This window comes from Lampetra planeri, chromosome 39 (genome assembly GCF_965212315.1).
Source record: "Lampetra planeri chromosome 39, kcLamPlan1.2.h2, whole genome shotgun sequence".
NCBI lineage: Eukaryota > Metazoa > Chordata > Hyperoartia > Petromyzontiformes > Petromyzontidae > Lampetra > Lampetra planeri.
Window position 1 is genome coordinate 4,129,513 of NC_136145.1, and position 72,089 is coordinate 4,201,601.

At 45.0% G+C, this 72,089-nt stretch overlaps 1 protein-coding gene and 1 long non-coding RNA gene across 2 annotated transcripts; both read right to left on the reverse strand.

Annotated features, from left to right (window-relative positions):
* Window positions 1–18,798: 18,798 nt before the first annotated feature.
* Window positions 18,799–49,296, reverse strand: LOC144731399 (uncharacterized). Its single transcript, XM_078612417.1, has 27 exons — window positions 48,292–49,296; window positions 47,457–47,521; window positions 46,584–46,738; window positions 45,533–45,666; window positions 44,600–44,658; window positions 43,562–43,725; window positions 43,124–43,242; window positions 41,969–42,033; window positions 41,004–41,170; window positions 40,159–40,283; window positions 39,347–39,408; window positions 38,680–38,828; window positions 34,317–38,113; window positions 33,620–33,684; window positions 32,688–32,845; window positions 30,443–30,576; window positions 29,719–29,777; window positions 29,371–29,534; window positions 28,959–29,077; window positions 28,304–28,365; window positions 27,537–27,703; window positions 26,690–26,814; window positions 25,709–25,770; window positions 24,534–24,685; window positions 23,452–23,657; window positions 21,552–21,635; window positions 18,799–20,990 (listed from the first exon to the last, which is right to left on the reverse strand). The coding sequence occupies exons 1-27, from the start codon at window positions 49,294–49,296 to the stop codon at window positions 20,952–20,954; spliced, it is 7,662 nt and encodes a 2,553-aa protein (XP_078468543.1). The 3' UTR covers window positions 18,799–20,951.
* Window positions 49,297–50,856: 1,560 nt separating this feature from the next.
* Window positions 50,857–60,006, reverse strand: LOC144731522 (uncharacterized). The gene is made up of 3 exons (XR_013587963.1): window positions 59,836–60,006; window positions 52,234–52,347; window positions 50,857–50,912 (listed from the first exon to the last, which is right to left on the reverse strand). It is a non-coding gene; the product is annotated as an uncharacterized LOC144731522 (long non-coding RNA).
* Window positions 60,007–72,089: the final 12,083 nt, after the last annotated feature.

Below are 72,089 nucleotides of genomic sequence, written 5' to 3' on the forward strand. Positions count from 1 at the left end.
TCACCGCGCTGGTCAGTGCAGATTGGTGAAGGAGAAAGGGAGGTGAGGAGGTGTGGGTTCCATATCCCATTTGTGTAAATGTATATCACTCGCCAATGATATCATCCGTTGAGTTGGAAAATTAGCTCACGTTTACAGCACAGCACGGCGCACATCGCGCAACTGCTCCCCATTCACTCAGTGCTTCGGGTTCTTATATACCGAGAATATTTTTAGAAATGCAAATTGTAGCCCAAGGGAAAAAACAAACTATTTGAAGAATGCCAGCTGCCTGTCGGTGCTGTGATTGAAGAGCTTCCGCCAGCTAGATTTACAATGTCGAGGGTGTCGGGGTGTCTTGAAAGGCTAAGTTTGTGTGTACAATCGTCTATTATATAAACGGGTTCTGCTGCCTCGTTTACCAATGCCTTTGCCCCACTTGGAGGCAAAATAACACGATGAAACGTGCACGAAAGGCACTCGGCCTTTTGGTGCATTATGCAAAAATAATCACCGATTTCAGAATAAAGCACATTGTGGTTCCCTTCCCTTAGGACACCGTTAAAACACAGTCGTCAACTGTGACTGGCCTGAGAGGCAGCGGTGATGCCGTAGACCCCTTTTGTACTTGTCAGTACACAATAGTCACCAGTGCTTACTTTTGCAAAGTCTTCCTTTGAAATTGTGCATGGTGGCCATTTTGTTTTGCATGGTCGCCATTTTGTTTTGCATGGTCGCCATTTTGTTAGTTTTGGCAATTTTGGTCCTAAACATCAATATTGAGAGCGTGGCAACAATTTTTTCTTGTTTAAATTCGTTTTCAGCTTAAACATGCCAACTTTGTAAAAAAAATTACGATTTGGCAACGTGTCCTTAACAATGTCTACTACGTTCACATTTTATTTTAGAAGTGTCCGAGGCGAAGTGATCTGGACACGCTCTGCATCTTATTGTAGCAGCAGCAAATGCTGCTGAATGGCGGCTGATTATATCTGAGAGTTCACAGCCCTTTGTGAGTCCACTGCTGGATGAAGGCCTCCCCACCCTATCTTTTTCAATAGGAGTTGTTTGCTCAGACTAAACTTTCGTTTGACCAGAACTTAAGGAATCGTGTGCCTATTCATTTGGGTATTTCGGTAAAGTCACGTAGATAGGTTTAAAGAAATAAAACAAATTGTATTATTTTTTGTTATTTTCTTTGAACCTCTCTACGTGACTTTACCGAAAGACGCAATAAATATGAATTCCTGCAGTCACGAAAGCTTTAAGTCAAGTTTGAATCGTGTGCCTCTTTGTACCTTTCACAAAGCCGTATATCAGCGAGCCTCAATCGTGGCCTTCAAAATATTGCCCTTGCTTCTGAAGAACAACAACAAAAACAATAATAATACAAATCCACAGCTCCTTTCAATCTACTGCCGACAGAAGGGCTGCCAATGCTTCTCGTACATGGTGGTCCAGATATCTTGTGACCCAATTTTTTTTTTTACCATTTACATGCACATTTCTGTTTAAAATAAACCTTACTTTGAAATATAATATATGAAGTCTTGAATAATTAAATTGGCAGTCACAAAACATCTGGACTACCCTGTACAACGCTTTTGTTTTATTTTTGCTTCGCTTGGCTGTGCGCCACGAGATGTTAACTACCTCGCCTGGTATACAGGAGATTGTGGGTTCGATCTCGACTCTGACGCCTGTATCGTGAACGTTTGCTTGTTCTTCCCGTTGTCGCGTGGATTTGCATACGAATCCTCTGGGTTTTCCCTCCACATTTAGAAACACGCGTTTAGAGTATTTGGCTGCTATAAATTTCCACGTGAAAAGCCACTTCGTTGAGCTATCATTTGTGGTCAGGTCGCTTCTGAAAAAGAGCTACACAGCGCGGTGGGCTTTACATGGTAAAATAAAAAAAATATATATATATAGTTCATAGTTTAATAGCAATTAGGGAATCTATCGAAATTGACAGAAATACAAATAATTTTAACCGTTCGGTTAGCGACAGACTTTGTGCTGCTTGGAAGCGAATCGTCAAACAATACATTGTTTAACTGCATGCCTATACCATACGTCGATGGTGATTAACTGTGAGCCTACAATAACAGGGACTGCGATTTTCGTGCACGCAAACGACAGGATGTACAAACACAACGTGCATGCATAATGTGTGTTGATTACCGTAGGAATGTCCCAAAACGGTAATGAGTAACTCATTGTGATTTATTTGCATTCATGGACCACCTCCCCAGTGGCGGTTCGTCTACTAGGGGCGTTGGGGCGCCGCTCCACCAAGCAGCTGGAGATGAGAAATGATTTTTCTCAAAAAAACCTTTTCTATCAATTGTTTTGCCGTGTTTAAATGTGTTCAAAAGTGTAATGACTCTTTCAAAGTGAAGATAACATTTCAAGTTGTTCGTATTAGAAACCGCAGCAACGCCGCAGTCTTATTTGTTCCTCGGGGAGGTCTCGGGGCGGCTGTGAACGCGTCCTCCGAGTGAGAGATTTCCCCTTAAATTTCGATTTAAAGCTTTCGTGACTGCAGCGATTCATATTCTTGGTTCTTTCGGTAAAGTCACGTAGAAGGGAAATAATAAAACATAATAAAAATTCTCACGACGTTTCGGCCACAACGCAAGCAGCCGTTCTCAGGTGAAGAACAGGTCTGTCGGAAAGACAGCGTCCTAATGAACACTGCTAAGCTTGGCAGCGTATTTTGCTGCCAAGCTTAGCAGACGCTGTCTCCCTGAGGACGGCTGCTTGCGTTGTAGCCGAAACGTCGTGAGAAGTATTTTATTATGTTTTACTTTTTATTATTTTATTACTTCCCTTCTACGTGACTTTACCGAAAGAACCAAGAAGAAGCTTAGCAGTGTTCATTAGGACGCTCTGTTATTCACCTGAGGACGGCTACTTGCGTTGTGGCCGAAAAGTCGTGAGAATTTGTATAAGGATTTATTTATTTCCCTTCAACGTGACTTTACCGAAAGAACCAAGAATGAGATTTCCCCTTCTTCAGTCATCGCGATCAGCTTCGAGCATCGTAGCCGCGACGTTTGAGACCCATTCAGGGCGGTGACAAAGGCGTCCGTGGCTGTAACGAGACGATGTCACAACGCGAGGTTGCGCTGAGCAAATATAGCAGCAGGTCACGGCCGATACACGCTCGAAGCTCTTGCGGGGCCTTTAGCATATTCTAAAAAAATCTTTTTTTTAAACACACATTTTTTACTTGCACAGTAAAGTAATTGTATTTTTTCACTTGCTATACAGCCAGATAATACGAGAAATATCTCACCTTAAACACCCAGTCGTTCATAAACGTTGTTGAATGCAGTATAGTACTATAGTAATAGAGCAAGTGCAGAATCACTGAACCGGAGTTGATAGCTTGAAAGCATTTACCGCGTGGCCCTTGAAAGTGCGGGGCCAGTTGCTACATATGTAGCTACTACTACATGTGTAGCTACTACTACATGTGTAGCTACTACTACATGTGTAGCTACTACTACATGTGTAGCTACTACTACATGTGTAGCTACTACTACATGTGTAGCTACTACTACATAAGTAGCTACTACTACATGTGTAGCTACTACATAAGTAGCTACTACTACATGTGTAGCTACTACTACATGTGTAGCTACTACATGTGTAGCTACTTTTGCTACGATGATAATCCGGCACTGACTGGAGGAGGAAACTACAGCAAAGGCGATGGCAGCAGGCGCAGCGAACGAAGAATTACCAACGAACACTGTGCAATTACTCCTACATATTTCATTTCATGGGGACGGCATTTGAGTGCATTGTTGTGTTGTTGTCGTATTGTAAATGCCTACCGTTGGTAGACATCGCTTTCACGGGAAGGCCAATAACAGGTCGAGGTTTTTTTTTAAATTAGAACACCGTATTTTTTCTCAATTAGAACACCAGATTATTCTTAATTAAAACAACAGATTTTTCTTTATTAGAACACCATATTTTTCTTCATTAGGACACCGTATTTTTCTTAATTAGAACACCAGTTTTTTCTTAATTTAAACACCATATTTTCTTAATGAAAACACCGGATTTTTGTTAATTAGAACACCGTATTTTTCTTAATTAAAACACCGTATTTTCAGAGTTAGAACACCGTATTTTTCTTAATTAGAATACCGGATTTTTCTTAATTAGAAGACCGGATTTTCTTAATTAGAACACCGTATTTTTCCTAATTATAACACCAGATTTTTCTTAAGTAGAAGACCGTATTTTTTACATTAGAAGACCGTATTTTTCTTAATTAGAACACCAGATTTTTCTAAATTAGAACACCAGATTTTTCTTCATTAAAACACCAGATTTTTCTCAATTAGAACACCAGATTTTTCTCAATTAGAACACCAGATTTTTCTTAATTACAACACCAGATTTTTCTTAATTAGAACACCAGATTTTCAGAGGTCACTCACAACAGCTCCCCCTCGAGGGGACGTCACCAGCCGCCAGTGCCCCCACCTCTGACTTTTGCACCTGAGGGACTCACAAGGGACGTCATCACATCTCTCGCTCGATTTAAGAAGTAAACGGGAGGATTTCTCCACAAATCTGGCTGTCCGCCTGATGATGCTGGTTGTAATTACTGGCGAAACGTCGTACTCAAATTGTAAACAATGGCGGAGCCAGGATTTTCAGGTAGGGGGGCAACCCCTCCAGCAATGAAAAATGATAGGAGTTGTTAGTAAGTAAGGACTTGTCCCTTGCTTTTTATTCGACGCGTGTGCGGCGATGGCGCAGCCATCGATCGAGGGTCGAATTCGACCTGCGTGTGATCGGCATCGCGCTCGCTGAAGGTGAATGCCTTCAGGGAAGTCGTGTGCTGTATACACGCAACTGCGCACAATTCTGTGAGTCACTTACAACTGCTTTACCGTTACTTATTGCCAATTATGGACTCAGACTATTGTTCTATCATCTCATAGAGTCCCTGACCTATAATAATATGCTACACAGTGGCAGTGGGGGTCGCAAAATGCCGATTTATTACTAATAAACCCCAATGATCCGATAGAAATTAGGGATATCGATCGGATCATGGGGGGGGGGGGTGGGGGGCACGTGCTACCCCCCCACTGGCTCTGCCAGTGATTGTAAATGTTGTGGATTTGCTCTCCAACACACCGGTGTGCTGTACTAATAACTAATTGGCATGTTCTCTTTACGTGACAAACCTTCCTAATTGGTTGTGTCGGGTGGTGGTGGGTTCAACGACACATATTACGTGATCTAACCCAAAAATTCTCTATTATGGATAATATTGGTCGCGAAAGTCGACTACTACGACGTGTTAAAGAGTTTTATAATAATCAGTGCGGGTTGGTGAAAAAGATTCAAACATCGCTCTCCGCTGATGCTTGCTATGGCTGGGAATCGAACACAGATTGCCGAGTTCATGGTGCAGTGCTCTAACCACGACACCACCACCCCACCTTGCTCATGCACATAACTCGATATGCATTATAACATGTCGAATCTAACGGCGTTCTAGAAGTGTTTAGATAAAACTGAGGTTTGGCACAAATGTAGTTCAGTTCATGACTACAACTAAAATCGAAACGTTTCGATATGAGAACCTTCAAAATTCGGGGCAATATATATACATATATTTTTTACATTTGTGAACGTAGATCCTACGGAATTGTGGGAGGGAGGGGGGGGGAGACACTGGGAGCCCGTGCAAAAGTCTCTCACCACCGATGTAACGCTGTGTCGTGGTTGATCAAACTCAGATCGCTGCTAACTTCATAGCTCAGCACGGAAACCTCGCCGTACCACCGACACATTTGATTGCGGGTGCATTAGTATCGTTCCGGGCAGGGGTTTGGTCGCAATTGATCAGCATATCCCATCGCACCATCCTGGTTCAGCACCCGGTGCCCCCCTGTCCCGGTGAAGCTCACGATCCAACGGATGGGGGCCGATTACTGCCAGCTGCAACTCTGCTCGGAATCCCTTCCCTCGGTCTCACCGCCAGCTACCGCAGTAGCTTTGGCGTCGGGAACTCCTCCGGGTTCCACGCCTAAAAAGGTCGCCCGAACTCGGCGTTCTAGAACTCATCAACGTGGAGGATCAGGAGGTAGCCCAGCGTGCATCTGTTGCTTCAGACGACGCAGCTGCTGCCTGGCTCGATGCAAAGGCATCATGCTGATCAATAATAATGTGGATAAATAAGCTATGCTGGTGTAGCTCCAGCTGTTACGGGGGGGGGGGGGGGGAGTAGACCACAAAAGGAAACGTAAATTATCATCAAAATATACTCATTTATAGTTGAACATGTATGCTCTGTAGTATTGTAATAGTTTGCGAGTAGAGTGATGTTTTGACAGTCTCCATGGCTACATTGGTGTAGTGACAGCACTTTTGAAGTTGTAATAGAGGCAAGAATTGCAGTGTACTTGAATTGTACAAGGTTGTTGGGAAGAGATGCGTTGATGAGATGCAGTTCGAAAGTGGAATAATGCGAGGGGAGAAGAGGACAGAGAAGTGGTGTGACCTGTAGTGTGGTGAGGTGGGTATGTGGGTGAATGAGTGACTGGGTGAGTGGGTGAGTGAGTTGATGGGTGAGTGAGTTGATGAGTGGGTGAGTATGTGGTTGAGTGGGTGAGTGAGTTGATGAGTGGGTGAGTGAGTTGGTGAGTGGGTGAGTGAGTGAGTTGGTTGGTGAGTATGTGGTTCAGTGGTGAGTGAGTGAGTTGGTGAGTGAGTGGGTGAGTGAGTGACTTGGTGAGTGGGTGAGTATGTGGTTGAGTGGGTGAGTGAGTTGGTGAATGAGTGAGTTAGTTGGTGAGTATGTGGTTGAGTGGTGATCGAGTGGGTGAGTTGGTGAGTGAGTGGTTGAGTGAGTGAGTTGGTGAGTGTGTTGATGTGACCTGCAGTGTGGAGGGTAGTTGATCACAGTGTGGTGCATGAGATGGAGCAGTAAGTGTCTGGTAGACACGGGTGGCGGAATCGGTGAGCGAAGTTCTGCTGAAATAGTTATCATGGCACCCATGTATTGCACGTTGAACTTCTTTCGCACCGTACGTAGCCGTCCGTGCTAAATCTGAGGTGCGGGCGAAAGACAACACAATCAACACTGTCCATCCAAAAGTCGTAGCCGAAGTAAAACAATCAATCTCCTGCTGATAATCTCACGCAGATTTGGCAGGTGCGTCTGAGCGCAAGGCGTTCACCTCTGCGTCACCACTGCCACGGACAATGGCAATAACGTGGGTTACTATTTTTTTTATTTTTTCATATTTGTTGTTGCAAGTGGCATGCCACGGCGGCGTCAGTCGATTTCTTCAGCGCTATTACGACAACATTCCCCGTTAGTGCCGTAATTTGACGCGCGCGTCGAAAGGCTCGGCTCGTTGAGGCAGGCAAACAGTGGCCTGCACAATTTGGTCGTCATTTTTCAGATTCTCTCCAAAACCTAAGACCAGACGATGCACCACCCTGCGGCCTTTGCGCCGCGGTCGACTGCGCGCGTTTGTCGGCCGCGTTTAATGAGCGGTGGACGGAGCGTAAGTCGACTGTGATGTCTGGTAGCGGTGAGACGAATCCATGTGTGGACCTTGCAAATCGAAACGTCACCAATTCGATTTCCCGACCTCTCGACGAAGCAATGGGGCCAGTGTTGTCAATCTCCTCCCCCCCCAACCTGCATCCACCCAAAAAGTCGATCGGTAGTGGTGGGGTAAAGCGCGGGTACCCCATACCTCTGCCAAGACGTATTGCCAGTGTGGAAGAGTAGGCCAAATACCCTTTGGAGGGGGCTCTCTGAAGTTCCTTCCCACGGAATTCCCTTCCGCCAGCAGTGTCGCGAGATATAAATTGAAGGGCTGCGCCTTAAACCCAAACAAAGTGAGACGCGTCAGTCCGTACACGTGCGGCTGGATGCACGCGTCTTGAGCGTAAGAATCTGTATCCGTGGATGCATTGTTCCTTAACTCTGCGGGTGCAATATGATGGACTTCTTTCGCACCGTACATAGCCAGCCGCGCTAATCGGAGGTGCGGGGGAAGGACAACAAACTGAACACAAAAAGCAGCACTGAGTTCGCAGATGAAAAAACAACACTTGCGTGCCATCGTCCACAGTCATGGGAGTTTCGATTCATCATCCCCTCCGCCAAAAAAAAAATGAAAAGGACACTCCAGCTAGGAATTGGAATTGATTTAGTTGAGATGTGATGTGATGATTTAAGCACCCAATGAGCGTGATTCCTCATCCTCATCCCCGGTCGCTCTCCGTGTGTTTTCGGGTTTGTTACCGCGTGCTGGTTGTTGGCATCATGTCCGACATTTCACTTTGCATGCCAGGGGCTTCCTTCACCAACCCGCACTCACCAGCATGGTAAATACTGGTAGGAACCTCCTGGTTACACACATTCCTGCGGAGGGAGCTGGTAGGAACGTTGGGTTGCTCGGTCAATGGCCAGGGTCAACGGCGGCGTGGTGTATTCTGCAAATATGGCCGACTGTGAAGGCGGGCACAAGCCGGCGTGAGTAGGTTAAACGTTGAGTTTTATAAGGGCACCACGGGGTGACCAGCCCCTCCCCACCCAGCCCCACACCTCCCACCCCCCACCCAGCCACACCCTCCCCACCCAGCCCCTCCCCACCCAGCCCCTCCCCACCCTCCCCTTTCCACTTAGCCCCACCCCTACCATTTTTGGATGCACGACGGACGGACGGACACAATAATCCCCTGTGGGCTGGTGGAACCAGGTGGTTCCTACCAGTATAACAAAATAGTTTAGTATTTATTGTATAGTCTATTTAAGAAATGGGTTAGCAGTAGGCTGAATAAGCTTCCAACATCGGACGTGTGGATGAAGGAAACATTTTCCCACGTGGGTTCTCTTAAAATATCAGGCGTTTCCTCCGGAGCACTACAAACATTGAAATGTCGCGTGATGAACATTGCTCTCGTGTGGCAGAGCGGGGGACGAGAGCCCCCCCCCCTACCGTGTGGATCAGAGGCCTATCTTGAAGGGCGCTCAGAAGTGGCTCTGTGATATTCCCTTCCGTGGGTCGTTCTCTCACACGGAGGATCGCCGCTGCCTCGGCGAGAGTTTCCAAATGGATGCGACGCGGATGGCACAATGGGGGAAACAATTGGAGGACGTGAGAATGATATAAATATATTAATATTAAAGAAAACACTGCAGCCGAATGACCCTGACCTACATGATTCCATAGCTGTCAACCCATACGATTTGCCCCGTATTCTTGTATACAGGGAAATTGAGTTTTCAGGTGTATACAGCGTACAGCCGTTTCAATACGGGCAATATATATAAACATGTTTTTGCCTATTTGCTTGTGTTTTCTCCCTTGTGATGGGACTTTGTATGATGAACGTTGAGATTTATAAGGGCACGGGGTGACCACTAAGGTCTGAATTGGTCTGTTATAAGGTAGGGCACTGATAAGGGGTGGACAGGCATGTAGTGGTGAGTGTACTCGTGGTGAGTGTATTAGTGGTGAGTGTCTATTTGTTTGTGTGTTCTCCCTCGTGATGGGACTTTGTATGATGAACGTTGAGATTTATAAGGGCACGGGTTGACCACTAAGGTCTGAATTCGTATGTAATAAGGTAGGGCACTGATGAGGGGTTGACAGGCATGTAGTGGTGAGTGTACTCGTGGTGAGTGTATTAGTGGTGAGTGTCTATTTGTTTGTGTGTTCTCCCTCGTGATGTGACTTTGTATGATGAACGTTGAGATTTATAAGGGCACGGGGTGACCAATAGGGTCTGAATTGTTCTGTGACAAGGTAGGGCGCTAGTAACGGATTGACAGCTACGCGATTCTATTTCAACGGATTAATCACCTTCGAACCTGTGCCGCTCGACACGACGAAGGTCATGCTCACCTGTCGGATTTCGCGACTTACACCCAAGCGGGTCACGAAGGGACGCCTCGCTCCAGATGCGACGCTGTTCGCGGACACGTAGCGGCGGTTTTGCAAAGAGTCGTCACGCGATTTGGGGAGTTTGCGTCAGCACCACCCTTTTATTTACTCTCGAATCTACGACGAAGCGGTGTGGGGGGTGGTGGTGGGGTACATCGCGGTGCCCTGGTATTTGTTGAGCGCTTTGACCTATGCACAAAAAAAGCGTCGTTAAATAATGTAATGTGTAATGTTACAAAGGGAGCGTGTGTGTGTGCGCGGGTCTATATAACTTAGGCAAACAAGCGCAACATTTGTAGGTATCTACAGAGCTTAAGTGGCTATACGTGGCGGTGTCATCTCCGAGTATTTATTTTTTGTAATACTCGGGAAAAACATTTCCTGCCTGATAATCCTCAGCCAGAACCCGACCCGTGGCAGTAAAGTGGACCCCATTCACTGCGCCGAAAGAGCCGGTGTTTGTACTCAATTTACAAGTACTTAGCTCAGCGAATAATGCCGGGCCCAATGCATCTGTGTACACAGCTAGACATTTGGACACTGCGTTTGACAGCTCTTATTCATGTTGTTCAAGCATGATGTACGGTGTTTTGTTGCACGTGTTGGGAGAGTTTTTTTGTTTGTATTTCAGCAAGAAGCTCTTACCTATTGGCCTGTTTATTCTCTTGACATGCAACAATAAACAGAATGGGGGAACAAACTACCGCTGTTTTTTGTTATCTTTTCCTGGGCGGCTGCTGGGATAATGTATCCAATGTCGCACATCAGGGTAATGGTGGCGTTATTTAATATACTTTCTCATTCGTATATACATGTGCATTTCTACCCAGACGTGGGTCATTAAGAATCGATAGAGGGACATTTTGTGCAAAAAACTCTTTCGTAGACACGTGGGAAAAAACTGTTCTGTGAGATCTTGATTTGAAGCTTTCGTGACTGCAGAATCCATACTCGTTGGTTCTTTCGGTAAAGTCACGTAGGTAGAAAATAAAACGAATCACTATTTATTTAATTTAAAGAAATCACTATTTATTTGATATGATACCCACGTGACTTTTTCCGAAAGAACCAAAGAGTATGTTCCGTGAGATTTCCAAACGGATTCTTTGTCTCATTAAATATTGACAATGATACATAATGGAATATTTCTTTTTTTTAATAAGGATATAGAAGTGTAGCCGTATTCGTTGGGTCTTTCGGTAAAGTCACGGAGATGGGTTCACAGAAGATGACAAAAATAACTACGACGTTTCGATCACAACACAAGCGGTCGTCATCCGTAGGAAAGAGGAGGAAAGCTGCTGAAATGCAGACTGTTTTTTAGAGGGTGTAGTCCTCGGGTGTAGCCCTACACCCTATTAAAAACAGTCTCCATTCAGCAGCTCTCCGCCTCTTTTCTCCTGAAGAGATGATGTTCAAATAAACCTCCTTGCGCACATAGCGCAGAGACACGATGAATTATAACAGGCGTCACACTGCAAGACCGTGCCTGCGAGCGTATGCAGCTTAGTTTATGTAAGACTTCAAAAACTGACCGAGCTCGTTATTTTTCTGTCGGTTGGTTTCTTGACAGTCGTTCAAACACACAATATTCCAGCGTCGCTTTTCTCTCACGGGGTTTGTAGCGACTCGTTTGCGGTCGCCGAGGTCAAGAACATTGCCTGGTCGAGGCACAAATGAAACTGACTCTCCGTGGTTTCCATGGATTTTTGTTGTTGTTGTTTAAACGTTTGTTCATTTTAAACGTTTTGTTTACCCCGTGGCAAAGTTCTCGACGCGAAGTCCTCAAGTCACACGGATCGCTTTCCGGCGGCCGCAGCACGGATGCCGCGACTCTGCGACGGATCATTGAAAGCGGGCCCTTGGGCAGGACGCGTGGTGCACTTGGGGGGGACATCTCGTGGGGGGGGAAAAGAGCTTTATAGCTCATCGGATTCCTCCAGGACAATATCAAGATTCTGATTCTGGCATCAACAGAAGGGATGATGATGATGGGCTACGGTTACAAATATAAGGACGTGCGCGTGTGTGTGGGGAGCGGTGGTGTAGTGGTTAGCGCACTGCGCTACGATTATCTGAACTGGTCCTGGGTCCTCCCCTAGGTCGACTCAGCCTCAAATTAGTACCTGGTGCGGTGTGTAAACATCGCCACTGGGGGGACAAAGGCTGGCCGGGCTTGGTGCTGGTCACCCACCCCATCGTGTGCCGTGCCAGCCTTCGTAGATGCTTCGCTAACAGCACTTGCCCCCAACAGTCTGTTAAGGCTATAGAGGGATCTTTGTCTTTGTTTGCCAGACACGTAAAGGAACGCGTCTGTGAGGACGTCTAGACGGTGGAGATGGAGCAATGAAATTGGCTCGGCTGGGGGGCTCTCCGATGGGATTATCAACATCGCAGGACTGCGAGAGATGGAATTGTCATCTTTTTTTGGATTTTCTGTTTGCACTCAGTCACATGTTCACTTTAAGATGTTTTTTGTTCATGTTTTTGTTTTTTGTTTATTGCGGTTGCACCCGATTCAAGAGCCGAATGGCTCACAGGACTATACCTAATAAATCAACTTGAACTTGTCACCGCTGACGATTCAGATGACGATTTTTATAATTTATTAATTACGAAACCACTACTCGTTGTGGGGGGGTTTGCGAAACCTGCGTTTGGGGAGTGGTGGGGGGGTGCGATCGACGACCCGTTGAGATCTGCTTTGCTTCCCAAACGCCAGGTTGCACGAAGGCAGTGAGTGGTTACGCCTCGGATAGTGGAGGGTGGGGGGGGGCAGTCATGGGCACTTTAATCACAGTTGTCAGTCATTTGGGGACAAAGTGAGTGTAGTGAAGCAGGGAAGGGCCACTTAACCTTCACTGGACGGCGCGCGCGACCGCTCGATCTTCAAAACTTCACAACATTTGGAAGACGAGACGCCCGCTTTAGTGTCAAAAATAGGTGTTTCGTTAAGATCAATGTTTGTTATTGTGCGGGTCAGTGACTTTGACAAAACAACTGGAGACACGAAATAAAAGCCTCCTGGCGTGTGAACACTGATTCGTTCAGGGCCACAATAGGGATGCAATGGAAGTGTCGGGGAAGAAACTTAGTAGTTTGGAAAATGGCAAGGAAACCTTGCCGATGTCTCCACGAAGAGGCGCTTGACTTGGGGGTGGTCACCCCGTTTTGGGGAGCGGTGGCGCAGTGGTTAGCGCGCCGCACTACGAACCCGGCCATCCGAGCTCGATTCCCGCTCACCGCCAACAACAGTTGCAGCGAATATCTGAATTGGTCCTGGGCCTCCCCTAGGTCTACTCAACCTGAAATGAGTTCATGTTGTGCTGTGTGCAAAACATCAGCACTCGGGAGACAAAGGTGGCCGGGCGTGGGGTTTGCCACACCCACCCCATCACGTGACTTGGCGGCCTTCTTCATCGGTGTTCGCTCACCAGCACTTGACCCAAAAAGTCTGTTAGAGGCTACACGGGTGGTCTTTGTCTTTGGCGGTCGGAGGAGAGAGTAGGTCACTAAAACACCTTTGGGAGTGGCACTTCGGCGCCGTCGACCGAAGGGGATGAGCCTAAAGGCCCAAGGCGGTGGTGGCGATGAGGAGGCAAGGGCATAGGTTAAAAAACGAAGCTATTTTTTTTATTTTTCGATTTAAAGCTTTCGTGACTGCAGGGATTCATCTTCTTGGTTCTTTCGGTAAAGTCACGTAGAAGGGAAATAATAAAATAATAAAAATTAAACATAATAAAATAATTCTCACGACGTTTCGGCCACAACGCAAGCAGCCGTCCTCAGGTGAAGAACAGGTCTGTCGGAAAGACAGCGTCTGAATGAAACACCACCAGGCTTGGAGCGTATATTTAAGCTAAGTAAGGCCCACTGAGCTATGAAGCTCTCTTTTCAGAAGCGACCTGGCCACAAATGTGAGCTCAACGAAGTGGCGGATCACGTGGCAATGCATGGCAGCCACATAACTCTAAACGACAGCGTGCTTCAGCCGCACCGAACCTCACAAAAATAATATTCAGGGCCTACCTTGGCTCCTCCCACCCTCAACCAGTATACAGGGTGACCCAAAAAAAAACGGGCCCCGTGTACACTTTATGTGATATCTCCTTTATTTATTCACCGATTGCCCTTATTTTACAGGACATGGCAGAATCAACGACCGTGAGTACACCAAGACCCCAGTGGGAGCTGGGACAAAGAATACACTGTGTTAAATTTTACTACAAGACAGGCTCGTTTAAGAAAACCCAGGACAGTTTCATGCGTCAGTTCGAATGTGAAAAGGCTCCATCCAAAAGCAGAATTCAGAACTGGGTGGCCCACTTCGAGAAGTATGGGACCGTGGAGAACCTCAACGCTGCCAGTGAGAACCGTCCAAGCCACTCGGGACGTCCCAAGAAGCGAACAGCCGAGCTGGTCGAAAGTGTGAGAGAGTCTCTCCAGCAGAGTCCGAAACGCTCTGTGCGTAAGCGAAGTCAGTCCCTCGGTATGTCCCGTGAGACTTGCAGGAGAGTGCTGGTGAACGATATCAGGGCTTACCCATACAAAATACAGACGCTGCAGACCCTTACAGCCTCAGACAAGAAGCAGAGGAGCGCTATGGCAGTCAAGATGCTCGAGAAGATCGAGGAGACACCAAGTTTCCTTAACCTCCTTTGGACCTCAGATGAAGCCCACTTCCATCTTGACGGAAAGGCGAACTCCAAGACAAATGTCTTCTGGGGGTCCTCCAGACCCAATGAAGTAGCCACCAAGCCCTTGCACTCTCCTAAGTGCACGGTGTGGGCTGCAATCTCGGCCAGAGGCATCATCGGACCAATCTTCATCGAAGAATCTGGCGCAGCAGTGACAGTCACCAAGGAGCGGTATGTGGAGGTCCTCAAAACCTTCAAAAGTGAGCTCCAGACCCTCTACCCGTCGCTCATGAGCAAGTTCTGGTTCCAGCAAGACGGAGCAAGTTCTCACACCTCAAACCTGTCCCGAGATTGGCTGAAAGAGAACTTCGGAGGCCGAGTGATCAGTCTCAAGACTGATTTTGAGTGGGCACCCCATAGCCCGGACCTAAGCCCCCCAGATTTTTTTCTTTGGGGCTATCTTAAGGACAGAGTCTACGCAGGGAAACCCAGAACCATCACGGAACTCAAGGAAACCATCAGGGAGGAGATGAGAGCCATTACCAATTCAGTCTGTAAGAACGTCATGGACAACTTCGTGCTGCGCCTCAAGAAATGCACGGAGCTAAATGGAGGCCATCTAGAGCACATGCTGTAGAACGGAGAAAAAAAGGCCAAAGACCCTAGTGTTTTGATTTGATGTTTTGAATATAATAAACTAGTTATGACCAAAGTTTCATTTCATTCGGACAAAACACTAAGAAACGGGGCCTAATTAGAGTTGGGGCCCGTTTTTTTGGGTCACCCTGTATATACAAATACTGTGTTCTTGGAATTTCTCTCACTTGATACTGCTATCGTGCTGTGACAGTTCCACCTGAAGACGGAAGCTTGTGTTGCCTCCGAAACGTCGTGATTTTAATTTTATTTTTATTTTACTTTTATTAATTTTAACTTTTTTTACCTACGTGACTTTACCGACAAAACCCAAGAATATCTAAACGAGAGGTTGATTCTGAATGTGGAGGGAACAAAACAGGAGGACCCGGAGAGAAATTCACGCGCTCACGAAGAGAGAGACACACTTCAAATGTAGAGGCGTCGGGGTCGGGCTCGAACTCACGACCCTTCGTGCATGCCAGGCGAGCGCGATAACATCTCGCCACCGTTGGAAGGTCAGATGTTGCCTCCTTGCAACATATTGGGATGTATACTCTTTAGTTCTTTCGGTAAAGTCACGTAGGTATAAAATAAAATAAATCACGACGTTTCGGGTGCAACACAAGCGTCCGTCATCAGGTGGGAAAGCATGGTCTGCTGCTGAGGCAGACTGTTTTAAAAGGTTTGAAATGAAGCGATGTCGAAGAGCGGTGGAAATGAAGCAGCATTGGGCCCGCGTGTTGGACGTCTCGACCGCCGTCACCTGTTCTTTTTTTCATTCCAACGGCGCAACGACAGAAAACGTCCTCGCAACAACAAACAACAAAATCGGTGTCGTGCATCCACACCAACGCACCCGTCAACACTTTCGGTAACCTTAGCGACACCAATGGACGCGTTGCGCAAGAGGGCGCACTTACGAGTCCGTCGTTCGCGTGACGACAGCCGCAGCTACTCGAGACCGTTCCGTGGTTGTGCCCCGCGTGCACCCCCCCTCCGCAGTTACTCCGTGGCTCTCGAGCCATCGCTCCCCTCCCATCCCCACCCCTGCCAAGGCGTGTCACCACCAGCAAGAGCTGTCCACGCAAAAAATCCACGTGAATAAAATTCCACGCGATGCCCACCACTGACGACGCAGCTAATGCCGTACAGCGGGCGCGCGCGTCAAAGAGCAAACACGTGGCACCTTTTTGAGCGACGCATTTTCGAACAGCGTTCAATAACATGACGGGTGCATCTTCTTGGTTCTTTCGGTAAAGTCACGTAGAATGGAAACAATAAAAATAATAAAATAAAACAATAAAATAATTCTCCCCGACAGACCTGGTCTTCACCTGATGACGGCTGCTTGCGTTGTGGCCGAAACGTCGTGAGAATTATTTAATGTTTTATTTTATTATTTTTATTGTTTCCATTCTACGTGACTTTACCGAAAGAACCAAGAAGATGAATCCCTGCAGTCACGAAAGCTTTAAATCGAAATTTAACTTGACGGGTGTTTCGTGGCCCTGGTGGGCCGTAGTGTGGGGGCCCTGAGTAGAAATTATATTTGAGGGATGCCCCCCCCCACCATTCCACCCTATCCCCTTTCATGTTCTGAAATGACAGCACGGAGAGATGCAGACAAGATTAGGTTAATTGGCTGTTTAATGTTGATTACCTCGTTATGTTGATTAGATCAAGATTAAAAACTAATTTGTTTAGAACTGCTTTTGTGTGTGTTTGGTTTGTCCTACCTCCCACACCTCCGATTAGCACGGTTGGCTCCGTACGGTGCGAAATAAGTTCAACATACATACATATATTAGGATTTGAATTCGAGTTGATAGTTGGTGCACTTTTTTTTAATGAATTTAGAGCCAGTGGTAGTAATAGGTTTTTACCCTTTTAACCGGTACAAAATCTGACACCTTTATACAAGGCATCATGTTTGCAATAACTTCAACACAAGAAGTCAAAATGCAAACAAAAAGAAACAACTCTGATGATGATAATGATATGCACTGTCCTTGAAGTTGATTGGTCCACACTCGAGACAGCTTTCTTTAGAGCCTAGTCTCCATTGGCGTTGGACCAGATGACGCCAAAAAAGGGTAAAAACCTATTACTATATTTTGCCACTGTTAAAGGAGATCTCATAATTTAGAGCCACTTTAGCTGTTTGGGGCTCGGGTTTTCTTTCTGTTATAGGGCGAGCTGACATCGCCTCATCAGTGATGTGGTCAAGCCAAGCCACAAGGCAGCTCACTGCCCTGCAAGCAATGAAGTTGCCTTACATTGTATCCCAAACTGGCAATTACCAGGTTGCAATCACCACCTCCGCGAATCTGAAAATAAAACAATTGCCCGAACAGGCAGTGGGAACACATCGGGAGCCTGTGGGCCTCTGCGTGACCCTATGGGGCAGTGTGTGTGAACCGATGTCCGCTCCGGGCATTCTCCAAGGGCAGGAGTGGGATTACCTCGTGCCCGGAAACCAACAACCCTCGATCTTGAGTTATCGTTGCTACCCAATGTATATCCAACACCGAAACAAGGGCAGGCTGCTATGGCGATGCGAATCAACATCGCACGCCATTCAGCCCAAAATAATGTTTGCCTCGGGTTGCGCGCCACTAAATAACAAGACAGACTTGCTTCGAACAATTTACTGAAGCTGTTGGTTTTTGCAGCTCACTAACAGGTATCTCTAATACAATACACAGTCAAAAAAAATAATTTGGATGACAAAAAAATAGCCCTGCTAGGTTCAGTTTACATTTTTTTTTTACCAAACTTCAGAAATGTTCTGCGTTTCTCAACAGCTGTGGCATTTACATTTTTTTTTAAACCTAGGAAACCCTTCCACGAGGGTTAAAGCACTTGGCTTTGAAGACACGTTTCACTGTGACACTTCTATTCACTGCTGCTTTTTTTTACATGGCAGACACCAGTGGGCCGAGTGATAACAGGCGAGAGCATGGAGACAAGTCTGTCTTGCGTTTACCCAGGTCTGCTAAAACAGGGCTTCTAAATTATGCCTAAATTATAAACACCTGATGGATCCATTCTGATGATAAGTTTGGCATATTACGGCGAAAATGTGCCACGTTTCCATTGCCAACAGCAGGGTAAATCTTAATCCATTTTATTTTACCAAGTTTGGAATCTGGTACAATCCGTTTAATTAATTTAGGACCCTTTAAATCGCCCCACCGACGACGTCCCTCCCCACATTATGTACGTCAGGAGTTTGACGAGCATCCATCATCACCCCGCTGGACAGGGCAGGTTGGTGAAGGGTGAGGAACCTAGGTTTGATTCCAATGAGATAGTTTGAGTAAACGGTAAATATAGGGATGGAGCGGTAACAGTGGCCAGCACTGTTCTCAACCCGGCAACCAGCCATGGATAATATCAGTAGTGTGAGATCCAAATCAGTCATGGGCCTCCCTTTACATGCATTCACTGACCAGGATGGTGAAGTATGATCAAAACAGATAGCATGACGGGCAGTGGGGGAGGCCTTTATCCAGCTATAACAATGTATAGTGGCTGCGAATAAAAAATGTATAGTTTTCAAGAATTAGAATAATAAAAAACACAATGAAACGACCGACAATTAAAAATATCTTTATTTGTACAATGCAGTATACACAGAAGTATTGTTTTCGTCTCAATCCATACATGCTTTCATCCCAAAACACTTCAGGTACATTTAATAAGTTGAACTAAGCAATTTAAATATCAGTTATAACAATGTATTGATACCATTGTGAAATACACCAATAAAAAAATGCATGAGTTTTAAAACATGTTTATACATACCACAGTATATCTACCCAAAGAAGTCGCCACAGATCGCCATTATATAAAAATAAATGTTTTCATCAACTCTCATTACCCACAATTATTTTAATACTGCACACTATAATATTCTTATATTAATACATAATTGAACATGAAGAGATTAACATCGGTTGCTTGAATTTTTGAAGCTCGTTAAAATTAACAATTATTCATTTAGGAAAGAGAATCTAAATGTGAATGGCCAAAGGCAGAAAAAAGGCATCCCAAAATGGCGTTTTACCCACGCTGTTCTGTCAAATGGCGTGGCAGCAACAACAAAAACCACACATCCAAACAATTCAACACCAAATGGCATACATTGTGGAAGTTAGGCATGTCTTGACAGCGAATGGTTCCAGATGTTTAGACTACAGGCAAGCTCTGCCAAGTTTCCCCCCCCCCCCCACTATGTCAAGGGTAAGAGCTGTACGGTTCAACAATTATGTCAATTTAAATATCTACTGGCTCCTGACCGGGTAGAGATGATCCATTTGCGCAATTCGTTCAAGTCACCTCTCCTGTGTTGTCATTCGACTTTTTCTTAAATGCTCGTCGATGCGGCACGACTATTCTTTTAGGCTACCGGTTTTTCATAAGTGACGTGAAAGCTGGTTGTGGTTGACTTGCAACTTTTTACCTGTGGCTCACTACTGAAAAGGGAAGTAGATCCAAGCGATGTAATATATGGTTAAATAAAAAAGGAACATGAATGGGAGAAGAGAGGCCATGGGAAATAAGAGAAGGGATAACATATTCAAATGGGACCAATAGGCCAAGAAATTATATTATTAGTAAGCCATTAGAGCTATGCACTTTTAAATCTAGATTGAAAAAACCGCATTTATTTTACAACTGCTTGGTGTTTAGTTTGTAGTCCTTCCCTTACACCTCCGATGAGCACGGTTGGCTACGTACGGTGCAAACGAGGCTCAACATGCATACAGGATAGAAGAACTCAATGTTGCACGGAGCAGTGTGTTTCCACAGGGGATGGAAAAGGGGGGAGAGATTCTAAATGGAAGGGTAGCCACACAGAGAAGTCGGGTGATTCACAGGAGGCTTGAGCGGATTTAGATGTACCGAATGGGTCTGTCGTTAGGTGGAATAAGATGATGGCAATATTGTGCCTGTCGACTTATCCATATGCCTCATTGGACTCCAGTTGCTTGGTCGTCCAAGTCTTAGGCTGTTTCGTTTTAGAGGCTATATTACATAGAGCGACTGCTCTGCATGTGAGGGGAAGGGAAATGTTGTACAATTTATAGAATATTTAAAAACGCACATTGGGTTTTATCCACACGTTAGGTGAACTTTTTTTTTCAGCGAATGAATAATACTAATGCTTTTCTGGCATGGCATTTCTTTTGGATGCATTACAAAAAATACATTTTTGCGCACTCTAAAATTGTCAGCTGTTATAACTTAAAATTAAAAAAAACCTCATCATCTGGTTAAAACTTTACCTTGAAAGCGATGAAAAATTTCAAAACCACACATTGTACATCTATTAAACTATTTTGCAACGTGGAATTCCCAATAATTAAAAACAAACGTTTATGGGCAGTTGCTGCAGCGCTTATTTTTAATAGCATACACACCCTGGTGACAATTTAATAAAATCAAGTTCCTTCATTAAGAACAGTACAACGTTACAATAATTCTCGACCGTTTCTCCATTTCCAAAATGCCTCTTGCTTGAAAGGTTAACTGTATTTCAAATTTACATCTATTCAGTCCAAGCCAGACTTTGCTAACTTTTCATTCTGACAACTCATGGCTGTTCATGTTGCACACCGCTCGATGCCATTATAACTTAAAAACGAAAAGATATTTTTTTTTTACAAACATGCCCCTTAAATACATATTGCATTCATTGTCCACACGCGATGGTTCCTCGTGTCTGAAAAGGGGCCCATTATCTTCAAGGCCCGCCTTGGTAGTTATAGCGCGTTCCTACAGCCTGTCAAAACAGCAGCATGGAGCAGCAGGGCGCACAAAATTAGCGCAAATTTAAACAATCCATAAAAAGTGATATTTCACAACATCCATATTTTAGTTTAAGCATATTTTTAAAAAATATCATTCAGAACCTTTTCCAAGGATAAATGCCCGTGTTATTAGTAGGCATGTGACAATTCACTCCATTAGGCAAATCATTTTAGTATTGTTTTCAGTTGTATTTGTATCGTTTAATTTTTCTCCCACATTTGTACAGTCGTTTGCACCATTAGCCTAAATATAGTAGCTCACACGTCTGCACATAAATTGCAAATAGATCCACACAGGGACATTTTCAATACATGTATTGAGAGTGTAAAACTATATATCATGACAACGAATTGATGCACGATTACACTCCTCGTGTTAAGCCACCACAGATCCCTCTGGGCCAGACTGTAGTAGCATTTTTGATAGCCAACTTTTCATATCTGGACAGGTGACTTATACTATTGCATAAGCATGTAGAGTATTTTGATGTGACGGCACATGAGCATGTGTTCTTGTGTGGTCAACCACTTACATCATATCCTTCCCCGAATTTAAATTGGTTTGGCTTGAAGTCGTAGGAAGTTAACTTTGGAAATTTTAGGTGACCTTTTGCACCCTGAGAAAAAAAACACAAGATCGTAATAAGTTAGGACAATCCACACAGCACGCAAGATTAATAAGTAAAGTTTTCAGTTCTGCAATTGCTTGCTCATTCCACTGCTGGCAAGCACTTTCCAAATCTGTCGCAAATTACATCAGAACTGGTCCTACCCTCTACATCAAACTGCATTGACCAGGATGGTGAAGTATGGTCAACTCCATGAGCAACATGGTGGGGGGGGGGGGGGGGTTTGCTTTCATCCACTGTGGATCGAGAATGGGATTCATTTATTTATTATACCCCACTTAACCAAGTGGTGGCTCTTATTTTTTCAGCAATTATCAGATTCGAGGCCATGTCAACAACAGTTATTATCTCAGCAGCAATAATCATTTAATGCCCGACTCCCGACATAAAAGCTTAAAGCTGACCAACGGCCACTCACTCCTGGTGTATTGATAGCAAACATTGAAGTTCACTCCGAGCTCTGTACAAACACCGGGTTTCTACATTTCATTTCCTCTAATACCTCGTGACTAAAAAAATAAAGCACACGTTGGGACGAACGCCCACAGCTGAACTACAGCTCGATGGGTTGGGAGTGCATTATGTGTGTACAGTTCATGCATGCAGTTCGCAAATCTGTGAGATTACGGCAACACTGGAGGACACCGTCACTGCAAGGTTATGGCAGAACACATTCATTGTTCTGTCCCGCACTTGCACATCACACGTAATGGCTAACGAATCAGCAAGAACCACTAAGCCCCAAGTCTAGTCTGAATGGCATGGTGAATGCATGCACACATGCCTGGCTTTGTAAGCTCTTGAGATCTTATTATGGTCTCTCAGAAGCTGGTATATGACAAAGTCCTTAGAAGGGAGTTCTCTTGATAAAAAAAACATGGGAACCGACTGCTTTCCTGGCCCGTTGTAGACCTGGGAAATCCAACTGCTGGATTAAAGGCTCTCCCATGCCGTATCATCGGAGGGGGTAGTTTGACCATACTTCACCACGGTGGTCAGTGCGGGTTGGGTGAAACAAGGCAGAGCGCACCAATATCGATATTACCCGCCATCGATTAGCCGTGGCTGGGAATCAAACTCGGGCGGCGGGGTTAAAACTACTGCATGGCCACATTCTCGTGTGTGTGCAAGAACCCATGGCTCGCATGTGACTTGCGGTGATGGTGGTAGACCATAAAGTAAAAGGGACGCTTAGGAGGCGGTCCTCACGAATTATAGTCTAAAATGGGTCAGAGAGGACGACCAATGGAGCCGTCGGTGGATAGTGGACCAGGTGGGGGGCTGTTCCAGCAGCATGCAAAGCCAGAAGCCCCCCAAATCAGCCACTCGGCAAGTGCCGGGGATAAAAAAAAAAGATGCGAAGAGATAAATTGATGAAAAAAATGGAGTGAGGGAAAGAGGTGGAGGAGACCGAAGAAGATTGGAGAAAGGGAGAAAAGGCAGCAGGGTGTATATAGAGAACTGGGGTGGAGTTTGGGAAGGTTTGAGAGGGAGGGCAAAGGATATAAAAAAGGGGGCGTGACGCAAACATGGGGCTTTTGTGTAGATAACTGATGAAATGTGTGGCGGGCATGGGAAAAAGCACGTGCGGCAGAGAGCGGAGTTGCCGGACAAAGTGCCTCAAGAAGATATGTGGATCTCCTTTAAATTAGTCTGTAGGTGGAGAAATCAACGAGTTAAGAACCATGGGAACAGCAACCTCGGTGGAAGTCGGTGAGAATGTGAGGAGGAGGCAACAGATTGCCGGTGAGCCAATTCACTGAAGCAAATTTGATCGAGTGCTGGATCAACATGTGGCTCTCACCAGAACGCTCAGCAGGATGAGAGCCGGAATGCCGACGATGCCGAGGATGATGATGGCGATTCCCCACGCCGGTACAGACTGGCAACGCTGGAGTTGGGGGTTGCACGACTGTGCGGTGGTTGGGGAGGCAGACGGCTTGCTGATGGCTGTGGCCGTTGAGATGGCCGTTGTGGTGGCCGTTGTGGTGGCTGTTGTGGTGGGCGTTGCTGAAGAAAAAACAAACGGCACATGCACACATACATAAAACATTTCAACCATGCTCGACACACCATGTGGGTGGTTCTGTGCAGCTTTTCTTGTTGCTAACACTTAAGACTGATCAGTGAATGTTGGTGAAGAATAGGGCAGAGAAGGGGAGGCCTGGATCCGATATCACTTTCCAATGATGTTAGGCGTGGCTGCGAATTGAAGGTGGGTCCACCAGGCTCGTAGAGCAGCATGCCAAGCACTGTGTTTACCTCTCCGCCAGCTTTAACTCGAATAATGCACGCACAAGCATCTCTTTCAAGTTACACTTGACTCGGAAAAAAACCCTGCTCATTGTTACCGTTTGTTTTGTGTCATGCAATTCATTATATGCACTTACATTTTTTTTGCCATTTCTAAATTTAGAATCTCAACTGTGCTATCAATTTAGGAGATTGATATCAGAAGCTGATATCGTAGGCTCTCCAAAAGCCCTACAATTGACTTCTAGTCCCAAAGTAGGATGGCAGAAACGTATCCGCTTCACAAATTAAAGTAATGTTTGTCACATGAAAGTCCGACCTCGATTCATACTCAGACCTGGAATTTGAACAAGGTCCAGATATTTTTTTTTAAACGGGAAGGGTATTTTCATGTGCAAAGTCACTGGGTGGCTCGGCTCAAACCTGCAAACTAAAAACTTGAGAAAAGTAAAAACCGGGAATTCCAGTAAAGCCTTGGCAACGTCAGTTGAAGGTAACAGAGGAAGAGGCCGTGAAATGAAAAGACGGATGCACCCATACGCGGTGAAGGCCCAGCAACCTTCATAAAGAAGGGGCCTGGACCGGGGGGGGGGGGGGGGGGGTAGCGAGAGATGGGGCTCGGCGAGGACTCACGTGCAACGCCATCCACGCTGCTTGCTGCAGGGTCGAGCTGCAGGATACCACCAGGCAAAAATGTGTTGGAGGTCAGCTCGGACAGAGCAATCGTTGCGTCGGGTGCCGTGTTTGCATACGCAGCTGTTGACTCGACTATCACGGAGCCAGGCCTGCAACAGGGAACACACGAGCGTGAAAAATCAAGAACGGCAGCCTCTTTGCTTCAGGAGATTCAGTACACAGTACGTTACATATCCCCAGTGGCTAAGGGCCAAGTCCTAAGCTGATGTGAACATGCATTGAAATATAAAGTACATCAAATGCTATGCTGGGTGTGGCCAGTTAATTGGTAAGACATGTGACATGGAGGTTGCTTAAACATATTTGCGCAAGTTGATTTTATAAAGGTGAGGCCCCAAGAACGGTTGATATGCCACTTCGTCACGGATGCCATCCGTGGATGAGAAAAACTCGGGTCCCATTGCAAGTGGCTAACCATTGTGCCCTTTGTCCACTGTGTACATCACTTATGGAGATGACCATATTGCAATTTATTAACGTTGTGCTCGGCATCCATTGGTGAAGTGCACTCTTAAAAAATAACTCAAATGTTTTTTTAATTTTACCAGGCAAGGCCCACTGAACTATATAGGTTTTTTCAAAAGCGACCTGGCCACAAATGATAGCTCAAATAAGTGGCTAATCATGTGGAAATTAATAGCAGCCAAATAATCTAATTAGATGCTTCTAAAATGTGGATGGGAAAAATTACGGAGGCCCCTGGAAAAAAATCTACGTCACAACAGGGAGAACATGCAAACTCAAAATATATAGGTGTCAGGGTTGGCATCGAACCCACAACTTCCTGTTTACAAGGCAAAGTAGTTGGCATCTCGCCACCGTGGCACCCCCTTGTAGAAATTTAAAATGCAGAACTAATCTCAATGAAGGCATAACATTGTACTGTCCATTTAGTAGCCTTTGTTTGATTTATTTTAACCAGTTGTTTGGAAAAGGATTCGTCTTACATTGTAAACCACAGGTCGCCTGTTCATGGATAATGCAACCGCTGTTTAAAAACCTGGTCTTTTCACATCCATTCACATCAGTCTCCAGCGAATGGGACATGTGCCGTAAATAAATGTTATGGTTGTGCCCCTCCTCCAAGGGTCTAATAGGTTATTTCAACATACCTGAATTTTTTGATGAGGATGTACTGCAGGTTCTTGTGCTTTGGTTTCAGCACATCATTAATCTGCAAAACATCAAGAACGGATGGGTCAGCAATTGAATCTCATGGCAGGACCCTGGGGCCCCGAATAAACGGAAGTAAAAGGCGTAATTAATCAATGTATTTTTGGCGACTCCGTCCCATCGCGCACACAAACGCCGCGACCCACCAGAAACCAATCCTATCGTTCTTCACCAAGCACCCGTCGTTACCAAAATTGCCGTAGTCATGAACAAAACTTTGATTAGTGCATCATGTAGAGCTTGTCGCGAGGAATGGATTGCCGTATCGTACGCCTTCAACGGACCTAAAATGATGTTGCAACGCAGTTTATGCGAGAGCCGGGGGCTTATGGAACCCCGGGGTCCCGCCATTAGGTTCAATAGCAGTTTGTGGCTTCCAACTACTCCCATCGCCTACGTTTGAGATGGCTGCTTAAGGTTGAATACCAGTGTTTTAGTACCAAGGGCTTCACAAAGATCCGATTGGTTAACAAAAATTACACAAATCGAGTACAGGGTACTTACTATTTTAAACTATCATGAACCTTCCAGGCTCATTACATTACTGTAGTTTCCTCTACAATACAGAGTATCAACATCCTGATGCTTGGAGGAAATATTTGCCTCCGATTTTTAACTGCTTTGCTTACCACTACAGGCAGACTTTCAACTAGTAGAAACTATGACCCCCCTTTTGAATGAATTTTAGCCTACTCTTCCACTCTGGCCAGACCTCTTAGACGAGGTTTGGATACTCGCACTTTGCCCCACTACAAGCAACCAACTGTGGAGTTGTACTGCTGGGGAGGTTTAAGAAAAGTATTCATCGTTTTCCAATGCAGGACACCTCCCCGACACTTAAATCTTGGCAAGGCATTTCTGAAGGCCTGTTATTATTTGAAAGAAAAAAAGTACCAGTATGCATTTTTGAATCTGCTCACCCCTTTCCAAACGTCTTTGGTGAGGTTTTTGTAGGCATCGCTGTTGACGTTGGTTAGGTCGGAAGTGAAATCCCTGTTAAGGATGCGGAGTGTAATAAACTGTGTGATATAGTTGGATGGGTTGCCTGAAAACAGCAAGGGAATAAAAACAGCACGTGTTAGGGAAAGGTTGGTGGAAATCCGTACACATACAAAATGCTTGTCTTTAAAATGTAAATTAATTATGGTCTCAGCATTTTACATTATATATATTTATATGCAGCATTTACTGAGTATCAATGGATTTAAAAAAGGGAACAGTGGTGAAGGAATGCTACTGTGGTGCAATTGTTCGCACACTGGGATTTGTAATCCAGAGACCACCAGTTCGATTTCATCATCTGACAGGGCAGTTAAGGCAAAAACCCCAGTTAGTCGATGAGCTGGGTCAAGTGTGCGTATTCACCTTTTACAAAGGTCTGGCCATTGTGGAAGAGTAGGCCAAAAATACCCTTTTCTTATAAAAGGCCTCTCATGAAATCCCTTCTCACCAGCAGTGGTGCAGGCAACAAATTACAAGGATGCACGTTCACCCCAGTGTTAAGACTTAAATGTACTCTTATTTAAGGAGAAGCAGTTTGCGCACTGTGCGATGAACTGTGGAACATCCAATCATATTGCTGGGTGAACAGCGGCAGATTGGGGGCAGGTTTTAAAAAAACGTGTCAATTATTTTAACTTTCGCACCAGAAATTCAAACCGGTGGCCTCTGGATCGCAAGTCAACAAATCAAACACTATGGCAGCAACTCGTAAATAAAATTGTGAAGAGGAAGAAAACAACAACTATGAAAAGCATAGCTGCTCACCGGCAACAGAGAGCGTCGTTACATCGACTGTGAGACCAGACCCTCCAAAGGTCTGTTCTGGGAAGGTGGTGGCGTTTTCAATGAGGGAACGAAGTTCTGTATTGTTCACGATGGTGTCTGAACTGAAGATCACATCAGTCGAAGACAGCACCCCCGGTGGGCTGTCACTGGAGAAACAAAAAAAAGCAGCAACTTTATAATTTGGGACAAATTTTTTTTTCCCACATTTCATTTAAAGTAGGCATTAATGATTAGCCCTCGTCATCATGAACTATTCAAAGATGTTATATATTTTTTAACATCTAGGTTTCTACCATCTTTTACTGGTTTTGTCTATGGTCTCATGCCATGAACCCAACTGTGATTATGCATAAATCAACAATCCTTGTTTACAAGCATAATTCAAAAAAATATATCAAAAGTATAAGATTTGATTTAAAAAACAGCTACACGATCAATATAAACCCTAAAACGGAATGAGTATCTGCTTTGTCATGCATCCGTTATAGTTCCCACGCCATATATAGAAGGGAAAGGCCTTACCAAGAACTTGGAATTGATTAGGAGAAGTGAGAAAATGGGCAGAGCCCAAGCAAAGGGGCCGAGTCCCCCCCCCCCCCCAAACTACTTGGATGTATTTAGCTTTCCTGTCTTCTGCTCACACCTCCGTACATGATTAAAAGGTATACGATACCATATTCCTATGCTGTAATAACATCTACCCGCTCACATTATTTACATTGGTAGCATTGACAACAGGAACCTACCTGAATGTTGTGTCCAGTAAGAGCACGTTGGGTCCATACTTTGATTGCAGAATATTTTTCAACTGAAACAAGACAATGAAAAAGACAACTCATGGTCACACTCTGCAGCAGTGTCATAATTGGTGACGAGCAATAAATGAACCTCATCTCACCACCTTCTGCATTGACCAGCATGGTGAAGTATGGCCAAACAACCTCCATGACCAATAACGTGTATGGAGGCCTTTATGTCGCAGCAGCTTGATAAATGGCAGCAAATGTATTATTTGATAAATTAGTTATCTTATAATTGACATAGCATTCATTTTCCGACCTCACACCACTGTTGGCCTAAAGACAAAATTGCTCCTCAGATTCAGTCGAGAGTGCATTTGGCCTACTCTCAAGACCTATGAACAGCGTGGAAAAGAAGGTGGGGGATACCCACACTTTACTCCACAATACAAATCACCTGCTGATCAACTGGCATTTATATTTTTCGGTGGACGACAGGCGTGGGGATTTTGGAAACTTACCCGTTATATCAACTGCCATGCCGAGATTACAAATCCAGTATGCTCACACCATTACACTGCAGCAGCATGCCAATAACTTGGCAAATTTTATTAACTATACCAATCAATTTTAGGGGTGCACTATGGAGCGAGCGACCAACCTCTCCTGCATATTTGCTGTTCAGGGCGCTGTAGTCGGCGCTGGATCGGTCGGCCAGAGCGGCATTGAACGGGGTGTTGATATTCATCGCCAATGGGACAACATTGTAGGGCTTGGTACCTGGAGAAGAGACACGGGAAGACACAAATCATTATGACATCTGCTTTGGAGCAAGAGTTTGCTGAATTCAATTAAAGCAAGATCCTGCAGATACGCGAGGTTGAGCGTTATCCTTGTGCATCTACATGATATCTACAGCAGCTTGGAGATGCTAAATACATTTTATTAGGTTTGGTTTTTGGGGGTCCAATCGCCTCCACAATGCCTTTGCACACCGTTGGCAAAACAATTCTGGCACTATGTAGCCGCGTGACTGCCCGTGTGATCTACTACTGGAGAATGAAAGTCTTTACCATCGATGGCTATGGACGACTCTTTAACGTAGACACCAGTGCTCGCCAACTGAGAGTTGTTGTCAATCTTGGCGCGCAGAAGGTTGAAGACGTCTACAGGTGGGATGAGGCTCGTGGTGTTGAATGACGCTATGGAGGTCACGCTGACCACACCGGAAACGTTCCTGCAGGAGAAATCCGTTTCACATTTCAGAACGATGGCTCCAGCAACTCTTATGTTTAAATGGATTTGTTAATTTCTCTCTTAATCTATAAACACTCACACATAAGTAAAATACTTTAAACAGCATTTAGTTTTTTTTCTCTTTCACTAAAATTTACGTTTTAGTCAAAGAATATAAAACTCACGAGAAGGTTGTCATCACCGACACTGGTTGCACCGAATAACTGCTGAACATACTCTGCACCTGTTGGGAAAGGGATTGACGTTCACAACAAAACGAGATGGGGTGCATTTTAGTCATCGTCGTCATTATTTACAATATAATTTTGTATTTGACAAAATATATAGAGGACACACACACGCACCTAGAAGGTTGAGGTATTTTTTAACAGACCAGAGGAAGAGGAGTTGAAAAGCTACAAGGCAGAAAGGAGAATGGAGACGATGTTGTGGTGGTAGACATTAGGATGAAGATGCTGCAATAGACAGCGACAGTCATGTGCAGATGAGGAAAGTCTCAAGAAATGGACTTGAACTGGGGAAGGTCACAGAGTACAAAATGGCTCAAGGTAGAGTCCTTCCATCGGGGGAATGTTGACAAGTAAATTTGTTCAGCGAAGACCTTGATTATATTGGCGGAATGTGCGTCAGAGTAGAGCAAGGGAGAGGAAAGGTTGCTGGGGGCAAGCCCATGCAGAATCTTAAAAAAAGGCCACTGCAATATTTTTGTTTGTGAGCAAGTGAATATATCTGGGGCGATATAGTCACATTTACCGTGCGGGAATTATGGATATTTTACAATGGCCCAAAAAGGCCTACTGTTCTGCGGGCAACAAAGCACACTGCGCGTCCAAAGAAAAAGCACTGGAGTGTGTTTTAGCGCAAGCTTGTTTGTGGGTGCGCCTTTACCTCTTGGTTGATCCGATTGCTGAGGTCAAGGTATTCAGGCGAGGTGGTGTCATTCATGGCATTGGTGTAGACCTTGTTTATCGCGAGGAAGGTAGTGTTTACGTTGAGTAGTGGCAGAGTGGCAAGCGTGGCATCTGCAAGAAAATTTCAAAGTGTTAAAATCCAAGTGTAAATGCGTTCTGAATAATTACGTGCAAGATTCAATTATACAATTCTATACAGAATCATTTTTCAGCTTGGAGTTTACTTAATGCTGTTGATTAAAATAAAAGTTACAAGAATGATAATTTCTGAAAGTTATGCACATGATATATTTAATTAATATTGAAATCTTCAAAAGGAGCTCATTTTTAAAACAGCTGTACAAATCATTATTTTTAAAAATTGACAGCACATTATAGTAGACATGTGCCCGACGTAGCCAGAAAATGGGCTTGAGCAGGCCATGGCAAGAAGGGATGATGGCTCATTGATAAGGGGAGGAGGACCCTTTGCGGTGATGAGATCAGCGCATGTGCAGTAATTGCATAAACATGTGGGATTTCAGGGAGGGTTTGTTCAGTGAGGATAGACAATAGCTGATGACAATGTACAAAAGGGGAAATATTTCTAAGGAATGTGAAACAAAAAATTTGCAGCATTTACCCCCCCCCCCCCCCCAATTGCAAAAAAACCTAAACAATATATGCAACATAAATTGCATGCCAAGATGATATCACCAATGTTCCACACATGCGGCAGTCAATTTGAGCGAGCAATGAAAAAACTGAACGCAAACAAAATGTGGCCAACATATCACGGGTTTCAACTTTAGCTGCACAAAGTGCTCGATTCAAAAGTGCTTTAAAAAATGCATGTCTGCCTTACTTTTGCAGAAATTATTTCGGACAAAGATTCTACAGCAATGTCTTACATGACACGGTGGATAGCCAAAATTGAGAAAGCTTGCGATGGGTGTGGTCTCATGGGTCAGGATGATGGTTCAAGGTGGAAAAAATTAACCCGTAAAAACAAAGTTTTTCACTATAAATCCTTTATATGCGTGGCGGCTAGTCCTCTCGTCCTCTGGCTTGAGATGGCTGCCACCTATGGGTCAGATGATTGTCTGCCACCATTAAGCAATTGGTAATTAAATACTTAATTTTTTTTCCCTAAACAGTGTAAAATTTTGGGGAAAAAATTTCACGCAAATTAATTGGCACGCACAACGAGTCTGTGTGGAAAATGTCAGCTCGATTGGATCACGGGAAGTGGGTTAAAAAACGACCGAAAGATTTGCACGGTCCTAAGCAAGCAAGCGAACTTAATATAAAGGATTTAAAAATATATTCGCCTGTGGAGGACGCGGGGATCGATCCCGCGACCTTTGGCATGGGAAGCGAGGGCGCTACCAACTGCGCTACTCCGCCACGACCTATGGAGGGGTTACGCTCTGGGATCCTACACTGTGACGTTCAGCCAAAGCCATGAATGAGTTCTATTTGAATAAATGTAAAATAAAAAATGTTTGCCTAAAAAGTGTAAAAAATTTTAATTTTTTTTTCACGAACATTAATTGTCTCGCACAACGAGTCTGTGTGCAAAATGTCAGCTCGATTGGATCACGGGAAGTGGGTTAAAAAACGACCGAAAGATTTGCACGGTCGTAAGCAAGCAAGCAAGCACGCAAGCAAACTTAATATAAAGGATTTAAAAAGTGGGGGGGGGGAGGGATTGGGGCCAGTTGGGGAATTTTCTAAATGTCTACCAACAAGGCACGTTCCAATCTGAAATGTCCCCTCTGGCACTTGCATTTTTACATATTTACGCAGACTCTTAAAATTGGGCTTCACTATTGCCCTTTGCGCTTCTTTTAAATGTGGTTCAAACTCAACTGGGTGGAACAATTATAGGTTTAATTCCTATGTATAAAAGTGTACATTACCCTCGCCTTCATATATTATTAACTCAATCCGCTTTCAGGTTCCACGCATTTTAAAAATGTACGTAAAGGAAAGTCACCACCAAGAAACTTATGGAAAAATGGCCTTTTGGAATTTCATGGCTGGCTCTACTACAGGTGGACCAGCAACGGCGCAGTAATTTTACACATGGATCCAAAACATAAACAACATGATTAACCACCGAAAAGAAAGGACCATAGCTTGAGAGAGATCATTTGGATAGGCCATTTTTCAAAACAGAAATGGTGGAATATTTGGGATGGAGAAATGTTTGTATGACAAAAGAGAAGTTGAGTATTTACCAGACACGTTAATAGAGCTAGTTGCCAGCTGCAGTAATGTATTTGGAATTGTAGCATTTGGATCCAAGCCGCTCACAAAGGCCCTCAGCACATTTTCCTTCACTGGTGGGCTGTCGTTCACAAATATTGCTTCGGCATCAACGTTGACTGAACCACTCCTGTGGAGAAAGCAAAATCAAGCAGGTTGAGGTTTGATGTGTTGCTTACATTAAAACCCACGGTAGCTCCATGGCAGACAGAGTGGCTCTCGCCATTGGCAAGTTCAGTCGAAATCTTGGTTGGCAGACAGGGTGCGGACCCTTAGGCAATTATTGCCGATGAACAACTGTTTCAGTGAAATCTGATGTTGTGAAGCTTTCGAAAAGAGATTTTCTTTAAAAAAAAAAAAAATCGGATAACCGATTCTGATATATTACAAATGAGAATAGTCCCTAAAAGGCTTCAGTACAAAATAAAAAAAATCCCATTATATAGTTGGGCATCATGGTTAATTAAATATGAACCCCAACCCTAAATGCATCTCTCCACAGCAATAAAATAAGACTGTACACTAGCCTATGACCTTTCCAGACAAAAGTATTATCCAACAAAACTTGCTTGCATAAGCGCGTAACATATTTGACCTTCGGTGGCTCATCAGCAGAAGTTATCCATTATTCTTCATGCGTTGACTAAGGCCGTAGTTTATATGGAATGCTCTTGCTAATAAACACCTGGCAACCCAGCCGTACTTAAAAAACAAGCTCGAGTCTGCTGATGAGACTGTGGGGCAAAATTGGCCTACTGGTTGCTTTGGTTAAACAGATGTTTCTGATAATATTTGGCCTGGAAAGCCTCTGGACATTTTTTGTTTTCTTAAATATGGCTCAACTTTGCATGGACAACATAAGTGAAAAATAAATTGCAACAAGTCTACAAAACAAAAATCTTACCAGAAGCGCAAGACATGGGTCTTGCTGAACTTTGATCCGTACTTTTTTCTGAAAATTTGATCAAGCTAAACATACACAAAAAGACAAAATGACAGTGTCATGGTTATAATTTTCTAATTATCTGACAGTAGTCTAAACAAGTTCAGGTAAAATTAAATCATTCAAAAAACAAGTTTTTTGGGTTTGATCATGTAAATGTGTCGCACATCCACCTTCACCCGACAGCCAGTTAAGTAAGGCTGTCCATCGACTTCAACATTTGTCTGATGATGGTTGTAATTTACAGCAAAACACCACTCAATTGCAAATGTTGTGGGTTTGGTCTCTAACGCACCAGTGTGCTGAAGTAGTAACTAATTGGCACATTTTGTTCGCGTGAAGAAAACTTATTAGCTGCATTAGGCGGAAGTGGCTGTATGACAGATTCATGCAACCCAGCCCAAAAATCTTTATCATAAATAAAATGTAAGTACCGGTGTGTTCGGCATGATGTGCATTGTTTTAGACCACGTGCTGGGAGCTTCAGGAACTAAACCCAATTTAGTTCAACCGAATTCGGTTCCACCAATTTCCAAGCAAGTGGAGCAGACAACTTCTGACATCTTGAACATGTGGTATAACCACAAAACAGGGAGCTATGGCACACGAGTGAAAAGCTACGTAGTATAAACGGTCAAAAGTTTTTCTTTTCGTTTACCTGTAGCACAATGTTGTCTTCAAGGCTTTTGTAAGCTGGACTTGTGTTGTTGGCCAGCTCGGCTGTAAAGCCTTCATTGACAATCTTAAAAAATACAGAGTATGCTACGTTTGGCCCGGCGGTTGGAGTTGATGTTTTTACTGTGATCGCCGTGCTTGTACTGTTTGTTGGCGGAACGACCGTGGCGTTCGCAGTGGCGTTTGCTGGCGGAACTGCCGTGCCGTTCACCGTGGCGTTTGCTGGCGGAACTGCCGTGCCGTTCACCGTGGCGTTTGCTGGCGGAACTGCCGTGCCGTTCACCGTGGCGTTTGCTGGCGGAACTGCCGTGCCGTTCACCGTGGCGTTTGCTGGCGGAACTGCCGTGCCGTTCACCGTGGCGTTTGCTGGCGGAACTGCCGTGCCGTTCACCGTGGCGTTTGCTGGCGGAACTGCCGTGCCGTTCACCGTGGCGTTTGCTGGCGGAACTGCCGTGCCGTTCACCGTGGCGTTTGCTGGCGGAACTGCCGTGCCGTTCACCGTGGCGTTTGCTGGCGGAACTGCCGTGCCGTTCACCGTGGCGTTTGCTGGCGGAACTGCCGTGCCGTTCACCGTGGCGTTTGCTGGCGGAACTGCCGTGCCGTTCACCGTGGCGTTTGCTGGCGGAACTGCCGTGCCGTTCACCGTGGCGTTTGCTGGCGGAACTGCCGTGCCGTTCACCGTGGCGTTTGCTGGCGGAACTGCCGTGCCGTTCACCGTGGCGTTTGCTGGCGGAACTGCCGTGCCGTTCACCGTGGCGTTTGCTGGCGGAACTGCCGTGCCGTTCACCGTGGCGTTTGCTGGCGGAACTGCCGTGCCGTTCACCGTGGCGTTTGCTGGCGGAACTGCCGTGCCGTTCACCGTGGCGTTTGCTGGCGGAACTGCCGTGCCGTTCACCGTGGCGTTTGCTGGCGGAACTGCCGTGCCGTTCACCGTGGCGTTTGCTGGCGGAACTGCCGTGCCGTTCACCGTGGCGTTTGCTGGCGGAACTGCCGTGCCGTTCACCGTGGCGTTTGCTGGCGGAACTGCCGTGCCGTTCACCGTGGCGTTTGCTGGCGGAACTGCCGTGCCGTTCACCGTGGCGTTTGCTGGCGGAACTGCCGTGCCGTTCACCGTGGCGTTTGCTGGCGGAACTGCCGTGCCGTTCACCGTGGCGTTTGCTGGCGGAACTGCCGTGCCGTTCACCGTGGCGTTTGCTGGCGGAACTGCCGTGCCGTTCACCGTGGCGTTTGCTGGCGGAACTGCCGTGCCGTTCACCGTGGCGTTTGCTGGCGGAACTGCCGTGCCGTTCACCGTGGCGTTTGCTGGCGGAACTGCCGTGCCGTTCACCGTGGCGTTTGCTGGCGGAACTGCCGTGCCGTTCACCGTGGCGTTTGCTGGCGGAACTGCCGTGCCGTTCACCGTGGCGTTTGCTGGCGGAACTGCCGTGCCGTTCACCGTGGCGTTTGCTGGCGGAACTGCCGTGCCGTTCACCGTGGCGTTTGCTGGCGGAACTGCCGTGCCGTTCACCGTGGCGTTTGCTGGCGGAACTGCCGTGCCGTTCACCGTGGCGTTTGCTGGCGGAACTGCCGTGCCGTTCACCGTGGCGTTTGCTGGCGGAACTGCCGTGCCGTTCACCGTGGCGTTTGCTGGCGGAACTGCCGTGCCGTTCACCGTGGCGTTTGCTGGCGGAACTGCCGTGCCGTTCACCGTGGCGTTTGCTGGCGGAACTGCCGTGCCGTTCACCGTGGCGTTTGCTGGCGGAACTGCCGTGCCGTTCACCGTGGCGTTTGCTGGCGGAACTGCCGTGCCGTTCACCGTGGCGTTTGCTGGCGGAACTGCCGTGCCGTTCACCGTGGCGTTTGCTGGCGGAACTGCCGTGCCGTTCACCGTGGCGTTTGCTGGCGGAACTGCCGTGCCGTTCACCGTGGCGTTTGCTGGCGGAACTGCCGTGCCGTTCACCGTGGCGTTTGCTGGCGGAACTGCCGTGCCGTTCACCGTGGCGTTTGCTGGCGGAACTGCCGTGCCGTTCACCGTGGCGTTTGCTGGCGGAACTGCCGTGCCGTTCACCGTGGCGTTTGCTGGCGGAACTGCCGTGCCGTTCACCGTGGCGTTTGCTGGCGGAACTGCCGTGCCGTTCACCGTGGCGTTTGCTGGCGGAACTGCCGTGCCGTTCACCGTGGCGTTTGCTGGCGGAACTGCCGTGCCGTTCACCGTGGCGTTTGCTGGCGGAACTGCCGTGCCGTTCACCGTGGCGTTTGCTGGCGGAACTGCCGTGCCGTTCACCGTGGCGTTTGCTGGCGGAACTGCCGTGCCGTTCACCGTGGCGTTTGCTGGCGGAACTGCCGTGCCGTTCACCGTGGCGTTTGCTGGCGGAACTGCCGTGCCGTTCACCGTGGCGTTTGCTGGCGGAACTGCCGTGCCGTTCACCGTGGCGTTTGCTGGCGGAACTGCCGTGCCGTTCACCGTGGCGTTTGCTGGCGGAACTGCCGTGCCGTTCACCGTGGCGTTTGCTGGCGGAACTGCCGTGCCGTTCACCGTGGCGTTTGCTGGCGGAACTGCCGTGCCGTTCACCGTGGCGTTTGCTGGCGGAACTGCCGTGCCGTTCACCGTGGCGTTTGCTGGCGGAACTGCCGTGCCGTTCACCGTGGCGTTTGCTGGCGGAACTGCCGTGCCGTTCACCGTGGCGTTTGCTGGCGGAACTGCCGTGCCGTTCACCGTGGCGTTTGCTGGCGGAACTGCCGTGCCGTTCACCGTGGCGTTTGCTGGCGGAACTGCCGTGCCGTTCACCGTGGCGTTTGCTGGCGGAACTGCCGTGCCGTTCACCGTGGCGTTTGTTGGCGGAACTGCCGTGCCGTTCACCGTGGCGTTTGTTGGCGGAACTGCCGTGCCGTTCACCGTGGCGTTTGTTGGCGGAACTGCCGTGCCGTTCACCGTGGCGTTTGTTGGCGGAACTGCCGTGCCGTTCACCGTGGCGTTTGTTGGCGGAACTGCCGTGCCGTTCACCGTGGCGTTTGTTGGCGGAACTGCCGTGCCGTTCACCGTGGCGTTTGTTGGCGGAACTGCCGTGCCGTTCACCGTGGCGTTTGCTGGCGGAACTGCCGTGCCGTTCACCGTGGCGTTTGCTGGCGGAACTGCCGTGCCGTTCACCGTGGCGTTTGCTGGCGGAACTGCCGTGCCGTTCACCGTGGCGTTTGTTGGCGGAACTGCCGTGCCGTTCACCGTGGCGTTTGTTGGCGGAACTGCCGTGCCGTTCACCGTGGCGTTTGTTGGCGGAACTGCCGTGCCGTTCACCGTGGCGTTTGTTGGCGGAACTGCCGTGCCGTTCACCGTGGCGTTTGTTGGCGGAACTGCCGTGCCGTTCACCGTGGCGTTTGTTGGCGGAACTGCCGTGCCGTTCAGCGTGGCGTTTGTTGGAGGAACTGCCGTGCCGTTCAGCGTGGCGTTTGTTGGCGGAACTGCCGTGCCGTTCAGCGTGGCGTTTGTTGGCGGAACTGCCGTGCCGTTCACCGTGGCGTTTGTTGGAAGAACTGCCGTGCTGTTCACCGTGGCGTTTGTTGGTGGCACGGCCGTGCCGTTCACCGTGGCGTTTGTTGGCGGAGCGGCCGTGCCGTTCACCGTGGCGTTTGTTGGCGGAGCGGCCGTGCCGTTCACCGTGGCGTTTGTTGGCGGAGCGGCCGTGCCGTTCACCGTGGTGTTTGTTGGCGGAACGGCCGTGGCGTTCACCGTGGCGTTCACCAGGGGATCGGCCGTGGCGTTCGTCGTTGCATTTACCATTGCAACAGTGGTAGGCGCAGTTGTTGCTGGAAAAAGAACACAACACGAAATATTAATTATAAAAAAAACACATTTACATTTTAACATGCCAAATAATTTATATATACGTGTGTATGTATATATTTATACCACGCGCACTTTGTATTACAGTATTATAACTCTTGGAAGTAGATTACTTTTTGGACAGTTTGCAGGAGTACATTAATGCAGTGACAGCACGATTAAAATTACAATCAGAGTCCATGCATTTTTTTTTGTTTATTGGACAAGGTTGCAAAAACTTGGCAAGCAAGACAAATGGGAGCCAATTCCAAAGGTCAAGCAGTGAGCAGGAAGAAGTGGTTTAGTGTTTTGACCTGCAACATGGTGGTCGAACACAATATGGAGGCAAAAAGTTTGGTAGAGCAAGATTTCCTCGACGTGTGAAGGAAACGGCGAGGGAAATCCACGGGAACGGAAAACTATGTTAGTAGCGATGTAAGAGTGATGAGAAACCCAGAGTATAATCAGCACACCCTGAATAACAATCAAAGACCCCGAAACGCGGGCATTCGCAACCAGTGGGAGCTGCAATGCTTGGCGAGGGACTTACGTGTGGCGCTGTTGACACTGATGTTTGTGGCATCGAGCTGCAAGCCATTGGGAAAGGTTGCGGCGGCGATCAGGTCGTTCAGAACCGTCTGTGCGAGTGGTGCGGCATCCGCAAACGTGGCCGTCGACTCGACTAGCACAGAGCCAGAGCTAGAACGGGGAACAACAAAAATGTGAAAACTCAAAAATGGTAGCCTCCCTCGCTCTGCTTCACAGAATCTGCATATGCAATTATGGGTTATAAAAATCGATCTGACAAATATAACCTCCGTCCTAGCCATCCCAGGACATCTTTAAGTCCTCCCAGAATATTAGAAGTCCTAGGTTTTACCAGTTGTGTAATAATGTACCACTAAAGATGCTTCCCACGATATGTGCTGGTTTTTGGTAAGGGCAGCAAGGTGGAGAGATATGCCCGAACGACCGCATCATTTGACTAGTCATGGGCAAATTAATACATGGAAGCAATACGATGTTGAAGATTTTGTATGTTTGCAATGTGTTCATGTTTTAATGATTGTGAATTACTTACTTTGAAAATAACTTCATGTGAAAGACTAGCAAACTTTCCAATTATTGGTTAAAATATACCATTGGAATACTCCAAAAACAAATTTATTTCAATGTTGTGCCACTAAGAGCAGGATGACAACTTAAGGTCAACGTACCTGAAACTGTTGATCGTGACCAATCGAAGGTTGCTGTGCAATCCATGGATTAAAGCATACATCTGCGAAACAAAGTCATTGATGTATCAGTATTGTTCTTGGCAACTGATCGCTGCTTTAACTTACCTGGGTTCGTGGATTTTCTTGATTTTTTTGAAAAACAAGTCATAAAATGTTTAATGGAAACACATGCCAGGCAGCCCTCCATTTGGTGCTGAACAATGCAACGTATTGGATTGTTCATTCTACAATTACAAATAGCAAACACTTGGGTTTTGGCAAGAGCCAGGAGGAACACTTGGAAAGCTGGAGAGGAGTCTTTTTTTGCAAATGGCTCAAGGTTATTATTGGTTATTTATAGATAGGATCCATGAAGAAGTTTACCACCAAATTCATCACAGATATGAGGAGCCCTACTGTACTCCAACTATATTTAATCTTTTGATTTAAAGCTTTCATGACTGCAGGGATTCATATTCTTGGTTCTTTTGGTCAAGTCACGTAGAAGGGAAACAATATTGTTTCCCTTCTACCAAGAATATATATTTCATTGCCGCAACTTTTGGGCTAGCCTCAGTGCCGAGCCTACCATTTTTCTGTGCTATTTGTTAATAAAGATTTCGTTGTCAGTGTAAATCAGTTACATTACTGAAGCAAAAGAAATCGTAGACTCAAATTATTTTTTGGTCGCACATGTCGTGAACGTCTCTTCACAGTAGACACCCACAACACGGAGGTGGATCTGTTTCTGTAACAGGGCACCTCAATACTGCATTAACTGGATGTGGCAATGGCGCTTTAACTCTGCTCACCCCTTGCTGAACTTCACTGGCGAGGTTTTTGTATGCGGTGGTGTTGGCATCATTTAAGTCACTGACAAATTGCCTGTTGGTGATGCGGAGATGAATTGCCTGGGAGACGTAGGAGGACACAAGACCTGAAATTGCAAAAAAATATGCACAGGTTATCTAGGTGTTTTGCATATTATGCCATTCATCCAGCATTGTATGCCACTTATTACATATCTTATATACCAATTATACACAACTAGGAAACAGTGCAATATGTATATCTTAGGTCAATTAAATGCGATGAAATAAAGATATGAATGGCAGCAGAATAGAGTATGCTGTAAAGCTAAATTCTATGATGAAAAGCAGCATACCTAAAACATGTGGTTTTCAATCAATGCACATTGCCAGCTATGATATATGGATCAGACACATGGGCAATGACAATATTGAAAACCTGGAAAAGTAAACAAAAGCAGCTTGGAATGGAATTGAAGACACAGAAAGAACAGAAGGCTTAAGGAAGACAAACTGAAGACGTGACCGACATAAGATAAGCAAGTGGGCCTGGGTAGACAGTCAGAAAAGGTGGCAGATGGACAAGACTGTTGAAGGAAATTGCAGCCAAAAAGGAATCAGCGCAACAGAGAGGAGAGACAACCACTGAAGAGATGGATTATTTTGTCAATGAGATCAGCTTCTATGCAAAAGGTCAGATACATTGTCGCGTCGTAGGCCCACAAGGCATGGCGATGGCATGGAGGAGGCATTCATCCAGCAATGGGCAGATATGGCTGACGATGACGGTGATGCTGGCGACAAAGGCAAAAAAAATAAAGGAGAACTTGAAAAGTGCAGCTGCTCACCGTCGACAGAGAGTGTCTGTGCATCCACTGCAAGACCAGACCCTCCAAAGGTCTGCATTGGGAATGCGATTTCACTTTCAACGAGGGAGCGAAGTTCTGTGGCGTTAGCGACGATGTCAGAACTGAAGATAATGTTGGTCAAAGACTGCACTGATGGTGGGGTGTCACTGGAAAGACAAAAAGTTAAGTTATATTTCAACAGCTCAGTGTTTTGGGATGTCACACATTTTTTACTGATATGCAGAGTCTGGAATTTATTTTCCTGGCCATCCACACTGCTGAGATCATGGTCTCATACAATCCAGGTTAAAAACATTTTTCTATTCAGTATAGGACCAAATGTCTCTTTCTATGCTGAATGTGTGGCCCTACAAGTGCTTGGTCACACCACTGCTAGCTGAAGAAATGGGAGCAATACCATCTAGGAGGGTATTTTGGCCTACTCTTGCAGACTGGCCAGATGGTCTTGCAAGCAGTGGGAGTGGTAAAAGATCGTTGCACCCATTTATACTGTGGGGTGGACAGAAGTGGAGGTGGGGGGGGGGGAACTTTTAAAATTTGCACCATAATTTCAACTGCCGTTCTGAGAGAATGAATCGGTGACGTCTGGACTGCAAGTTCAGTGTTTTAACCATTACACCATTGTAGTAATTCCTGCTCTAAAAATAACTATCAGCAAACCACCCCTGCTCCCCCACCATTTCATTTTCTCCAGATGTGCTAGTTTTATTTTACAGCATAAGTTCACAATTATAAGCTGTATAAAAACAAAATTGTAATGGTTCGTTTGAGATGTATGGCATTGTGTAAACCCCAGTTGGGCCACCCACTCTGGTATACTAGAAGCCCCACCCACAGGTGTTGACAATTAGTTACTTAATTTATCTACAATGTAGTAGAACCATCTCTACGAGTACAAGCAGCTAACTACCCAGTAGGCATTAAAGCACATCACACAAGCCAACCTGAATGTTGTGTCCAGTAACAGTGGGTTGTTGGGCCCATACTTCTTAAGAAGAACATTTTTCAGCTGCAACAAAAAATACAAATTAGTGGGCATTTTACACTCCACAGTACAAACTCCGGTTGCTGAAATGGACACAGCAATGTATACTACACTCTCAAGTTCACAATGCACGTTTTAGGTGCAAAGCGACTCAACCTAATTGATTCTGTCTGGGAAATCATTCTGAAACCTCATATCATTGGGCTTATCATTGTCTTCAAAAATATTTAAGAATATAATTTTTTTTAACAACCCTTTTAAATAATGAAGACAAATTAACTTTACGAATCTTACAGTATATCCTTGCTTCGCAACTCCTTGGACAGGTTTCATACTTATTTTTCTTCTCAAATCTCAGACACTAACAAAGCCTTGAATCTGATTAGTACTTGATGGGAGACTGCATGAGATTATCAGGTGTAGGATTATGCTGCAAGGGGACTAGCGGATGGCGGTACAGGTATCCGTAGATTTATAAAAGTGATCCAGTCACAAAAAAAATATGCATAAAACAGGATTTTGTCGGAATGACTTTTCCCATTCATTTAAAACTTCTAATTATGGATGTGTTCCGGACAGTAATTCATATTCCTAACCTAAAACAACACCGATTACTTTCACAATACAAAAATATAAAGAACATAAATAATAACACGATCGAATAACAATTAATTAAAAAAATAACCTTTTCAGTATACTCAGAAGATTTGCACATTAGAATGAATGGAAAATTGATGGAGGAATTACTGTTGCACTGTCGGGATACCGTTACACCAGCCTCCGACGACGGATAACGGTGCCTCCCAGGTGCTTGTAAAATTTAAAATGGCGCATGCCATGTGAAAATTCGATTTCGTTCATTGAAAAGTATCCATAATTAAAAATGGCACAAACGCAAAATGCCATAAAGTGAACGTTTGAAAAATCAAGGGATACCTGTACAACTCAAATTCATGTAGAGCTTGAGCATTAGCACTCCCCCACCACCGCACATGGTAGGTTGTTCTGGAGTTGGCCAAACATAATACAGGACCCTTATCTAAAAAGGATCATTGAGTGGAGGCACGCAGACAAATAAAGAAATGCATCATAAAATGTTCAGTAAATCACTAACCTCTCCTGCATATTTGCTATTCAGGGTGCTGTATTCAGCGGTTGATCTGGTAGCCAAATTGGCCACAAACGGGGTGTTGATCTTCATCACCAATGGGACCACATTGTAGGGCTTGGTACCTGAAGAAGAGATACGGGGAGAAGACACAGATTATTATTATTATATCTACTTTGAGCACGAGTTTTCTGCTAATCAATCCTATTTGCGATTCAATTAAAGCAAGATCCTACAGATATGCGAGGTGGAGCGTTATCCTCGTGGATCTACATGCTATCATCCACAGCAGCTTGAGTTGCCAAATACATTTTATTAGGTTTGGTTTTTGGTGTCCAATCCCCTCCACAAATGCATTTGCACAACCGCAGGCAAAACAATTCTGGCACTATGTAGCCATGCGACTGGCTGTGTGTTCTACTGCTGGAGAATGAAAGTATTTACCATCGATGGCTATGGACGACTCTTTAACGTAGACACCAGTGCTCGCCAACTGAGAGTTGTTGCTAATCTTGGCGCGCAGAAGGTCGAAGACGTCTACAGGCGGGATGACGCTCGTGGTGTTGAATGATGCTATGGAGGTCACGCCGACCACACCGGAAGAATTCCTGCAAGAGAAATCCGTTTCATATTCACAATCGATGGCCACAGCAATTTAAACATTTAAAGAATGGATTTGTTAATGTATCTCTATACAGGCAGACCTTAGCGTGACCCTGCAAGAATGCAGCTTCATTATAGTGCTCTTTGTCCCGAGAGAAAATGTACTTTAAAATGTTTTTGTTAAAAGTGCTTAGGAGTGGGAACATAGCAGCGCCGGCCGAGGAAAGGCACCCCACCCCATCATTCGCTCAGCCAATATGGGCGACATACGCAGAGCCAAACAGAACCCCACCCACCGTGATGAAACTATCACAATTCATGGTTACGATAACTTTACTACTTTTATTCTCAATGTTATTTACAGCATGTTTAGCCAGGTGAAGCTCATGAGACCAGGATAGTCTCAAGCTCCACTTACAAAGAAACCTCACCACTGAAATGTTCGACTGAGGGCATCACTAAAACCCAGATTGGGATTGCAGAAGCTCAAACCTTGGTTTCCCTCCATTATATATTGTAGTACAGTAGAATGTACTCCTTAGTATAGTACATAACTGTTGTTATTAAAATAAATTAATCTCTTTAGTTATAAAATGCTTGCCATGCGTATTATTAGGAGCTCTATTCAAGACATCCCAATGAGGCCCTCGTATTGCTCAGACAAAATAACAAAAAATGCCGTCGAAAACTCATCCTGATATATTACACAAATGGTACGCGGACCCCTTTAAGCGACAATTCGATTTGCGCACTTCTCCAGGAATGCATCTTAAACGTTAAGAGAGGTCTGCCTGTGAATATATACAAATGCTTAAAATGCACTTTTTATTATTATTTACCAAGTTACATTTCAAATCAAGGAATATAAAAAAAACTCACGACAATGTGGTTACCACTGAAACTGGTTGCTTTGAATAACCGATGAACATATTCTGCACCTGTTGGGGAAAAGGCATTTAGATTAAGAAACTGAGAGAGAATTTCAGTCGTCATCTCCATTTCTTGCAATACATTCTGGATTTACAAAACATAAAATGTAACCACATCTCAAAACGATTTACAAAACATTGGAAACATGCCCATCTCGAAAGCGTAAGAGAGGTATTTTCACATACCAGGGAAAGGGTAAAATAGCACAAAGCCAGAAAGAGAATGGAAGATGACATTGTGGTGAAAGAATGAAGAAGTTTCGTAGAGAGAGAGGAGAAGACCGTCTTGATTCAGGACTAGAATTGGGGGAGGTGCCCAAAAGGTGCAGATGGCCAGAGGCAGAGTCTTCCCATCGAGTGAAAGTTGACTCGGAAAATTTGTATATAGGCCTCAATTATTGCAGCAGAGAGTACGCGAATGAGAAGCGTGAGATGAGGGAATGTAATTATGCATTCCCAGAAGGCTGGGCTGTACAAAGAAGAATGTAATATTTTGTGGACAGACAAATATAAAAGCAGGTAGTACAATGATTTATTTTGTTACTTATATTCTCCACAATGACACATGTTATTTTGACAGGGGAGATGGAAATTGAGACGAGTGGGGAATGGTGGCTGGGACAAGCTCAATGTATCTCGAAACAGGCCACTGATCTTGAGTCACTTGTGTGCAACTGAATTGGGAGCCAAATTATGGATTCGGGCCAATGTCGTATGGTTTGCAGACATGGGGGGGGGGGGGGGGGCAGGCCTGTTGGTGGACACTCGAATTTTTGGGGAAGGCCAAAAAAGGCTTATTGTTCTGCATGGAACAAAGCACACTGGTTGCCTCAAGAAAGCACTTGAGTAAGTTTTAGTATAGTGCGTTTGTGGGTGCTTTCACCTCTAGTGTGATCGGAGGGCTGAGGGCAGTGTATTCAGCCGAGGTGGTGTCGTTCATGGCACTGCTGTAGACCTTGTTCAATGCGAGGAAGGCAATGTTTACTTTGAGCAGCGGCAGAGTGGCGAGCGTGACATCTGGAAGGCAAATTTTAAAATTAGCCTTTGGCAAAAAACACCACAACCTATTGGCATTGTGCAATGACAAAAAAATGCACTTGCACAACTCCATTTTATACCTTCAATGCACTCTTCACAAATTTGGACTGACCAGCATGGTGAAGTATGGGAAAATAACCCTGACAGCCCACGTCATGGGGAGCCCCATATCCAGCAGTGAAGCAGGAAATATGCTTTGTACCATTAATTATAACAAAGCGTTGAAATTATTTCAAGGATCTACATTATTTCGTCTGAAAATATATTCAGAATGTTTTTCAGCCATTTTATATTTAGCCACGTTCACTTCATTTGCACAATTTATCCCTGTGATTTAATTAAACAAATTTACCACGACTGATGAGACTGACAAGGTTGAAGTTGACTTTGCTACCTCAAATATTTGGAGAACATTTGTCCAAAAGGCCCAATTAGTCTTTTGGGCCCATACTATAATAATTTCACATTTTGATGTCTAATGACACCCTTGTCCACGACTTCATGCGCCGGATGTTGCAATTTGGTTTCAAATCTTAGAATAACATTTTTACCATATTTTTTCATTTCATTTTCACTTATGTGTGCTCACTTTGGCAAGTGCCTAGGTTAATTTAGATTTTTTTTTTACACATGTATTTGATATATCAATGTTAGCGTTAAATATTGTATTATTACATATTGCCCACAACCAGATCTATAAAAAAATACTTTGGGCAATGGAGCAACACTGCGCATTATAGCACTTTCTTTTGCCAATAATAAAATTGTCAGAAAAATTCACAAATGTCAGGATAAGACAAGGACGTCTTAACAAGGATGAAAGCAGTTATCCTGTTATGTTTTGCTGCATAATATATCTTTTTACACGTGTATCATTATCAGTGTTGATTTGTTACCTGACACATTTATAGATGTGGGTTCCAGCTGCAGTGTTGAATTTGGAATTGAAGAGTTTTCCAAGGAAGTCACAAGTGTCCTCAGTATATTGTCCTGGTTTGGTGCGCTTTGATTGGTAAACTCTGCTACAGCATCCACGTTAACCGAACCATTACTGCAGGAACAAAATACAGTTTGAGATTAATTTTGATCACATACGCAAACCGCCCAGTTTTAAAAACATTTTAAAAATCAAACACAATACAGTACACGCACACGCAGATTAACCATTCGGAATTGTGTTTCATGGAGGTGGCCAGGTGGCTTAGAGGTTAAAGTACCACGTTAGCACTGCAGAGAGAACCTGGGTCCAAATTTAGGTTTCAACTATCCATAATCAAGGTAGGTTCAAGTGTAGAGCTTGCTGATATCAGCAAAGTCACCAATAAATGCAGTAAAAAAAATCCATAATTTTTTTCTACTTTAAATTGCAGCTCTAAAAAAAAAAAATATCAGGTTGACTCCCATGGTGGCAATCACATAGCAGCATATGGGAATGGTGAAACTTCTTGCAGTGGTTTATGGACACATGGCATCACGTTGCTCTTGAGATTTCGTATTATTTGTCTCATGGATATCAAAAGTGCAACCAGAAATTAAGTTGGGTAAAAGAAAAATAATTCTCAAATTTAAATGACAGTGTCGCTAATGTATTTGTTTCAAAACCAGTGTAGAAACCCATTTTACATAGGAGAAGAGACCAATTAAATGTCAGCATTAATTAAAAAACATCGAACATGCAGTGGATTGAACCTTTAACGTGACAGTCATTGTACCTTTGCAACAATACCAGATTTACATTAGTTATATAGCGTAAAATAAGCAATTCATACCTGAAATGATTAACTCGGGTTCTGGAGAATTTTTTTCCATAGGCTTTCCTGAACACCACATCAAGCTAAGGGAAAGGCAAACGCAGGAAAGGATTAACATGTCAATGCAGTTATTGGTTACTTCATCCAGTATACTGTATAGAAAACAAAATAATTGTAATTTGTCAAATCCACGAGTTTACATTTGGTTATGTATAAAACAGGCCGTGGGCCTTCAAAGTGATCAATGATGCAAAATGTGGGAGATACAAGTGTAATCTTAACAGATATTTTAAATAACAAAAACACTAATTAACGAATGAAAGATAGCAAAATGAGGCAAATGACCCCACAATCCCCAGGTGTTGAAAGTGTTTCATTTACTTTCATTGCGGTCATATCAAAGTAATCTATCAGTGGATATGATACATGAGCAGAAAGTGATAACATATACGAATAATACACCAACGTGGGTTTCTGTTGGGTGGCGAAGCAAGTAAATTGCAAAAAACTGTAGAATTCACCTTATCTGCAGTGATATCGGCGACGAATTTTGTAGATTCTATTATCCACAATGTTACCTGCGAAGTTAATCTGCTCATCTCCAAATTAATTTTAAATCGCATGAATTTCCAAAAATGTTTTCTTCTCCGTGAATAATTTGCAGACAAGCAGCAACCCCTTCCACAACATGGGATAGGAGTTAATGGATAATGAATGGCGGAGTCTAAGGCCATAGACTAGAGGTGTTCTACTACATGAATGTCAGGGGTCAATTAATATATAGATATTAAGCCCCCAGCAAATAAGGTGATGCAAACATGGTCGCAATCCCGTGTGAAGTTGTGCCGCTTACCTGTGGTACGATAATGTTCACAAGATCGTTGTAAGCAGGACTTGTTTTGTCATTCAGAGCAGTGTCAAATTTTTGATTGACAATTTTAAAGAAAATAGGGTACTCTTTGATTGGTACAGCAGGGGTAGCTGTGGTGGTCGTGGTGGTCGTGCTGGACACCATTGGTGTAGATGTGCTGTTTGAGACTGGCACCGTTGATGCAGATATTGCAGGTGCCGAGGTACCGTTCACGGTTGCATTGGGAGCCAGGCTTGGTGGTGCTGATGGAGGGGCAGGGGATGTACCATTCACCGTTCCATTGGGAGCCGGTGCTGATGGAGGGGCAGGGGAGGTCTCGTTCATTGTTCCATTGGGAGCTGGTGCTGATGGAGGGGCAGGGGAGGTACCATTCACCGTTCCATTGGGAGCTGGTGCTGATGGAGGGGCAGGGGAGGTACCATTCACCGTTCCATTGGGAGCTGGTGCTGATGGAGGGGCAGGGGAGGTACCATTCACCGTTCCATTGGGAGCTGGTGCTGATGGAGGGGCAGGGGATGTACCATTCACCGTTCCATTAGGAGCCGGTGCTGATGGAGGAGTAGGGGAGGTCTCGTTCATTGTTCCATTGGGAGCTGGTGCTGATGGAGGAGCAGGGGAGGTCTCGTTCATTGTTCCATTGGGAGCTGGTGCTGATGGAGGGGCAGGGGAGGTCTCGTTCATTGTTCCATTGGGAGCCGGTGCTGATGGAGGAGCAGGGGAGGTCTCGTTCATTGTTCCATTGGGAGCCGGTGCTGATGGAGGAGCAGGGGAGGTCTCGTTCATTGTTCCATTGGGAGCCGGTGCTGATGGAGGGGCAGGGGAGGTCTCGTTCATTGTTCCATTGGGAGCCGGTGCTGATGGAGGGGCAGGGGAGGTCTCGTTCATTGTTCCATTGGGAGCCGGTGCTGATGGAGGGGCAGGGGAGGTCTCGTTCACTGTTCCATTGGGAGCCGGTGCTGATGGAGGAGCAGGGGAGGTCTCGTTCATTGTTCCATTGGGAGCTGGTGCTGATGGAGGAGCAGGGGAGGTCTCGTTCATTGTTCCATTGGGAGCTGGTGCTGATGGAGGGGCAGGGGAGGTCTCGTTCATTGTTCCATTGGGAGCTGGTGCTGATGGAGGAGCAGGGGAGGTCTCGTTCATTGTTCCATTGGGAGCTGGTGCTGATGGAGGGGCAGGGGAGGTCTCGTTCATTGTTCCATTGGGAGCTGGTGCTGATGGAGGAGCAGGGGAGGTCTCGTTCATTGTTCCATTGGGATCTGGTGCTGATGGAGGGGCAGGGGAGGTCTCGTTCACTGTTCCATTGGGAGCTGGTGCTGATGGAGGAGCAGGGGAGGTCTCGTTCATTGTTCCATTGGGAGTTGGTGCTGATGGAGGAGCAGGGGAGGTCTCGTTCATTGTTCCATTGGGAGCTGGTGCTGATGGAGGAGCAGGGGAGGTCTCGTTCATTGTTCCATTGGGAGCTGGTGCTGATGGAGGGGCAGGGGAGGTCTCGTTCATTGTTCCATTGGGAGCTGGTGCTGATGGAGGGGCAGGGGAGGTCTCGTTCATTGTTCCATTGGGAGCTGGTGCTGATGGAGGGGCAGGGGAGGTCTCGTTCACTGTTCCATTGGGAGCTGGTGCTGATGGAGGAGCAGGGGAGGTCTCGTTCACTGTTCCATTGGGAGCTGGTGCTGATGGAGGAGCAGGGGAGGTCTCGTTCATTGTTCCATTGGGAGCTGGTGCTGATGGAGGAGCAGGGGAGGTCTCGTTCATTGTTCCATTGGGAGCTGGTGCTGATGGAGGAGCAGGGGAGGTCTCGTTCATTGTTCCATTGGGAGCTGGTGCTGATGGAGGAGCAGGGGAGGTCTCGTTCATTGTTCCATTGGGAGCTGGTGCTGATGGAGGAGCAGGAGAGGTCTCGTTCATTGTTCCATTGGGAGCTGGTGCTGATGGAGGGGCAGGGGAGGTCTCGTTCATTGTTCCATTGGGAGCTGGTGCTGATGGAGGGGCAGGGGAGGTCTCGTTCATTGTTCCATTGGGAGCTGGTGCTGATGGAGGGGCAGGGGAGGTCTCGTTCATTGTTCCATTGGGAGCTGGTGCTGATGGAGGAGCAGGGGAGGTCTCGTTCATTGTTCCATTGGGAGCCGGTGCTGATGGAGGAGCAGGGGAGGTCTCGTTCATTGTTCCATTGGGAGCTGGTGCTGATGGAGGGGCAGGGGAGGTCTCGTTCACTGTTCCATTGGGAGCCGGTGCTGATGGAGGAGCAGGGGAGGTCTCGTTCATTGTTCCATTGGGAGCTGGTGCTGATGGAGGGGCAGGGGAGGTCTCGTTCACCGTTCCATTGGGAGACAGGCTTGATGGTGCAGAAGTTGCATTTAATGATGTGGATGTTTCTATAGAACTGTTCACAGCTGAAATATTTGATGTCACCGTTCCGTTGGGTTGTAAAGATGTCGCTGGCGACGTTGTGATGGCTACTGCTGAACCATTTACAGGTGCGGCAGATGTAGCATTCAAAGTTTCATTGTTTGGAAGAAATGATACGGATGTATTGAACTGTGTTGATGCTTCGGTGGAGTTGCTATTAGTTATATTTGCAGATGGAGAAATTGTTGTGTTTTGCACTGGAACAAAAAATGGAAAATGGCAATTGAATTTAGAAAACATTGATCAAAAAAGGCATTACTCAACAAAATACTGTGCTAAATGCTATATGCTAAATACTTGGGGTGTGATAACTTGCCTAAGTGACGAGACAATCCGTCACAAAATCAGGAACAGTACAATTTTTTTTTACACGTTGTTGTTGTGACAATCGCTCACACCACAAATAAGAAAGAAGAAACACATTGTGAGCCTTAGAATAAACATTGAATTGGAAATAGTCACATTTTTGTTATTTATAAAAATTCTGAAGCAATTGTTACATGCCCTTTTCTGAAGCATTTGCTAAAAACTACAAGTAAAACACACGCGGACATGCTCGAATTGTACATCATTATCCATTGCCTAGTCACTTGAATCCAACCCCGACGGCTGTTGTATATTTGGAGTTTGCACGTTCTCCCTGTAATCGTATACATTTTCGCTGGGTGCGCCACGGTTTCTCCCTCTACATTCAGAAACATGCTTTTAGAGTAGTTGGCTGCTATAAATTTCCACATAAGCTACTTCATTGAGCTATCATTTTGTGGCCAGGTTGCTCCTGAAAAACGAGCTATATAGCTGCGGGCCTTACCTGGCAAAATAAAATTAGTTTATAGTTTAGTTTATCATATCAGCTCTGTGTTTGTTCTCAAATACTTGTTTCTTTTTCTGCAGTCTGTCGTTCAATGTGGAAGAATTGTATGTTAGAGACAAATTTTAATGATGCTGGCACAAACACCCTATATTTACTTTATTTCAACGTGGTTAGAGAACATTGTGTATCAGGGGAGAATGTTAATGTAATTGGTACAATGTTGAAAATTTAGTTTAAATTATCTTTTTATCAAAGCTTAGGATTGCAATAAAACCGAATAGTTTGAGGTGAAGAAAACCCTCAAAAGCATGACAAAAAAAATAATAAAGATGGTTCAATCAAATGAAAATGGTCACAAGAGCAATTTACAACGCAAGCACTTCGCTTAAAAAAAAGGTTAAATACATTTTACTACCTGGGGCAATAAACATCACCCCTCCCCCACAGTGAAGAATTGTCACGGTTTCAATGGAAAAACAGATTATGGTTTTGTTTAGTGAACGTACGGTAATAGGCTCTAGTGGCAAAGGCATCTGTGCCCTTTCCTCCCAAAGCCAACATTGTCATAGGAGTTAACAGGACTTTTACTGGTCATTATGGGGTTGGTGCAGTGAAAGCTAATTTGAAGGAAGAGAAAATCTTGTCAAATTGAACAAAAATGGTCAATCGAAAGACCCACCCTCCTTCATGTACAAGGTACTTACAGTGTCCAAGAGGCAAAATAATGAACACGATGTAGAGCCCGAATACTTCGATCGCCTTCATATTTCTTTATTCGCGTTGTGCAGCAACACCAGATGAATCTGCAATGCCACACACTGGGGAGAGAATAAGGCTTCATTTAATGTCACCGTTGCTATTTTGGCGGTTATCAAAAATCCCGGGAGGGGTGAGCACATGGGCCGAAGATGCTGACCGGACCCGCTGCAGGGCTACCTCTGCAAACCTGGGATATTCCAGTCGAGGCAGTGAAGCTTAAATGTTGATAATACAAGTTTTTTTTGTTGGGTTTGAGCGTGTAAATATACATGCGTCGTTAAACCTGCCACCGCCAGGTTTGTCACGTAAACAGAACATTCCAATTCGTGACCAACTTTAAAGGATGAGAATAGGTTTTCCCCTTTTTTCTGGAAACAAAACAGCTGTGTTAAGATGTTAAAACACCAAACTGAATCCTTTTACAAGGAATCATGTCACTGCATTAACCACAATGCTTGTTGGTCAGAATGCAAACAAAAAACACCGATAATATATGCATCGTCTTTGAAACCGATTGGTCCACACCAGAGACAGCCTTCTTTAGAGCGTAGTCTCAAACGGTGTTAGACCAGAGGACGCCAAAAGTCGGACAGCACAAAGACAATGAGAGCTCGGGGTGAGCAGCTACATCATGGGACCTCGTTTGCCAGTACCAAAATATGAGAATAGGTTTTCCCCTTTTTTCTTGCAAAAAAATTTAAAATGTATTTTTGGCAGTTGCTTGGCTACTATACAAGGGAGATCCGTGGCGCGCAGCATAACAAACATCAATATTGCCGAGGTGTAACAGGGTGCCCTTAAGGAATATTTCGCAGGGTATTTAACAGTTGTAAAACGAAACGCTCGCAAATAAAAAAAAAGTGCAAATTAAATGAGGGCAAGGAGTGCGCAAGAAAATGTTTGAAGATCCCATCCACTTAGCTTCGCAAATGGCTAAGCTCTGGCCATCAAAATCTGGACTATGGGATATGCAATGAGTGCCCCGTGTTTACCATATAAAAACCCCACACATTTGCCTCATGAGCTTTGCTTTTTTTTGAACAAGGACACCGTGTAAAAAAAAAAAATGCATAGTACTTGTAACTTTTGTGACCAGAATAGGGATTCCTGGTCACGGCTAACATCACTGGCAAAGGCAATATCAGCAAAGATCACTTGATGACCCTAACCACCGAAATATTTGCCTTGAAAAACCAGAGATCGCGCCCAGGTTCCATTCCATCTCCCGGCGCGGCAGTTAAAACAAATTGGGGAAAAGTTAAAATGCCCATCCCCACTCAGCAGCGAAGTCGACAGCCAACGCCTGTTACAATCGATCGGCAGGTCGTGTGGTGGGGTTAAGTGTGGGTAAAGCCCACCTCTTCCAAAAACACGTAACACTTTCATTTTATATTCACGCCGACAGCATCCGACAACGCTGCACATTAACTAGATGTGACAAGGACCAAATCGCACATCACACATGGAGTCAACGTGGACGAGTAGGCCAAAAGCACGCTAGAGTTCTTTGGCAGTCGGCCTTTACACAGCAGACGGAACTCTGAGGTAAGTCAACGATTATAATGATAAAAAACTAAAACTTTTTAAACTAAATTTCGATTTAAAGCTTTCGTGATTGCAGGGATTCGTATTTTTTGTTCTTTCGGTAAAGTCACGTAGAAGGGAAGTAATAAAATAAAACAATAAAATTCTCACGTTTTTCACACCTGATGACGATTGCTTGTGTTGCAATCTAAACGTCGTGAGAATTTTATACTTTTATTTTATTATTTCCCTTTTTAAAACTAAAACAAATGTTTCCTTTTCTTTTAACAGGCAATGCCCACCGAGCTATAAAAATCTATTTTTTTTCAGAAGCGACCTGGCCACAAATGACATCTCAACGAAATGGCTTATCGTATGGAAATGTATAGCACCCACATAATCTAAACGTGCGTTCATTCTAAATGTGGAGGGAAAACAAAAAAACCCCAGAGGACCCGGAGATGCATCCCACACGACCACGGGGAGAAAGAGACACCACAAACTCCAAATATACAGCAGCAGCAGCAGGCGTCAGGGTCGGGTTCGAACTGAGGCCCTTCTCCTGTAGACAACGTGAAGTAGTCAACGTCTCGTCACAGTCCATTGGACGAGACTGCCACTCCCCTCCCCATCTCTCCAGCGAGCAAAACTTTTGTCTAACGTAGTGCACATTCTATGGTTATTTCGGTAAAGTCACGTCGATATAAATAACAATATAATAATAAAGTGGATACAAATATCACGACGTTTCGATCGCAACACAAGCGATAGAAACGTCGTGATATTTTTATTCACTTGATTTTTATAATTTTTTTGTTATTATTTTCTCTTATATCTACGTGACTTTACCGAAAGAACCATAGAATACGAATTCCTGCAGTCACGAAAGTTGCAAGTCAAAATTTTACGGAGTGCAATCATAGTATAATGTATGAGGAGAGTCTTTCCCGCCAATTTACGCGCGTAAATTCAATGCAGGAGTTGAGGGTGGAATTATAGGGGGGGGGGGGCATGACGTCACCACGCACGGACGCAGCACGTGAGATGGTGGTGACGTCATCACGCAAACGTGCGCGGTGGCGTCACTTCCTGCGCACGCGCGTTCGCGCGCCGGCCAGGCAGACAGGAATCCAAGGAATTGTTAAAAGTCGCGGCAACGAAAAACCTTTGTTTTTCAAATGTACAATCGTACGATGTGGCCAAAAGATTGTGTTCAATTTATGGCCGTCGTGATATTGGTAGTAGTGAGGGGGTAAAATGGTGCGCTATTCGCCCCAATAATTTTATAACCGAGCGTGAACTCGATGTTTTACCGCTTTAGTCAACTAAACTGACGTTTAACACGTAGGCCCTTTCACGACCAATATCCAAAACAGGTTTTTTTTGTATTACGGATAAACTAAGGGGAATGGGTACCATTAAGTCCACAGGCTGACACTTGACCAAAAATCCTCTGGGTTGGTCGTCGCCGATTCGTTCAAGACTTGACTAAAACACCGGTGGCAAATGGTCTCTAAACAATGGGAGGCATGCGCCCTCTGTTGTCATGTTTGTTGCACTGCACAATAGTTACCGGTGAGCCAGAGAAGACAATTCGTAACCCACTTAGATAACGCGTCTCTCACTCGTAGTTATCAATTTATACGGCGAAATGTGCGAGATATTTTAAAAGTTACTCATCATCTCACGTGGTTAACATCATAATATTGGTCCACGTAAATAAATTGTAACCACTGAAGTTTATATGCCACCTGCAAGGTGGTAAAGACAGCTGGAAATTGGTGGGCTCAGACCAATAATGGACATTTGGTTTAGCAAGCTTTCTGGCTGCCGAATCAATCTCAAGCAGGCCTACTACATAGGGCATTCCATCGGTCTACTTTGTATGGCTGTTGTAGAAAGTAGAGCAACTGAATGTTAAATTGAGGTGGTTAAGGAGCCAGATGACTGCGTCAGAAGTAGCCAAGTGTACAAACGTTACCGTATGTGGAATTTATTGGATGCCTCCTTTGTATTTGTGAAACGGACATTGTTAGTCGTTTCCCTGACACGAACAAAATAAACCGTTTCAGGACACAGTCGTGATGATGGAGCGGAGTGGTGGTTAGCACACTTCACAATTACGTAGCAAACATGACCGATTCCTGGCCATGGCAAACATCGGTGGCTGGTACTCAACCTGGTCTTGTGCCCTACCGTGCCGCCACTCCCCACCAACCTCAACCACATATTCACCAACTCACACCGACCCGTGTGGGGACAATGTACGTACGCAAAAGAAACGGGTGGGGGGGGGGGGTGAAGCCTCGATAATAATTCGTCTACATTGGCCTTCGAATGAGCCACAGTTCAGTTCCTTCAGCTGTGAGACAACAAGTACTGCCGGGAGAAGTGGGACTGTGGGAGAGGCGTCACTTCGAGTGCCACCGTGCCCCTGACTGCAGCTATCACGCAGCTCGGCAAAATAAGTGGCCAGGGTACGCAACTTAATTCTTTAATGCAGCCGGCGGTGGACTGTTTGCTTAAAACACGTTAATATTATTAATCCTTGATCGTTTCTGCGTGGATTAAATATCGGCCGTTTTATAGGATTCGGGGTGGGGGGGGGGTGTAAAAAGTCCGCGTGCGTACAGAGAGGGGTCAAGTTGACAGATTTTTGCGTACCTACTAAATGGATGTCCCCTATTGTCAAACAGCATCGATAACACGGCACAAGGGTTGAATATTATTAATACGATAAACATTTAACAACAATACGTACATTCAACGCTCAATGTTTAATAGCAATGCCGAGTAACCTTGGTACGACCTTGTAATCTGGCAAAAAACAATCTAGATGACCTTGGAAATGTTTGCTCAACTTATTTAAAACCAGGTCTTTTTTTTGGTGTCTGGTATCATTAAGGAATAAAACCATTGTTCATATTTATCTAAATAAGCTTCATATTTCAATGAAACATTTTGGGAAATTATAACATTTGTTTAGACGTAAAAAAAGATTTGCAGTTGTTTTTATTTCTCTCACCAGTTTTCACTTTTGTCCCTTTGCGACTTAGAATTGTTCCATTAGTTTAGTCCTCCCCGATGCTTGTAAAATATATATAACTTGACTTGTCCATTTTGATGGTCGATTAAAAGCAGTAGTTACTTTTATATTTCAGGATGAATGTTAATCCGTGTTATCAAGTCTCTTGTTCTTGTAGACCGGATATGTAACGGATTAGATTGTTTAAGTCAACACTTTCGCAGGAGAAACAAGCACAATATCCCAGGCTCATAAAAAAAAACCAAACTGCCTCGTAATCAGGGACAGCTATTTCCCCTAAAACTATACAAACCGTTAGGGGGGCAAGTGCTCTTATAAGCGAGCAACAATTAAACACGTGCACTATAGTTTAAAATATCACACCTTGGAACGCACAATAAGTATTCCCACAAAAGTGATCTAAACTGCCCGGACCTGTTATTCTCCGAGCATTACCCCCTCTTAAACAAAGGGTTTAATCTCAGGCGGGATCAGTAGGTCTGAATAGATGCACACAACGCAAAGTAACATTTACCCTCAACCAAAGGCCATTGAGAGAGGCAAACGCCACACCTTTATTATGTGCAATGCAAATGGTCAGTGTTAAGAGACGCCCCACAATTAAGGATTTGCATACAAGTTTGCATAGGCACCACAGAACTATTAAAAGATCTTAAAGCCCAATGTGCATGTTTGTTCAAGAGGAATCTACATCTGCTCTCCGTAACAGACTTTCTGTCGACGATTCATTTTCTAAAATCATTGTACCATTGGTGTACAACCATAGCGTGTGCAGGTGGTAACAAATGCACCGCGACCTACAAGCCGAAAGCGCTGGGCTACAACAGAATTGGCTAGGGGGACGCATTTAAATCGTTTACACCAAGGGGACACGCCAATATACTACACCAACTGCATTGCACACGTTACATTTATCTCGCTTACTCTGAATCTACGTACACTGCCATTAGTCGGCACGATCGGACCGGATCATGGTTCGGCAACCAATTTTTTTTTCGGGGAAAAAAAGAATGTTTTAAAATATGTTTTTCATTTTTTATGATAGAATATAGTATTGTCATCAGTATGACATAAGTGTACCAAGTTTGCAGTCGATACCACATTGGAAAGTGGGTAATAATTGAATTACAAGATTTGAGGATACGACAACGACAGACACAGTGAGTTAAATAAAAGCGTGTAAAATAAACCCCCTTCAATATAGTGTATGTACGGCGTGTCTATATCTTGACTTAAAGCTTTCGTGACTGCAGGGATTCATATTCTTTGGGTCTTTCACGTAGATAGGTTCAAAGACCCCATCTACGCGACTTTACCGAAAGACCCCAGGAAAAGTTGTACATAATGTACGCGAATCTCGGACGGTCCTTAATAGATAAACAACCTTACAAAACGGTCCTTAAAGAGCTGCATGCGGCTTTGGAGCCGCAGGTTGTATGTAGATCCCCGATGCAGATTTTCTTTTCCACAAAATAATTCCAAACTGCGATGCATGTCCATCGTTTGCACACATTTACGTTCGCGATTTTATAATAAGCGTTTGAACACCGTGTACAGCAAAGCGTGCTTAATATATTTAAACAAGAAACACCATGGGCATCATTCCCACAATGGCAATGTGGTCTCATGTTTTCGAAAAATATATAAACACCAAGTTGTCCAGATAGGAATGGTTACACAGTAGTGTACAAGTAACTGTTTAATGTAAATTACAAAGACAAAAATCCCCCCATATAGCCTCAAACAGAGAGCACGGCACACGAGAGGGTGGCTGGGTGGGTGGCCTGCACCACACCCGGCTCTCCTCGTCTCCCCAATGGCGATGTTTACACACCGCACCAGGTACTTATTTGCGGCCGAGTAGATCTAGGGGAGAGGCCAAGTACCGGTTGAGATAATCGTCACTGAGCGGGAATCGAACTCGGACCGCCGGGTTCGTAGCACAGCGCGCTAACCGCCACATTATCGCTCAATTACCCACACATGCGCATTTGAAGTAACACCTTTTATTTAATTTTCCAAACACGCATGAGCGTGATTGATAAAACACAAAGAGTGAACCACGCAAATTCCGCCGCGCTGTTTAAACACCAAAAAAATTGCAATCCATAAGGAGTAATTTTTCACTTGACATAAAGTCAATTTGTTATAGTCATTAAAATACCTTTTAAAATTCCTTCCTTGATTTAGAATGCCCCTTTCCTTGCGCATAGTTAATGAACCCCACCACGCGAGTTTAGTAGATTATATTTCTGCGTTGCCTGCCAGTATTACTTAAATGTTGCGCGACTTGAATGCTATTTTCCTAAAACTGTATTTGCTACTCGGCGTCTGCAATGTTATGATTTATAAGCTCCTGCAACTTAAATTTATTCAACCTCGGTCTTCCTCAAGTCATGCTTGTAAAAATCAGCCCAAGGCCGAATCTTATCCGTGTAACAAAATCAAATAACAATCACTCGAGATAAAAATAGCAGTAGTTTTTACGTTTATATACATTTTATAGTGTACCTTTTCACTTTCTACAACTGCTGTATGCGGACACCCCAAATTCAACATTAAACTTGTCAAATCTGATAAGCAACTTTACAGTTTGTAATGAAAAAATTACTTGAGCAAACCCAGGCCTTATAACAAGCTCGGCTAGCAAATAGAAAATCTAACGCAATGAATTACAAGCTTCAAAAACGCAGTCAACTTACAAATTAGTGCCTGTATATAAAAAAGTGGTTAGACAGGCGAAACAATTCATATATATTTTAAACGACGGACGGCTTTTACAAGAGGCATTTAAACCATTTAAAAGCAAACTGAATATTGTAAAAGTTCTAGGAACACCAACCAGCAATGAACCTGCAAGTAAAATAACAAATTCAAATAAAAACACTCGATCTATAAGCTTATACAATCATTACCAAATATATATGCATTTCTCAGAAACTCTGACCGTCCTAATCAAGTAGGAACTTCAACTTACAGGGCAACAGACGTTGCTGCAGTTTCTCGACTTGAAACACCGGGCGCTTGGAGACGTGAGCGATGATGGGCAGAGAAATATTAAATCGAACAACGTCTCTTCCCCACGAAAACAAAACGGATGCTGGAGATCCTTTTTGCGGGTAGCTAGTCAGCGAGATATCAACAGCAAGCCTGTGCCCGCTGTTGCTTTTGTAGCCATTTCACCCCCACCCTCACCCAGAACAAGTCACCGCACCCTGCCTTGTACGTCAGATGGGGGGGGGGGGGTGTTAGACAATGTGCATCGCCAACAACTATCACATGCGCCATCGGTGGCTAATTGTAAGACCAACCTGTTTGCCTGCATTCCACAAATATAAACCCTAATTTCATTCGGAGCGCCCATGGCAAAGAGGATGGAACGCCATACGTAGTTTGTGGCGATATGTTTGGACAGCGCGTTGTAAGTCATGAGTTCGTCAAAGGACAAAGGTGCTCCCGTATAGCCTTAACATACCTGTGGGGGCAAGTTGGTGTAAGAGAACACTGATGAGGGCCGGAACTGCACACGAAGTGGGTGACCAGCATCAACGCCCGGCCGCTTTTGTCTCTCGTGGCGATGTTTACACATCCCGCCTGGTACTCATTTGAGGCTGAGTCAACATGAGTTCGTGCACGTGCTCACAGCGTCAAACATGTGGAGAAGCCCCTTTGCATTCACGCCGTTGTGATGGTTGACTGTGTCAGTCCTGTATAGTTAGATTGCCGTCCAAGTATAACAAACATCAGTAGGGAGTGATATCTGAACCGGTTCTGGGCCTACCCATCCATTCCCTCCGCACCAACGCCACATCCCCAACCTTCACCGACCAGCGTGGTGAAGTATGGTCAGACAACCCATCACGACTAACACGGCGTCTGGTGGTGAGATCTTCGTCAAGCAGCGGTTTGAGCGCAGGTCTGTAAATTCTAAAGTGGCAATTAATTTTTGGCCAAATAATTTGTCTACTTCCAAACTGCCCAGCAATCATGCAACGTTCTATGTGGTTGGAACCTATGGGCCAATGTTGAGCCAACGTTGCATGTGTTTATTGGATACTGTTGTTTGATTTATTTAGACGAGTTATGTTTGTGCTGCTGCCGCTGTTGCTGCGTTGATGCACAAGCACAAATAGCAACCCTAAACACACTCGTAAAAAACAACACAGTAACATAAAAATGTATATGATAAACGTCTCGGGCAATGGTCCTAGTAGTAGCATGTGCCGCTATTTTGTTTGCATCTATGTAATACATAAAAACTCGCTTCATGTCAGACACTCACTGGGGAAAAAAAGGTGGCGTCCGGATGCGAATGCACTGAACGTAATCGGGTTGTGGGTGAGCCGTCTCGTCTCGTCTTGTGAGCGTTTTTTTGGATCGTTCCGGTTTGAAACCTTCCCTGGGAAATCCCGGTGATCTACCCCACACAAAAGAAATTCCTGAGAAAGAAGAGATGGTCAAATACCCCGAGCATGGCCGCGCGCGTTTACAACCGCGAAAGGCCCCGAGGTGGGAGTGCTCTGTTTGGTTTGGATGCTCGATTTGGAGCAAAGTGATGTCTCGGAATTTTCTCTCGATGCGGTGGCAAACACATGCCGGTTCATCACGGAATAAATAATCGTAAAGCAGGTATACAAATAAAGAAATGCATGGTCCACAAGTATGTGATGTACATATTTACAGAGTATTAAAAAAAGAATGTTGACACATAAAGGTTGTGTTTTGTGTGTGTATTTATATACGGCACTGTAATAACGTACACGTGACAGCGATTCATCATGTAAATCTTAACAGTGACTGTAGAAGATGGACTTAAGCGTGGACTAATTCAAGCCTGGAGCAGTGGCACAGTGGTTAGCGCACTGCTATAAAACTAGCGACCTAAACTATCATCGGTGACGAGTCTGTTATTCACCAACCAGCACTGATCAGTGGTGAAATATGGTTAAACAACCTGAGATTTGAAGCTTTCGTGACTGCAAGGATTCATACTCTTAGTTTTTTCGGTAAAGTCATGTAGGTAAAAAATGAAATTAAAATTAATACAATTATTTTATTATTTTATTTTTATTAATTTTAATTTCACTTTTTTACCTACGTGACTTGACCGAAATAACTAAGAATATGTTAAACAACCCCTTTGCCCGACACGGTTCAAGGTGCCCTTCATCCAGCAGTAGCTTGACAAAGGGCCGAATGGCAATTGATTTAAATGCTGTATACATTATCGGCAAATACTGTTTTGTGAAAGGTGTCACCCGCCACTTTACCAATTCATAGACGTTTCCCTCGTTTTATGCGGCAGATCCGTTTCGAAAAACAAGGGCTCTCGAAGCGAAATCGCAGGGGGATACGGCTGCCTGCACAAGGAGAGCATACGATACACTAACAATGTTGTCCGGCATCCCATCGCATAGCCGAGTGCATTGGAACCGCATATAACAGCGAATTTTGGGTAGAAATATATTTGCCGCATTTACGACAAATCGCACAGACCGAACCCGCATAAATCGAGGCGAACCTTGGATTCGTACCAAGTTGCTCTGCGCCGCACGCACGAAGAACACCATATCTGCCACAGCATTTATAAATAGATTATAATCTGTCTTTTTTTATTTAACCAGCTGCGTATCTTGAGATGCGCTACCAGACAAAAGAATAATAGACACGAAAATAAATCTGGACAGGTTCTTGAAATGTTAAACCCCCTCCCCCCCCATGGTAACCACCAACAAAACAAATAAAAGCTAGACTTTATTGGAAGGGGAGGGGGGCTGTTGGAGTGCATCACCGCGTGGCCTCTGCCAGTGAAATGGAGTACACAGGAGAAGACACAAAAGGTTCGCCACCGGTAGTGGTGGGGTGGAGATGGGTTTGGCTGGGGTAGGGGCGGCGGTGCTGGGGAAGGGGTGGGTGGTATTCGTGGGTGTGGTTCGTAAACGCGAAGCCCCTACGCACGGACGACGTGTTTTTCAACTCATCCCTGGGGGGCTTTTGCGCACGCATTCTTTACCGACCGATCTGCCTACCGACTACCCTTCACTGTGAAGAAACGCGTTTTTCTTCTTTTAGATGGGTAAGAGATTACGAAGTTTATCATCACAAAAATGGGTCTGAACTTTGTGACGCTCTCGGATGGGGATGGGTAACGTTTGTCTTGTCTTACAACATATCCCCCGCCCACCCTTCATCCGTCACAGCGCACGGTTGTCATTTCTTGTCCAAAGCCATCCAGGTGTGACGTTTGTGTGCTGTTTGTTGTTGCAGTGTATCAGTGACGTGCGCGTATATATATACAAACATTCCTGTTACGCGGCTACGGAACCGTGTAACAGGAACACTCTCCTGCTGAGAAAAAGAAGATCGCAATTCTAACGGACAATCAAAAAAAAATAAACTAAACTAGTTTTTGTAAATGTTACCAGGTAAGGCCGACTGAATTGTATATCTCTTTTTTTCAGAAGCGACCTGGCCACAAAAGATAGCTCAACGAAGTGGCTTATCGTATGGAAGTTTATAGCAGCCAAATACTCTAAAGCATGCTTATAAATGTGAAGGGAAAACCCGAAGGACCCGGAGAAAATCCACACAACCACGGGGAGAACATGCAAACTCCAAATATACAGCAGTGGGCGCGAGGGTCTGGATTGAACTCATCATGATGATGATGATTGTCCGTTCGTGTTCATGTATTGAACAAGCTCCCAGCACATAGGGTGAAACGTTGGACGTCACACCGGCAAATCTGCGGCACAACCCAATAATGCATCGGAGAGATTTTCAGCCATTGTCTATCCCCTGTTGGATGAAGGTTGTTGTATGCAATGCACATTTATCACGGTTCTGCAATACTACGATCCATCTTACTCCCTTTGTGATAAGTAATTCGTCAAGAACCCCATTCCCACCGAACCACCCTCGTGCCTGCTTAAAGCCCCATCAATAAAAATGAATGATGGTCAGGGGAAGTCCTTATAGTGGGCACGGTCACTCCCAGGGTGGAATTAAACTGTTGTAGGCGTTCTATCCACTGCTCGCTGATAATCTCTCTCATGAAGTCGCCTTTTTCTAATGATCCTGCGACTGCTGCCATTCATCTCATGCTGCATAGAAACTGAATTTAAGTCATTGCCGCATCTCCAGGGCGCATCAATCCACTCGGGGTCGTTCATTCATTCTGCTGCGATTTCATCACCATATTCTTAGGTTTTTTCGGTAAAGTCACGTAGGTAAAAAAAAATTCATGAAAGTAAAATAAAAATAAAATACTTTAACTTTTATAAATTATAATTTTTTACCTACGTGACTTTACCGAAAAAAACTAAGAATATGAATCCTTGCAGTCACGAAAGCTTCAAATCTAGAATTTCATCACCAGCCTCATCCTTGGGGCCTCCATCTCCCCTGGAGATGTGTTCCTGCCAAAGCCCAAGGTATACCTCCAAGTGCTTCAAACAACGCACACGCGCGTGCCTTTCATGCAGCATGAAAGCACCATTTAGCAGTTTCCGAAGAGGTGCAAGCACATTGATAGGAACTGACGATTTTTTTGCATAGTGCCCAAAGGCCGAGTGCCCTTTGTACACGTTTCTGTGGGTTGTTTAAAACTTGTAGTTTTTCAGTGTGCACCATTTTTCTGTTATGATAGGATTTTTTAAATCCTAGATTTGAATTCTAGATTTGAAGCTTTCGTGACTGCAGGGATTCATATTCTTCGTTTTTTTCGGTAAAGTCACGTAGGTAAAACATTAAAATTAATAAAAGTAAAATCAAATAAAAATCACGACGTTTCGGAGGCAACACAAGCTTCCGTCTTCAGGTGGAACCGTCACAGCCACGACAGCTGTATCAAGTAAATGAGAGATTTCAGGAGCTACCACTCCGTTTATATAATGGTTGGATCGTCATTTACAGATTCGATTTCTGTTCTCAATAGTCAAGATGACATCTCTGATTTGTGTTTGTTTGATTATCCATGTGTTCCTCTTTCTTATCTCTCAAACCTAATGATGCAAATCTCCTTATTAGCTTTTTATTTGTTCGACTACTGTGTTAGTATCCATGTTTCCGATCCGTATTGTCAGAGTGGGCAATACTCACTGATTGAAAACTCTCTTCTAAGGCACATCGTTATATATTTTTATTTTACCAGATAAGGCCTTACTGTGTTATATGGATCCTTTTCAGAAGTGACTTATCATGCAGAAATGTAGATAAGGCAAATACGCTAAACGCATGTTTATAAATGTGGAGGGAAAACCCGGAGGACTCGGAGAAAAATCCACATAACCACGGGGAGAATATGCAAACTCCAAATATACAGGTGTCAGGATTGAGATTGAACCCACGACCTCCTGTATACCAGGCGAGGTAGTCAACATCTCGCCATTGCGGCGAGGGTGGTGTTTATAAAAAGTCCATCCTATTCTTGTCCACCGCTCTAATTCATCCTATCGTGAATTAATTACGTTGCTGTCTTATTTTGTTTAGGCAAAACAAGTTTACCTGTCTTAATTATAAATCACGTTTTACGCTCAGTCATTTGTTCCTTCTTTCGTATGGATTCATAGCAGCAGATTCAATATGTCGTTTTCAAATTTCTATCCACTCAATGTGTCTGTTCAGACGCAGAGTGGATCTCGTCCATTCCTCCTTTAAGGCAGTGAACACAGCGGCGGCGGAGTGTTTACGACGCGGGTCGATGATTTTGGAATGGTGGCCACGCACTCGCACGCCGCCGAATCTTCGACGCGTCATTTGTAGCATCAGGTGGCCGCATCGGCCAGGCCCGGTCCTGATTCGGTTGATTTCTTCCTATTGTTTTCGCATTTGCAGCATCTTGGCACGAAAGGTATGGCGAAGATCATTTATCGTTCTTCTAGAAATGTAAAAAAAGCAATCGGCTTAGTCACAGACAAAAGGTGAAACTAAAATTAGACTCGATATAATGCAACGTCAAGCTGAACGTGACGCAAATGGGCTTAACTTAGAACTCACTTCTTAAAATGATTGAGGTGCTTGCGTACCTACCACTGCCCCCTCTCTCCCCCATGTAAAAAAAACGCAGAAATTATTCTCTCTTGCTGCAGTCCATTGCCATTCGAGGGTATTTATATGAAAAAAACAGACGCATTTTTTTAATGGTTGGTGATTTTTGGTACTTTCCCACTGCCCCCCCCCCCCCCAATTTCTTCGTGTGCGTTTGGCATCACGTACGTGAGACGATGAATCCGTTTGGATATCTCACGGAATAGTGTATGTCAGAGGAAGGCCGTGGAAGTTTTATGTCCTTTCTTCCAGGATCTCCACGGAGAATTCCTGTGTCATACACACAGTAAGGGGCGCACTTTCCCACCACTCACTCTGCTATGAAACTATTGGTCTTGTGGCAATTTTTTTTGTTAATAACCACCGCTGTAAATTAGCCATATTAAGTGGAAACCAAATGTAACACGCAATGTTTTGGTGTGGCCAGTCATCTGTGAGCAGGCTGATACTATCATGGTGGCGAGATGGTATCTCCCTTGCTGGTATTCATGACAATCGTGGGTTAAATCCCGACCCTGACACTTGTATATTTGGAGTTTGCATATTTAACCTCTGGTTCGTGTGGATTTTTCTCTGGGTCCTCCGATTTTTCACTTCACATTTAGAAACGTGCGTTAGGATTATTTGGCTGCTATACATTTCCACATGATAAGCCACCTTGTTGAGTTATCGTTTGTGGCCAGGTCGCTTCTTATAAAAGAGATATACAGTTCAGTGGGCCTTACCTGGTGAATTAAAAACGGTTTATAGATTAGGCCCAATCTCAGCACTGGAGGATCTGAGCTATAAGCTCAGAGACAAGGAAGAAGAATACAGCACGTGCATGGGGCCCATTCCTAAACCTTAGAAGAATCTTACATTCCTGAGCCCAGAATGGCAATAACCTGGCCACCCCCCCCCCGCCACCCCCCACCACCCCCAAAGAAAATAATCCCCCCCACCTGCTTTGATGAGTCCAGTGTGCCTGATACCGTCAATACAACTGGTAAGGGGCCGTCCATAAATGACGTCACACGATTTTGGACGATTTTTGACCCCCCCCCCTCCCCCATCGTCACACGGCGTCACAAAAAGTCAGACCCCCCCTCAAATATTACGTCACAAAGCTCTGCCCCCCCCCCCCAAAAAAAAAACATGCTTCAAATCGCTTTAAACTATTGCCATTGTACCGCTGCACTCTGATGTTGTAGGAGAAACATTTATTAAAAAGCCTATTTAATTAAGTGGAACGTGTCATCTTCTTGGTTCTTTTGGTAGTCACGTAGAAGGGAAATAATAAATAATAAAAATAAATCATAATAAAATAATTCTCACGATGTTTCGGCCACAACGCAAGCAGCCGTCCTCAGGTGAAGAACAGGTCTGTCGGAAAGACAGCGTCTGAATGAAACACCATTCGGCTTGGATCGTATATTTAAGCTGGGTTGGAGGGAGAAGAGTGCCTTGACAAAAGAATTTGCATATCAAGAGAAATTTAGCATATTTATGGTAAATGCAGATATGGGATTAGTCATTACTTGTGGAATGCGTAGAAGGTGGGCGGGGGGTTTCAAAGTCATAATATGCCTGTGCATTATGCAGGATTAGCAGCATCAAAGGGAGGGAGTATGGTTAGCATTAATAAAGGGAAGGAATGTTAATAGTGTAGTGTTGTACAGACGGACTCTTCAACGTCTTTTGTAGCACACACATTTATTCGTCTTATGAACACAGTCTCTATGCACTGAGGGGTATACGGTCCCCTCACCCATTACACTCAGAACGTACAAGCCTCCGCACCCTACAGGCTACTTAATATCCCGCTCTTTCAGTGTCCTCTGACTGGACCTAGGGGATGTCTTCCCGACCACTGGTTACACTGAACCCTAGCCCTTATAAGGGCTGGAGGGCTTGGTCCAGGGTCCTAGGCTTCTTCCGCCGTCTTGGGTCTTCGTGTAGTCGAACTCCCCCAGAGCTCTGAGCACTCTGGCTTTATACTTGTTCGTGGCCGGGTTGTCCAATCCCCGGCCACCTTGTGGAACCCTGTGATTGGTCGTTCCCAATCTGCTTTAGGATCCCAATTCACCCTATCTGACCCTGACCGTTAGGTCGCGCGGGAAAACCTTGTTTACGGTCAGCTCTCACAGCTTGTGAGACCCTGACCGTTAGTTTGAGCGGGAAAACCTTGTTAACGATTTGCTTTCCCAGTTTGTGAACATCGAGTAGTTAACTCTACTACAATAGTATGGAGCTGCAGAAACTAAAGCACCACGTAAAAAAAAACTAAAGTATAAACATCAGTATCATCAGAATACTAAATACACGCTCCAATAAGCTGAGCTACTAACAGTAAGTAATACATTACAATTCTATGTCGAAAAAAATATAATATGCTTCCAGCTAAACTTTTTTCTCTTACATCACACGGGTCTACCCCGTACTATATACTGCCATAGACAAACCCAACATTAAATTATATACTGTTTTACTATACACCACCCTATACCTTAGACTATACATTGTAATATTGCACTATGTATTATTCTACCCACCCTACTGTATACCACACTGCTGTATATTCACTATACAATTACGATACTATATATTATCTTATACATTGTATTAAACATTACACTTTTATACTATTTATTATTATACAATCTGCTATACACTATACCATTGACCCTCGCGTGTAAGGTACTAAGAGGAAGCAACGAAATATGTCAATGGGAGAGTGGTGGTAGGAGACTTGCAGCAGAGCAAAGAATCCATTCCCTGCGGAGAATAAAAGATATATAGTCAATGCCAGTGAGTGGACTGCGGTCTGAAAGTCACCGTAAACGTGAACACAATCAGTTAAGATCCGAAATGGTTTATTACGTCCTTCCAATGATTGCTGAGCCAGAATCCATCTTCTCGGTTGAAATTGTTTCTGTGTTTGTATATGTGGATCGCCTCATGAACGAATCTCTCATGGTAGCCAGATGGCTTGCAGAGAACCTCTGTCTTGTGAGCCCACTGAATTGTAACAGTGATCTGCCACGGCTGAGGTGTTTGTCCTACCGTGTTTCAGGTCTGCTTTATGTTCACGGATGCGGTCCGAGACATGTCGTTTGGTTTCTCCAATGTAACTGCTACCACAGAGGCAACTTAGTTTGTAGACGCCAGGGTACTGTATGTCTGGAACCACATCTTTTACAGACGGGACCAGATCACGGATTTTATGTACTGTGTTGAATCGGACCTGGATCTTGTGTTTAATCAGGATTTTGGAGATCTTTTTTGTGACCCCAGCAATGTAGGGTAAGGTGATGGTTTTGAAAGGCTCCTCAACAGGATCCTTCTTGATGGTTGGAGTGATGGCTTTGCGGATTGTGTAGTCGGAGTAACCATTAGCCTTAAGAGCTTGTCGTACGTGCTTGAGTTCACTGGAAATGTGTTCCTGGTCGGAGATGCATTGGGCTCTATGGTGTAGTGTCTTGATGAGGGAATTCTTCTGGGATGGATAGTGGTTGGAATCCGGTTTTAGGTAAGCATCCGTATGGGTGGCTTTCCTGTAGACAGAGTGGCTCATTGAACCATCATGTCTCCTTTTAATTAGGACATCCAAAAAGGGTAGCTTGCCATCTTTTTCGACTTCCATGGTGAATCTGATGGCTGGGTGTATGGAATTGATGTGGTCGAGGAATTGGTCTAGAGCAGGTCGGCCATGTGGCCAGATGACAAAAGTGTCATCTACGTACCTCTTCCATAAGGTCGGGCGGAGAGTGGCAGTCTGGATGGCGTCAGTCTCAAATTTCTCCATGAAAACGTTGGCTACAACCGGAGATAGGGGGGAGCCCATTGGGGTGCCCTCAGTTTGTTTGTAGAAAGTTCCATTCCAGGTGAAGTATGTATTGGTTAAGCAGTGCCTCACCGGGGGGGGGGGGGGGGGGGGGGGCGGTACCCCAGTATTCAGTCCTTGATGAACCAAGTCTTCAATGATTGCGATGGTGTCAGGTACAGGAACTTTGGTGAATAAGGAAACCACATCAAAACTGACAAGCAGGTCATCTGGGGACAGGGAAATTCCCTTGATTGTCGATACCAGGTCAGTATGAGTTTAGTACCGCAGAGGACGTGCTGTCTATATTTATTTAAAGTTGCGCATTTTGATGTGACGTCACATTTCTCACCCCCCCCCCCCGTCACATACCCGTCACAAATGTCTGACCCCCCCCCCCAGGTGCATGACGTCATTTATGGACGGCCCCTAATGCCGTCCAGAATGTCAGGATGTTGCAATGTATGATGTGACGGAGGATGTGAAATGAACATATTACATTTCTATAAAGAAAATGGTTTATAATTTTTAAATATCCCGAATCTATGTTTTTTGGGTTAGATCACGTAAAGATACATGTGTCGTTTACCCACCACCACCCGACACAGCCAATGAGTACGACGTTTCGCCGAAAATTGAAACCAGCCTCATCGGGCGACAGTCAGAATTGTGGAGAAATCTTTTTCTTTCGGTCTTATATAGAGGGATAGATATGATGTCATCACCTGTGAGCCAATCAGGTGCGAAGATTCTCTCCGGTGTGTTCAAGTTGTGACAAATTTGCTTGTTTTGTTTACGTAAACCTTGATAATTGGCTGTTGGGTGATGATGGGTTAACGACACATTTGTATTGACGCGATCTAGCACAAAAACACCGCTTATGGATAATATTGGTGGCCCAAACCTACGTGTTAAATAGAGTAATTTTTTTATACAGTCTATCAAACTGGTTAAAATCGACAACTTGAGAACACATTGGGATTGCACATCGCAGTCATCGCTCGCTACTGGCAGACGAATTCTCCGCTTGCAGGCCAAGTGCTAGGCTCACCTTTGTGTCGCAAAGAGACGGCTGCCACTGGGGTTGGGCCCTGTCAAATACAAATCTCTCTATCGCGTGTAAAGCACCCGAGGTGCACCCAGACCCCAGCGTAAAGGGGCGCTCTATCAACACCAAGTCGTTATTAAACTCTGTTTAATCACAGGCGGCAGAAACCGGATTCAAATCCAGAAACCGCAGCAGTGTGGCAGTGCCCGGCTCAGGGCTATGATGTTGATGCCACCCGGCCACTCTGAAGACGATGGTGCAGCATCCAACGTTGGTTTTGTGATAGTGCGCGTGCGCGTTGTGCAAGTTGTGGGTACAGGAACAAACCAAATAACAAGAACTGGACACGTTCGTCAATAACGCTGTTTTGAAGAGAACCGCTGTTGTACAATAGATGATGTCTGCGGCATCATCTATTGAATGTATAAATGTATGTATTTTAGAAATGTATAGATTTATATATTCTTGTTTCCACATCCAGACGTTCTGCTGCTGTTGCTGCTTAAAAAAAAACTACAATGTCTAATATATTCATTCCTGGTTAAGTAAGAAAATTCTTAAATGTCAAAAAAAGCCACACCCAAAGCACCTGACATTGTGATGCGGTTCGCTTTGACCAACAATGAAGCATCGCAAGACATCTCTCTTGAATTGTTAGTCCAGGATGTGGCAGGCTTCGCTTGTTTACCCCGCCAACGGAACAGAGCCGGTTTTGTTCTCAAGCAGCAAACAAACTCCCTAGCGTTGACGATCGGGCGATTACTTCAGGCGTGGTCAAGTCGAGTTCGTTTGCTATTTACTGGGTTTGCAATAATACATCACGCTCTCTTTTTGGGCATAACTGCTCTTGGTTCGCTGTTCTTAGGTGCCGTGGAATGAGGTTGTGCGGTAGCGTGTTCGCCAGCCGTTGTCGACGCTTTGCAGATCCATACCGACATGGTTGATGACTGCCGGTGTATTAATCGTAGAATGCGCGCCGTCCGCTTGGCAGTTGATTTTTAAGATTCCGTGATGTTCTTCGAAAAGAAGAGCAGGCCATGTGTGCTGGCCGTCACTGTCCAAACTTGATCGAATTGTAAGAATGAACTCGCAAGTTATTTTAAGTAGGTAACGCCACATATCAACATCACCTCCTACAGGCAGAGACTATGCTTGTTTGTAAAACACATCTCTTTGGTGATGCCAAACGCACTCATTGATTCATATTACTACTCTAGATTTGAAGTTTTCGTGACTGCAGGGATCCATACTCCTTGCTCCTCCCCCCTCTCTTACCTATATGGCCTTTTGCTACAGCAGCCCTTTGGCCCACTTCAGCAATTGTTTCTTGCTG

Bases quoted from the DNA above. Each gene is read 5' to 3' on its own strand.
- LOC144731399 (XM_078612417.1), bottom strand. From the start codon at position 49,296: ATGAACGAGACCTCCCCTGCTCCTCCATCAGCACCGGCTCCCAATGGA. The intron at 45,667-46,583 runs GTAACAAATCAA...TTTGCCTTCCAG, and splicing joins CACATCTATAAATGTGTCAG to ATGTCACGCTCGCCACTCTG. The intron at 43,726-44,599 runs GTGAGTTTTTTT...TTTCTCTTGCAG, and splicing joins TCAGTGGTAACCACATTGTC to GAATTCTTCCGGTGTGGTCG.